This window comes from Lycium barbarum, chromosome 2 (assembly GCF_019175385.1).
Source record: "Lycium barbarum isolate Lr01 chromosome 2, ASM1917538v2, whole genome shotgun sequence".
Lineage (NCBI taxonomy): Eukaryota > Viridiplantae > Streptophyta > Magnoliopsida > Solanales > Solanaceae > Lycium > Lycium barbarum.
In genome coordinates this window covers 72730333-72802421 of record NC_083338.1, presented here as the reverse complement: position 1 = coordinate 72802421, position 72089 = coordinate 72730333, and the positions used below count along the sequence as shown (strand labels likewise).

The 72089-nt window shown below is 39.9% G+C and overlaps 1 protein-coding gene and 1 long non-coding RNA gene across 2 annotated transcripts; one reads left to right on the top strand and one right to left on the bottom strand.

The window, feature by feature from the left end:
- Window positions 1-45489: 45489 nt before the first annotated feature.
- Window positions 45490-48656, top strand: LOC132626580 (uncharacterized). Its single transcript, XR_009577455.1, has 2 exons — window positions 45490-46333; window positions 48125-48656. It is a non-coding gene; the product is annotated as an uncharacterized LOC132626580 (long non-coding RNA).
- Window positions 48657-57730: 9074 nt separating this feature from the next.
- On the bottom strand, window positions 57731-58897 carry LOC132628638 (F-box protein CPR1-like). Its single transcript, XM_060344401.1, has one exon. It carries the CDS (start codon window positions 58895-58897, stop codon window positions 57731-57733), a length of 1167 nt encoding a protein of 388 aa, XP_060200384.1.
- Window positions 58898-72089: the final 13192 nt, after the last annotated feature.

The window sequence follows — 72089 nt, the reverse complement described above, 5'->3', positions numbered from 1 at the left end:
ATCACAGCATAACTCCAAACGGAACCCGGCCCTATGGCGAAGCCTTGGGAACCGTAACACAGCATACGGCCGAATTATCATAAAACGCACGAATCAAAACCGGCCCGGGAACCGGTGAACGAAGTCATAATAAGGCACGAGCAGAGTCGTGAGCAAACAAATGCAAATCGTATTTCGAAATAGTGTTTCAAAACAAAGTAAACTCATAAATCATATCCTATTACAAAATAGTCGAATACTTAGTCGACATAAGGTTTCATTTTGCAAAACGATTCCAAAATGGTCCATATAGTTCAAAACCTGGTTTAGTGCATCGACTAGTCCAAACATACCCCGTGGAAGGATGTTCCAAAGATCAGAAGTGGTACGTTCAACTCTATTCTCAAAGATGGCCCGAAGGGCAAATCGGGCATTTTGGGGTAGCGGACCCACCTCGAGTCGAAGTGAGGTGGCGAACATATTTTTACGAGCAGTTATATGCCAAGGGTCATACATAATCATTTCTAGGTTACCCGACCACATTTCGATAGGTTTCGGACGAATAATGGCATTCTAGCCAAAAGGGAGCCTTTAGGCTTCAATCGAATTGAATGAATAGTAACTTTCCTGTGGATCGGGTTTCGAGGAGCAGAAATGCTCCGGAAGGTCTCATATTCAACTAACACACTAAGATATGCCAAATAAAGAATTGGGAAGCTTTACATACCTCTCAGATGTCGTAAGCTCCTCCAAAAGTCCCGTCCCGTTCCGTCAAAAATCTGCAAATGGTCAAAGTTACCAAATGAGATTCTTAGGCTCAAGAATGCCTTTAACTCCATATTTGCCTACCGAAATTTCGGCAGCACTTCCCCTATAAATCTAACATCCCCGAGGCGTAGCTCGGCTCAAATTAACCAACCACAACAGCCCACACATCAACCAAACAATATAAACAACAATCAAGCCATTCTAGCTTTAAAGTTCTACATGATTTCTAAAGTTGGCAACTTTCCATTCAAACTTTCAAAATTCCAATTCTATATCTACCTATTTGTATTCATTCCCACATTCAAACTTATACAACCACATTCTCATTACAATTCAAACCATACACGAAATTGCACCAAAATCCATTAGTTCCATAATTCTTCAAAACATTAAAATTCACGACGAACATTCTAACTAACGTCGTTTCAATCCGAATTCGTCAACATCGATATAGATTCATATCTAAAGTCTATAGCACCCCAAAATATACATTGACATACATAAGAATACCAAGGATATACACTTTCCGATAATATCCGAATTCGTTTTCCACCGCCAATTTAATTCAACAATCAATCAATTACGATCTAAGGGTCACAACAACACATTATGCCAACTTAAACAAGATCAATTCAAACCATTTCTTTCCTTCCATAACTCACGGCCAAACACACTACACACACACACCCACGACTTTCTATTTGCGTTAAAATTACGGGATCTCCATCTACTTCCAATGCTTAACACATTCACATCAATTCTATAACAAAAAGGGGACAAAATTCATACCTTTCCTTGAAACCCCGACTTGTCGCAAACGTCGATTTTTCGCCAAACTAATTATACCCCGTTGAAGAGGGCCTTGAGTACTTCACAAATATGAGAAGAACAAGATTTTTGGATCACAAGAAAGCTTGGAATTTTTCTTTCTTTCTCTTCACTATTCGGCCGAATGCCCCTTTCCTTTGTGTGTTCTTGATTTTTTTTTTTTGATTTGATCTAAATTACTAAGACTTCAAGTGATATATATCCTTTTGGGGTCATGTGCATAGCACATGACCCTTTTAAAATGGGCTTGGCCGGCCCCTCTCTTTCCTTTGGGCTTCAATTGTAATTTTTTTTATTTCTTTGGCCCACTTCTTGAAAAGTCCCGATTTGTAATTCCCGAAACTAATTTCCGAAATTTCAAATTTATCCTCGGCCTTCCCCGAGGGCTTAGCATTAAAGATTTCACAACCAACATAGTCATATTCACAAAAATTAAATTAGGTCCTTCTAACACCCGAGTCATAATTATTTCACGATTTCCAATTATACGAAAACACGGGATATAACATTCTCCCCCCCTTAAGAACATTCGTCCCCGAATGTTAAGTTAATCTTATAAGGTCTTTTGATCAAGGCAGGAGTGTCCCTTTTTAATAATGACATACATAGTTCATTTTATCAATCAACACAACAAACTGAAAAAGAAATTAGATTACCTGTGGATGTCGGAAACAGGTGGGGATATTTCTTGTTCATCTCGTCCTCCGCCTCCCAAGTCATCTCCTCCCGATTATTGTTGCGCCATAGGACTTTGACGGAGGGCACTTCTTTAGTGCGTAGTCTCCGCACCTGTCGATCCAGAATAGATATAGGCTGCTCGTCATAAGATAACTGCTCCGTCACCTGAATGTCATCTACTGGGAATATCCTGGCAGGATCACCAATACATTTCCGCAACATAGACACATGAAACACCGGGTGTACGGCCTCCAAGTCGGATGGTAAGTCTAGCTCATAGGCGACCTCGCCTATCTTTCGCACGATCTGATACGGTCCAATGTACCGGGGGCTCAACTTACCCTTTTTACCGAATCTCATGACACCCTTCATGGGCGACACCTTCAGAAATACCCAGTCGCCAATCCGGAACTCTAACGGTCGACGTCGTCTATCTGCATAAGCTTTCTGTCGACTCTGAGCAGCCAATAATCGTTCTCGAATAAGCTTTACCTTATCTACAGCCTCCTGGATCACATCTGGCCCAATCAACTTAGTCTCGCCCACGTCAAACCAGCCAATAGGAGACCTGCATCTCCTGCCGTAAAGGGCCTCGTACGGAGCCATCTGAATGCTGGAGTGATAACTGTTATTATAGGCAAACTCAATAAGCAGCAAATGATCATCCCAGCTGCCCCTGAAATCAATAACGCAGGCCCGCAACATATCTTCGAGCGTCTGAATAGTGCGCTCGGCCTGCCCGTCGGACTGAGGGTGAAAAGCTGTACTGAGACTCACCTGAGTCCCTAATCCCTCCTGAAATGACCTCCAGAAATTTGCTGTAAACTGGGTACCTCGGTCAGTAATAATAGATATCGGGACTCCGTGAAGTCTGACTATCTCTCTGATGTACAATCTGGCATAGTCCTCAGCCGAATAAGTAGTCCGAACCGGAAGGAAATGGGCTGATTTCGTTAGCCTGTCAACAACAACCCAGATAGAGTCGTACCTGCGTGGAGTGCGCGGTAGTCCAACAACGAAATCCATATTAATCATCTCCCATTTCCAGGCTGGAATTTCCATCTCTTGCAATAATCCACCGGGCTTCTGATGCTCGATCTTAACTTGCTGGCAGTTCGGGCACTAACTAACAAACTCAGCAATATCTTTCTTCATGCCGTCCCACCAATACAAACACCTGAGGTCCCGATACATTTTAGTGGAACCAGGATGAACAGAATACCGTGCATTATGGGCCTCGCCCATAATCTGCCGCCGTAAGCCCGCAACGTCCGGTACACAGAATCTGCCGTCATATAATAATACTCCGTCAGGCGAGATCTCAAACTGAGTCTTTGATTTACTAAGGGCCACATCTCTGTACTGAATCAAAAGAGGATCCTCAAACTGGCGCTGCTTTACCTCCTGAATAATAGATGACTCAGCAGCTGGACGAACAGAAATCCCAGAATCTCCAGAATCCACCAAACGAACTCCGAGGCTGGCCAGCTGATGAATATCACGAACCAAATCTCTCTTATCAGATGGAACATCAGCCAGACTGCCCACGGACTTGCGGCTAAGCGCATCAGCTACCACATTGGCTTTCCCCGGATGGTACAGAATATCAACGTCGTAATCCTTTAGTAACTCAAGCCATCTCCGCTGCCGCAAATTTAGTTCCTTCTGTCTGAAAATATACTGGAGACTCTTATGGTCCGTATAGATATCAACATGGACCCCATATAAATAATGCCGCCAAATCTTCAAAGCATGAATCACCGCGGCCAACTCAAGATCATGAGTGGGATAGTTCTTCTCGTGCGGTCTAAGCTGCCGGGAAGCATAGGCTATGACTCGACCGTGCTGCATCAATACACATCCTATCCCAATACCAGAGGCGTCACAATAGACAACATACCCGTCAGATCCCTCTGGAAGAGCCAAAACTGGTGCTGTAATCAATCTCTCCTTCAGCATCTGAAAGCTGCGCTCGCAAGCATCTGTCCACTGGAATTTTGCTGCTTTCTGGGTAAGCCTCGTCAGTGGTGCTGAAATAGAAGAGAAATCCTCCACGAACCTGCGGTAATACCCAGCCAATCCAAGAAAACTACGCACCTCTGTCGGTGTAGTAGGCCTGGGCCAATTCTGCACAGCCTCAATCTTCTGCGTGTCAACCCGAATACCATCTGCGCCGACTATATGGCCCAAGAATGCCACAGAAGTCAACCAGAACTCACACTTAGAGAATTTAGCATATAACTTCTGCTGACGGAGGATGCCAAGTACCGTCCTCAAATGATCTGAATGCTCCTCGACTGATCGCGAGTAAATCAGGATATCATCAATAAACACAATAACAAACATATCCAGGAAAGGCCGAAATACCCGGTTCATCAGATCCATAAATACTGCTGGAGCATTAGTCAGCCCGAAAGACATAACTCTGAACTCATAATGCCCGTACCGAGTCCTGAAAGCAGTCTTCGGGATATCTGACTCCCGTACTCGCACCTGATGATAACCAGAACGCAGATCTATCTTTGAAAAGTGTCTAGCACCCTGCAGCTGGTCAAACAAGTCATCAATCCGGGGGAGGGGATATTTATTCTTAACAGTCACCTTATTCAGCTGCCGGTAGTCGATACACATCCGCAATGACCCATCTTTCTTTCTGACAAACAGCACCGGCGCTCCCCAGGGTGAGGTGCTGGGTCAAATAAAGCCCTTATCCAGCAAATCTTTCAGCTGCTCCTTCAACTCCTTCAACTCAGCTGGTGCCATTCTGTACGGAGGAATAGATATAGGCTGCGTATCCGGCATCAACTCAATAGAAAAATCAATCTCCCGCTCAGGCGGAAGGCCAGGAAGCTCGTCAGGAAAAACATCTGGAAACTCGCTGACGACCGGAACAGACTGAAGGGTAGGTACCTCCGCGGCAGCATCGTGCAAACGAACCAAATGATAGATATACCCCTTCTGGATCATCTTCTTAGCCTTGAGGTATGAAATAAACTTACCCCTCGGCGATGCAGTAGATCCGAACCACTCTATGACTGGTTCCCCGGGAAACTGAAAACGGACTACCTTTTTCTGGCAGTCGACATTAGCATAACAGGAAGACAACTAGTCCATACCCATAATGACATCAAACTCGAGCATGTCTAACTCTACCAAATCAGCCTTAGTGCTACGATCATAAATGGTCACAGAACAATCCCTATAGATCTGTCTCGCTACAATAAAATCCCCAACTGGCGTAGCTACCTCAAACGGCTCTATAGGCTCAGACACTATCCCAATCTTACTAGCAACCAGCGGGGAAATATATGATAAAGTAGAGCCAGGGTCAATCAATGCATATACAGATCTGGAGAAAACCAGTAATGTACCTGTGACAACGTTTGGCGAAGCCTCCTGATCCTGGCGGCTGGCCAAAGCATATATGCGGTTCGAGGGACCGCTAGAACCTGAAGCGCCACCGCGGCCTCGACCGCGTCCTGCCGGTGCTGGAATACCTCGCCCTCCAGGGCGTGCAACTGATGGAGCAGAAGAAGAACCGGCGGCTGACCCTGTCTGCTGAGCAGCACTACCAGAACCGCTAGCCAATGGACAATCTCTCATAAAGTGGCCCTGACCACCACACGAAAAGCAAGCTCCAGTCGCTCGGTAACACTCCCCGGGATGAGACTTTCCGCAATGAGGACAACGGGGCCTGGGTGGTCTGGCCTGGCTGGGACACCTGGGTACCTGTGAACCTGCCACTCTGGAGCTCTGACCGGCCCCAGACGGTCCTGTACTATCGAATCTCCAGCTACCTGACTGAGTACCCCGGCCGGAAGGAGGAAAATATCTGTCAGACTGCTGCTGCTGCTGAGGTTGTCCGCCTCGAGAATCCCCTGAATAACCCACGGATCTAGCCCTCTTGGGCGGCCTCCTGTCTCGATCTCTGCCAGCAGGATCAGATCTGCGACGGTCCTCCATACCCATCGCATAGGCCTAAAGCCGGGAAATGTCCATGTCTGCCTGCAATGACACTGCCATACAACTATCAACCAAATACCGGTCCAATCCCATAACATATCTGTGCATCCGATCGGACATATCTGCTACCACGGCCGGTGCATATCGGGCCAGAGAATCAAACTCAAGGTTATACTCGCGAACACTCCGACCCCTCTGCTGCAGACGTAAGAATCGATCAGCCCGTGCCCGCCGTAACTCTGGGGGCAAAAAGTGGCGGGTGAATGCTGTCACAAACTGATCCCAAGTGGCTGGAGGGGCACCCTCTCCCCTAGACAACTCCCAAGTCTCGAACCAGTGGGTAGCCACATCTCGAAGCTGGTGCGAAGCCAGCTCAACCGACTTGGTCTCTGAAGCCCTGACCAAGTCCAGTGAGCGTCGCATCCCCCGAATAAAGTCGTGGGGGTCCTCGTCGGGCTTAGACCCGAAGAACTCTGGAGGGCCACATAGCAAAAACTCCCGAACTCTCAGGCTGTCCCGCCTGTCATCATCATCGTCGTCCCTCCGCCCGCGTCTGCGAGCGTGCCCTGCTACCAGCGTAGTCAGCAACTGCACAGCCTCTCTCAGGGTCCGATCCTCCGCCCCTGGCTGAGGAGCTGGAGTCTCAGGTGCGGGTACACGGACCTCTGGAGCTGCCGAAGGTCCTGCTCCAGGCTGTACTAGTGGGGGTGTAGCAGACCCCTCAGACTGTGGCACATCCTCAGGCAAATCATATACACGAGCCCGGGTAGCTCGCTGTGCCTGGCTAGTCTCCCCAATCCTCGCCTTGCCCTTCTGGGCTGCCGTTGCCTTCTTCGGAGGCATCACTGCAAACACGAAGGCGAGTTAGATCAAAATCATCCTAATAGCACAGCTCTATCGCACGATCTAAGATTACAAAGAAAGTAACATCCTAAATGCCCTGTAGCTTCCCGTTTATAGATGTGGTGCACAACACATCGATAAACAAGACTCTACGAGACATGGCCTGTAGACATTCCGAGGACAAACCGCTCTTATACCACTTTTGTCACGACCCAGCCCCGTGGGCCGCGACTGGCACCCTACCTGGGTACCCAGACCAAATCGCATATTCATTTCCGAATCCAAACTTATTTCAAAATTTTCAAGAAGTTATATCAAACATAATTTATATCGAGATTATGTCTTATGCGGTCATATCAAATCAAACTCAAACAAAGCGGCGGAATAGACATCGCCGGTCAAAATACAATTATATACAAAGGGCCATTTGGGGCCATCATATCAAACAGACCGCTTTAAGACCCGAAAGCAAAATCAGACAATAAACACATAGGACCCTCGCCCCACATATATGACTACAGGCCTCTACGAACTCAAAACAAAGACATGTGGCGAGACAGGGCCCCGCCGTACCCAAATAGTCAGATATACCAAATATATACAAAGCAAAAGAGTCTGTACCAAAAGTGGACTCCGGATCGGATAAGAGTACTCCGGAATAGCAAGAAGTGAAGCCTACTGCGGAGGATCACCGATATCTGCACCTGCGGGCATAAAACGCAGCCCCCGAAGAAAGGGGGTCAGTACGAAATATGTACTGAGTATGTAAAGCACGGAGTACAGAATTATAGATCAAAACCGAAAGCAAATCAAATGTCAAAGTGGGGTACAAACTGGTATGTCAAAATCTGTATCAAAATCATATACATATGTTTTATGCAAATAAAATCATGCAAACGCTTGAGAACGTGGTCGCCACTCCGACGCTGGCACCACACACAGCATAACACCAGAAGGTTTCAAATCTCCGTACATCCCCGAACATAATCATAATCATCGGTGAGCGTATCGCATCCCGAGCCATATCACAGCATAACTCCAAACGGAACCCGGCCCTATGGCGAAGCCTTGGGAACCGTAACACAGCATACGGCCGAATTATCATAAAACGCACGAATCAAAACCGGCCCGGGAACCGGTGAACGAAGTCATAATAAGGCACGAGCAGAGTCGTGAGCAAACAAATGCAAATCGTATTTCGAAATAGTGTTTCAAAACAAAGTAAACTCATAAATCATATCCTATTACAAAATAGTCGAATACTTAGTCGACATAAGGTTTCATTTTGCAAAACGATTCCAAAATGGTCCATATAGTTCAAAACCTGGTTTAGTGCATCGACTAGTCCAAACATACCCCGTGGAAGGATGTTCCAAAGATCAGAAGTGGTACGTTCAACTCTATTCTCAAAGATGGCCCGAAGGGCAAATCGGGCATTTTGGGGTAGCGGACCCACCTCGAGTCGAAGTGAGGTGGCGAACATATTTTTACGAGCAGTTATATGCCAAGGGTCATACATAATCATTTCTAGGTTACCCGACCACATTTCGATAGGTTTCGGACGAATAATGGCATTCTAGCCAAAAGGGAGCCTTTAGGCTTCAATCGAATTGAATGAATAGTAACTTTCCTGTGGATCGGGTTTCGAGGAGCAGAAATGCTCCGGAAGGTCTCATATTCAACTAACACACTAAGATATGCCAAATAAAGAATTGGGAAGCTTTACATACCTCTCAGATGTCGTAAGCTCCTCCAAAAGTCCCGTCCCGTTCCGTCAAAAATCTGCAAATGGTCAAAGTTACCAAATGAGATTCTTAGGCTCAAGAATGCCTTTAACTCCATATTTGCCTACCGAAATTTCGGCAGCACTTCCCCTATAAATCTAACATCCCCGAGGCGTAGCTCGGCTCAAATTAACCAACCACAACAGCCCACACATCAACCAAACAATATAAACAACAATCAAGCCATTCTAGCTTTAAAGTTCTACATGATTTCTAAAGTTGGCAACTTTCCATTCAAACTTTCAAAATTCCAATTCTATATCTACCTATTTGTATTCATTCCCACATTCAAACTTATACAACCACATTCTCATTACAATTCAAACCATACACGAAATTGCACCAAAATCCATTAGTTCCATAATTCTTCAAAACATTAAAATTCACGACGAACATTCTAACTAACGTCGTTTCAATCCGAATTCGTCAACATCGATATAGATTCATATCTAAAGTCTATAGCACCCCAAAATATACATTGACATACATAAGAATACCAAGGATATACACTTTCCGATAATATCCGAATTCGTTTTCCACCGCCAATTTAATTCAACAATCAATCAATTACGATCTAAGGGTCACAACAACACATTATGCCAACTTAAACAAGATCAATTCAAACCATTTCTTTCCTTCCATAACTCACGGCCAAACACACTACACACACACACCCACGACTTTCTATTTGCGTTAAAATTACGGGATCTCCATCTACTTCCAATGCTTAACACATTCACATCAATTCTATAACAAAAAGGGGACAAAATTCATACCTTTCCTTGAAACCCCGACTTGTCGCAAACGTCGATTTTTCGCCAAACTAATTATACCCCGTTGAAGAGGGCCTTGAGTACTTCACAAATATGAGAAGAACAAGATTTTTGGATCACAAGAAAGCTTGGAATTTTTCTTTCTTTCTCTTCACTATTCGGCTGAATGCCCCTTTCCTTTGTGTGTTCTTGATTTTTTTTTTGATTTGATCTAAATTACTAAGACTTCAAGTGATATATATCCTTTTGGGGTCATGTGCATAGCACATGACCCTTTTAAAATGGGCTTGGCCGGCCCCTCTCTTTCCTTTGGGCTTCAATTGTAATTTTTTTTATTTCTTTGGCCCACTTCTTGAAAAGTCCCGATTTGTAATTCCCGAAACTAATTTCCGAAATTCCAAATTTATCCTCGGCCTTCCCCGAGGGCTTAGCATTAAAGATTTCACAACCAACATAGTCATATTCACAAAAATTAAATTAGGTCCTTCTAACACCCGTGTCATAATTATTTCACGATTTCCAATTATACGAAAACACGGGATATAACACATATGAACATATATTACACTAGCAGAAAAGTACCAAAAGATAGCAAGTCCGGAATAGTGGCACTTGCTAACACCGCTGAAGCTAGAAGTCCTACTACGGTTGCTCCTTAATAATCTTGTCAAGGCCTGCACTACGAAATGCAGCGTCTCGCACAATGGGACGGTACGGATAAAAATACTGAGTATGTAAGGCGGGAAACAACAACAAAGTAAGATATAATGTAACATAAAGGATAAGAGAAACCTGAAACTCGGGAAGTAGTACGAATGCAATGCATGATAAAAATCACTTTATTCATAAGTATATATATATATATATATACATACTTATATATATTTACATAATAAAGAGTATCCATGCCCGACAGTTAAGGTTCGGTGTAATATATATATAATCAGGTTCGGCTATTAAGGTTCGGTGTTATCATCAATAACCCGCATCCGGGGCAATATCATAACATGCCCACTGCAGTGGTGCGCGCATCTACGCGCCATGCCTGGCCGATTATAGCGCGGCATGATGTAGTAAAATAGTGCAAGACATACATATATATGTATACAATGCAGGAGGACTCAATAAACTGATCTTGGCCTTTCGGAGTGACATAAGATCGGTAGCCTCCGAATAAGTTATGAAATGTGTATCGAGTCCGGAGAAGTAATCGATGATGATAAGTGAAATGATATTTTAAGACTCAATCAAACAACAAGACATTACGATTTGAAATACAAAGCATAAGAATGGAGTGGATTTGTTATGGAACGCTCATGTTTATGTTCTAGTTGGATTTGTGCCAAAAAAAGAGGGAAATGAACACCTTACATGCTTTATCCGTCAAGCCACCACTTAAAGGATCCGTTACTTCAGTGTTTGCCCTTCACACAAACCTATATATCGAGAAATACATCTTTAATCATACTTTCATCAAATTTCCATCAACTTATAAGCACTAATTATTGAAGACTAATTTGGGTTACGAAAATTTGGGCAGCATTTCCCTATATTCTTTACCTCCTCCAAATACCAAAAAAACCCTCAAACAATACCAACAACATCAAAAAAACATCATCAAGATTATACAAGATAAATATGAACAATTCCATCCAAACTTCCTTCAAACCTCAATCAATAAGCCAACAACATCAACACAACAAACTATAACTTTTATTCTCGTAAATATTCCTAAATCAACGTTAATAAAGAGAGAGATTTAGTGATTCATACCTTATATTTACTAAAGTAGAAAGATCTTCAATATTTAATTTTTACCCAAGCCCTTTCCAACGCAAAACAAAATTATAATCGCGACTACACGTCACCGGGACTGCGACTAGTACTCCGTTACTTGAAATTACTCAAAATCCTCACTTTTATGATTTATATTTTCTCTCTTATGCTTGCTGAATTTTCTGGAACATTTGGGAAATTATTATGACAAAAATGGGTAGTTTTAACCCTTATATAGTGTGCTAAAGTCGGTGGCACTGTAGCGGCATTGTAGCAGCCCATTTCTTCTCTGTCAGCCTAACTTGTAACGTTCAGAATTCTCTACTCTGACGTTGTATCGATGAGCGGTTTGTTGCATTGGAAACTAGACTCTATGAACTTCAATTTAGGCTTTTTCATTGCTTCCAAACTCCTCATATACTAAAAGATATTTTTTCTCAAAGTTGGACCAAAATTGCCCCTCATACTTTCTCTGAAATCCAACAAACTTAATTTCCTTGGTTCACTTACCCTTCAGTAACTTATTATATGAACTTAAACCCTTATAAACATAAGATAAGCGCATCTAATCTCATATATCCTTGGAGGTAACTCCAATATCCATACTTAAAATAGCCAATGCCTACTAATTTCAACATACAAAACTACGGGGTGTAACAGGGAAGCAACATTGGGGCCAGTGGCGATTAGGTTCAGATGTTTGCTATACATGCGGTCGGCCTGGCCGTATCATGTGTGACTGCCCCTAAATTGGTTGTAGGGGTAGGGTCCAGCCCTTAGGGTCAGCAGTTGGGTCTTCATCATCTATATGCTCTCTGGGGCAAGGTTCACAGACGCCCGTCAGCCGTGGTAGAGGTAGAGGCGGAGCTCCCAGTTCTAGTGGCCCTCAACACCATATTTATGCATTGGATGGGCGACAGGATCTTGAGTCTTCCCCTGATGTTGTTACAGGTATATTATCGGTATTTTCTCTTGATGTATATGCATTGATAGATCCGGGATCCACATTGTCATATGTTACCCCATATATTGCGGGTCGATTTGGGGTCAAACCATAGTCCATCAAACCTTTCGAGGTATCGACACCCGTTGGTGCACCAGTAATAGCTAGTCGAATATATAGAAATTGTGTAGTTGTGATTTGTGATCATCGTACTATGGTTGATTTACATGAGTTGAAAATGGTGGAATTTGATGTTATTATGGTCATGGATTGGTTGGCTTCGTGCTATCCCAATGTTGATTGTTGAATGAAAATGGTTCGCTTCCAATTTTCGGGTGAACCAGATTTTGAATGGAAAGGAAATACAACATCCCTGAGAGGTAGGTATATTTCCTATCTCAAGGCGAGGAAAATGATTTCTAAAGGTTATATTTATCACTTAGTCCGGGTTCAAGATATAGAAGCCGAATCGCCGACTCTTCAGTCTGTCTCTGTGGTGAACGAGATTCCAAATGTATTCCCGGATGAACTTTGAACGAGTTTCTGAATGTATTCCCGGATGAACTCCCAACCTCCCTCATGTGCGGGAGATCGATTTCGCTATTGATGTGCTACCAGATACCAAGCGCATATATATTCCTCCGTATAGAATGGCTCCCGTATAATTGAAAGAGTTAAAGGAGCAATTGAAGGACTTTCTTGAGAAAGGCTTCATAAGGCCTAGTTCATCCCCATGGGGAGCACCCATGTTGTTTGTGAGGAAGAAAAATGGCTCTTTGCGAATGCACATTGACTATCGACAACTGACTAAGTGTTACATCTCGGAAATTTCGGATTCTTGCCTTGTGAGTAGGCCAATGTGAGCTTAAGGTGATTATGAAACCCTTTTGACATTAAGGAAAGTATTAGATAGCTTAAAGTGCATACTATAAGATTTTGAAGTTATATGAATAGGTGAAATTTAGTCTGTTGAAGGAAGTGAAATGTAAGTCGTGTTCGGAATGGTTTTCGCTATGATTGAGCTAATATTTATTTGGTAATGTCTCGATGGGCTGCTATATGGCCTATTGTATGTTTAATGAAGTATTATATAAGTGCCAAGAAGGTTCCACAAAGATTGGAAGTCAAACGAATCAAAGAGAGAAAGTTCAGGATAATTGTGGGTTATACGACCACTTATACGGTCCGTGTAACTTTATACGGTCCGTATAAGGGGGGTCCACATAACATGATCCTTACAAAGATGGGTATTTTTATGGTGGCTTTATACGGTCCACTTATACGGACCGTATAAGTGGTCCGTATAAGTCCATCGGGCTGCTTTTATTTTTTTTTTGTATAAATAGATGACCCTTGTTCTTTTATTTCATTTCCCACATTTCCAAAAGTCTTGAGATCTCCAAAACCCTTCTCCAAGCATATTCCACTCCAACCCAAGAGAAAACAAAGATCAAGAGGCAAGAATCAAAGTAACCATGTGTTAGAAGGCTCACTAGGGTTAATAGACTTCAAGAACAACTTGAGTATTGAAGCTAAGGTTTTCACTCAAGGTGATATCTTGCTCCAAAGCCCATTCTTATAGCATAAAAGGTAAATTTTAATGCTTATTTCATGTTATCATGAATGCTTAGTTGTTTAACAACTTGGGTAGAAGAAGAAAGTAGAAAATGAGGTCTATGTAGTTTTTATGATGTTTTTGAGTAGTAAGCTAACTTGAGTCATGATTCTTAGTATGATATGGGTATAATCTTTTTATGGAAGGTAGTAATAGCGATAAGGAAGCATTGTATGAAAATGTGCTAAGAATGGGTGTGAAGTTGTTAGTATAAATTGAGCATGAGAATGAATTTTGAAGGCTAAATGGAATGTGATTACTTGGTCATGATATTGTGGTTGTTTGGGAGTTGTTTTGTAATATGGTGGAAGTTGATAAAATAGGGGAAATGCTGCCTAATTTTCATTAGATCATGAATTATTCTAGTTTGTATTTAAGAGTATCATTAAGGCTTAACCATGGTATGAATCCTTCTAAATGTAGATTTCTCAAGCTCGACGGTGAACGTTAAGTAGATAAGAAATGTTGAGGACCCTCAAATATTAGCTTGAACCCTCCGGAGTTTTTCGGGTCAAAGCCAGATGAGGACCCTCAAAACTTTATCGATGGAATGTTGAGGACGCTACGGTTAATGCATTCTTCCGATGTCGAATCGGTGGAGATAGTTTCGTATAGGTTGCGGGATGTTCCAGTTCATTGGTATACAGTGTGGTTGTCTTCAAAGGGAGTTAATGCACCTCCCCCGATATAGCAAGAATTTGTTGATGCTTTCCTACGACATTACTTGCCTCCAGAGGTTCGGCGGGCTAGGGCCGATAAGTTTATGAATCTTAAGCAAGGAAGCATGAGTGATTTAGAGTATAGTCTCCGCTTCAATTCTTTGGCTCGGTATGCCCCGGCCATGGTAGCGGATATGGGTGATCGACTGCACCGATTTGTGAGTTGCTTGGGGCCACATTTGATGGATAAATGCTTGACTGCGTCCCTTCAGGACAACATGGATATTTCATGCATCCAAGCTCGTGCCCAGAATTTAGAGGAAAGCCAACAACCGCAAAGAGGCGAGCGTGAGCTTGACAGAGGTTACAACAAGAGAGCTATATCTTTGGGTCTGACTAGTGTGTTTAGAGGAGGGTAGTGACTGCAGTTTTCTAGGCATTCAGGCCATTCTATGACTAGTGCGGCTCCATGGTTTACGGGCCATAGATTTGATAGATCTACTCACTCCAGGCTGAGTTAGAGTTTCAGGACTTCAGGTTCTCATTTCAGAGGCGACTTGGGTCAGACAAGGCCAGCCGTGCCACATTGTACTCAGTGCGGAATGATACATTGGGGCCAGTGTCGACTAGGGTAAGATATTTGCTATGCATGTGGTCGGTCAGGCCATATCATGCGTGATTTCCTCTCGATTGGTGGTAGGGGTAGGATCCATCCTTTAGGGTCGGCAGCCGGGTCTTCATCATCTATAGACCCTTCGGGGCAAGGCTTTCAAACTCCAGTTAGTCGTGGTAGAGGTAGAGGAGGAGCTCCCAGGTTTAGTTGTCCCCAGCACCGTATTTATGCATTGGCCGGCGACAGGATCTTGAGTCTTCCCTTGATGTCGTCATAAGCATATTATCGGTATTTTTTCTTGAGGTGTATTCTTTGATAGATCCGGGCTCCACACTGTCATATGTCACTCCATATATTGCGGGTCGGTTTGGGGTCAAATCGGATTCAATCAAACCTTTCGAGGTATCGACACCCGTTGGTGAACGGGTGATAGCTAGCCGAGTATATAAAATTGTGTAGTTGTGATTTGTGACCACCGTACTATGGTTGATTTACATGAGTTGAAAATGGCGGACTTTGATGTTATCATGGGCATGGATTGGTTGGCTTCTTGCTATGTCAATGTTGATTGTAGAATGAAGATGGTTCGCTTCCAGTTTCTGGGAACACCAGTTTTGTGATGGAAATACAGTGTCCCCGAGAGGTAGGTTTATTGCCTATCTCAAGGCGAGGCGAATGATTGCCAAAGGTTGTATTTACCATCTAGTCCGGGTCCAAGAAGTAGAAGCTGAATTACCAACTCTTCAGTCTGTCCCCGTGGTGAATGAGTTTTCGGATGTATTCCCGGATGAGCTTCCAGGCCTTCCTCCTGAGCGGGAGATCGAGTTTCCTATTGACGTGCTATCGGATACAAAACCCATATCTATTCCCCCTTACCGAATAACTCTCGCAGAGTTGAAAGAGTTGAAGGAGCAATTGAAATACTTGCTTGAAAAAGGTTTTATTAGGCTTAGTTCTTCCCCGTGGGGAGCACCTGTGTTGTTTGTGAGGAAGAAAGATGGTTCCTTGCGCATGTGCATTGACTATCGGCAACCGAATAAAGTGACGATCAAGAAAAAAATCCGCTCCCAAGGATTGATGACTTATTTGACCAATTACAAAGCGCCAAATGGTTTTCAAAGATAGATTTGAGATCCGGGTATCATCAGGTGAGGGTTAGGGAGAAAGATATTCCTAAGACGACTTTCAGAAAAAGATATGACCATTTTGAGTTCCGGGTAATGTCATTTGGGCTAACTAATGCGCCGACAATATTTATAGATTTGATGAACAATGTGTTCAGGCCTTTCGTAGATTTATTTGTGATCGTGTTCATTGACGATATTCTGGTATATTCTCGATCCGAAGTAGAACATGCAGATAATTTGCGTATCGTCCTTAAGATTCTCCAGACTCCAGAGTTATTTTTAAAATTTTTGAAGTGCGAGTTTTGGTTGAATTCAGTGACCTTCTTGGGGCATATTATTTCAGCCGATGGCATTCGGGTAGATACCCAGAAGATTGAAGTCGTGAAGTCTTGGCCAAGGCCTACCACACCTACGGAGGTTCGTAGTTTTCTGGGTTTAGCCGGTTATTACAGGAGGTTAGTAGAAGGATTTTCTTCTATCTCTGCACCACTCACGAAGTTGACCCAGAAATCAGCTAAATTTCGATGGACGGATGCTTGTGAACGTAGTTTCAAAGAGCTAAAGAATAGATTAACTTCTGCCCCAGTCCTGACACATCCAGAAGGACCAGAAGGCTATGTTGTCTATTATGGTGCTTCGAGCATTGGGTTGGGATGTGTATTCATGTAGCATGGTAGGGTGATTGCCTACGCGTCGAGGCAGTTGCGCAAACATGAAAAGTATTATCCAACCCATGATCTTGAGCTGGCTGTAGTTATTCATGCATTAAAGATGTGGAGACATTATTTGTATGACATCCATGTTGATATTTATATAGATCATAAGAGCCTCCAATATATTTTCAAGCAGAAAGAATTGAATTTACGACAACAGCGATGGTTGGAGTTGTTGAAACATTATGATGTTAACATCCTATATCATCCCGGGAAGGTGAACGTTGTGGATGATGCTCTTAGCCATAGATCCATGGGAAATTTATGTGATGTTCGACCGGAGAAAAGGGAGTTTGCTTGTGAGCTCCAGCAATTAGCTAGCCTAGGAGTCTGGGTAATGGACTCGGGCGACATGGGAGGTACCATTCAGAATTCAGTAGTCTCATTGCTAGTAGTTAAAGTGAAGGAGCGTCAATACGAGGACTCCATGCTAGTTCATTACAGAAATACACTCCCTCATAATAAGAAGTCATCCTTTGAAATTTCTGGAGATGGAGTTCTCCGATGCCGAGGCAGGTTATGTGTTCCTGATGTTGCAGGATTACGCCACCAAATATTGAGAGAAGCCCATTGTTCCCGTTATTCCGTTCACCCTGGAGCAACGAAAATGTATCATGATCTTAAATCTATGTATTGGTGGAATGGGATGAAGAAAGATATAGCGGAATTCGTGGCCCAATGTCCTAATTGCCAGCAAGTGAAAATCGAGCACCAAAAGCACGGCGGATTGTTAAAAGCTATAGAAATTCCGACTTGGAAATGGAAAGTAATTAATATGGATTTCATTGCAGGCTTACCCCGTTCTCGACATAAGTATGATTCTATATGGGTGATTGTAGATAGACTCACGAAGTCAGCTCATTTCTTACCGGTCAGAACTACATATGTAGCAGAAGATTATGCAAAGCTTTATGTTAAAGTGATAGTGCGACTTCACAATGTTCCAGTATCTATTATCTCCGATAGGTGGACTCAATTTACAGCTAATTTTTGGAAAACTTTCCAAAAAGGTTTGGGGACTCAGGTGAGTCTTAGCACGACATTTCACCCACAGACGGATGGGAAAGCTGAGCGTACCATCCAGACGCTTGAGGATATGCTACGGGCATGTGTATTGGATTTTGGAGGTAGTTGGGATGATCGCTTACCACTTATTGAATTTGCTTATAACAACAATTACCATATTAGCATCCAAATGGCCCCGTATGAGGCTTTATATGGGCGAAAGTGTAGATCTCCAATTGGGTGGTTTGAAGTAGGTGACTAAATTGATAGGGTCAGACTTGGTCCAACAAGCTATAGAGAAAGTCAAGCTTATACAGGATCGATTATTAACAACTCGAAGTCATCAGAAATCTTATGCAGATAATCGTCGAAGGGACTTAGAGTTCCAAGTGAAGGATTGGGTATTTTTTAAGTTGTTGCAAATAAAGGGCATCATGAGATTTGGCAGAAAGGGTAAGCTTAGTCCCCGGTACATTAGACCTTATGAGATTATACGCAAGGTAGGCCAAGTGGCTTATGAATTAGATCTACCTTCGGATTTGGAGTCAGTCCATCCGATTTTCCATGTATCGATGCTTCGTAAGTGCATTGGGGATCCTTCTAGAGTTGTACCGGTAGATGATGTCCAAGTCACCGAGCAATTATCCTACGAAGAAGTTCCCATTTCCATTATAGATAGGCAAGTACGGAGACTCAGAACCAAAGATGTAGCCTGGGTTAAAGTTTTATGGAAGAAATAATAATAAAGAGGAAATGACTTGGGAAGTAGAAGAAGACATGAACTTCTGGTACCCGCATTTATTTCCACCTCCAGAGGAGACTCGGGCAGAGACACCATTTTCCTCAGGTATGTAGTGCTTCCCTTGATGGTTTCTTAGTCTCGTGTGGCCATGGTTATTGATGTTGTTGTTGTAGCCCTGTGAGGCGATGTATTTTGGGTTGCTGTGACAGGATGGTGATGCCATATTATAGGGGAAAACTCTGGCAAAAGTTTTATAGAATCCCCAAGAACCTAACATTCGAGGACGAATGTTCCTAGAGGGAGAATATTACATCTCGGAAATTTCGACTTGTTGCCTTGCGAGTAGGCTAACGTGAGCTTAAGGTGATTGTGAAACCCTTACGAGATTAAAGAAGGTATTAGATAGCTTAAAGTGCATACTATAAGATTTTGAAGTTATATGAATAGGTGAAATTTAGTTTGTTGAAGGACGGGAAATGTAGGTCATGTTCGGAAAGGTTTTCGCTATGATTGAGCTAATATTTATTTGGTAATATCTTGAGGGGCTGCTATAGTGCCTATTGTATGTTTAATGGAGGGTTATATCAGTGCCAAGAAGGTTCCACAAGGATTGGAAGTCAAACGAATCAAATAGAGAAATTTTCGGATAATTGTGGGTTATACGACCACTTATACGGTCCGTATAAGGGGGGTCCGTATAACATGACCCTTACAGAGAGGGGTATTTTCATGGTGGTGTTATATGGTCCACTTATACGGACCGTATAATATTATACGGACCGTATAAGTGGTCCGTATAAGTCCATCGGGCAGTTTTTTTTTTTTGTATAAATAGATGACCCTTGTTCTTTTATTTCATTTCCCACACTTCCAAAAGTATTGAGAGCTCCAAAACCCTTCTCCAATCATATTCCACTCCAACCCAAGAGAAAACAAAGATCAAGAGGCAAGAATCAAGGTATTCTTGTGTTAAATGGCACACCAGGGTTAATAGACTTCAAGAACAACTTGAGTATTGAAGCTACGGTTTTCACTCAAGATGATATCTTGCTCCAAAGCCCATTCTTATGACATAAAAGGTAAGTTTCAATTCTTATTTCATGTTATTATGAATGCTTAGTTGTTGAACAACTTGGGTAGAAGAAGAAGGCAGAAAATGAGGTCTAAATGTAGCTTTTGTGATGTTTTTTAGTAGTAAGCTAACTTGAGTCATGATTCTTAGTATCATATGGGTATAATCTTGTTATGGAAAGTAGTAATAGCGATAAGGAAGCATTGTATGAAAATGTGCTAAGAATGGGTATGAAGTTGTTAGTATAAATTGAGCATGATAATGAATTTTTACGGCTAAATGGAATGTGATTACTTGGTCATGATATTGTGGTTGTTTGGGAGTTGTTTTGTAATATGGTGGAAGTTGATGAAATAGGGGAAATTCTGCCCAATTTTCATTAGATCATGAATTGTTCTAGTTTGTATTTAAGAGTATCATTATGGCTTAACCATGGTATGAATCCTTCTAAATGTAGATTTCTCAAGCTCGACGGTGAACGTTAAGTAGTTAAGAAGACGACAAGGTATGTAAGGTTAACCCTTCTTTCTTAAGGAATGATCGCATCGTTGTAAACCTTCATGTGAATTTCATATTGTCTTCCAGGATGACTTAATTCATAGAGTCACTAAAGCTCATGATTCTTCATATTATCACGGTACCATTAGTCTCACTCTATGATAGCTAATCCCCCAAGGAAGGATAGAATGAAAATGATTATGATGATGAGGACGCTGAGGATACTTATGTACTCCTATATATCTATATATGTATATGTGTAAGTATGATTATTAAGAACACTGAGCTTAGATGGTCGGGTATGATACCAATCGCGCGCGCACCACTGCAGTAGGCTACGGATGACACTGAACCTTGGTAAGGCCAGGTATGTATGACCCCGAGCCTTGTCATGGCCGGGTATGTGAAACACCGAACCTCCATGGTCGGGTATGGTACCAATATATATAATTAAACATTAGAAATGGAGGGTCCCTATTAGAAATAAGTAAGTAAACATGGTGATTACTACTGGAGGTACAAAAGGCTCTATTATCTCATAACCCTTCTATCTTACGTTATTTCTTATGCTTCAATTATGATGTTGATTATGCTTTACTTACTCAGTACATTATTCGTACTGACATTTTTTTGTTTGCGGACACTGTGTCATGCCCACAGGTGGACAGAGTTACAGACTTGATCCATAGATTACTTGTTCAGAGACTGCATAGAGGAGCTCCATTTGATCCGGAGCTGCAACTGTTGGTATTATTATTTTGTGTACATACATATGGGCATGGAGGGGTCCTGTCCCGTCTATATGATGTTACATACACTCTTTAGAGGCTCGTAGACAGTTGGGTATGGTTAGATGTCTTTTAGCCTTGTTAGCTTATATTTTGTATATTATTTTGTTAGCCTCGTCGGCTTGTGTATATGGGTATGGGAATTATTGTTGATGATTGTTATAGCCCGTATATTGTACGTTTGGAAATTCCAAAGTCGTCGTGGAAAGTTAAGGGCGAGACCATTTTAAAAAATGGTTTTAATGTGCAAGTTGTTATAAAAATTTTTTTATGACTATTATCAGTATGGAAATATTGAGAAAGGTTAAGGGTAAGAAGTGGAATTCGCAAAATGGGCCATGGAAATAATGTGGAAGGCTAGGGGCAAATGGTAATATTGAGGAAAGTCGAGGGGTAAAATGGGAATTTTACAAAAGTTCAAGAAAATTCATGAAAGGGCCATATTGGCCATGTGAAGAAGAATAAGGGGAAAAGATGACAAAATAAGTCATCTTTTATTTTGATAAAAAAAAAAGAAACTTAAGAAAAAGAAAAGAAAAATCTAGAAAAGTGTAGAGGAGGGCATGTGCCCCTCACATGCTAGTAGCTCTCTCTATATATATGTTATATCCCGTGTTTTCACACGTTTGGAAAAATTCGATAAATAATGGATTCTTGAGATACGAGGTCAAATTTGATATTTTGTTGAACGTAGGAGTTATGCATGAAAGAATAGAGTCATGAAAGTGTGGGACAAGGTCAAGGGTAATTTTGGAATTTTGGAAATTAGTTTCGGGAATTATAAAATACGATCCATAAGTTATTGGGCTCAAAAATTTAATTGTAAGTGATGCCCAAAAAGGGGTGTATGGCCGGCCACATTAGGCCATGATCCAAGCCCAATTTTAGTTGGTCATGTGCTTGGTCATGTGACCAAGCACTTCAACTACATATACCATAGAAGACTTAAGAAATTAGAGATAAGAACAACAAAAAAAATAGAAGGAGAGAAAGAAGACCATTTCGGGTTTGAGGTGCAAAAATAGCCACCATAAATATTGTTCTAAAAATTCAATTCTTGTTGTTTTCCTACTAAGTCAAGGTTCCTTTGCATCTTGGTATAGTTGGTTTGGAGTGGGAAGCATTAGATTCCTCAAAGTGAACACAAGTTCAAGTGAAGAAGACTTGAAGAAAAGGTAAGAATTTCTACCTTTTTATTGTGTTATGAAGTTTTGATTGTGTTGTGGTGTATAGAAATGTGTTGATTGTATGGAAAAATGGAAGTTTGCAATGTGGGTTAGGAATATGGCTTGTAGCCGTGAGTATACATATGTTGTATAGCCAAAATGTGTTGAAATTATGTTGTATTCTAGTTGTGAATGTGATGGAATTCATGTTGAGAAGGAAAGTGGAATAAATTTGATTGAATTGCTAAAAATAGCACTTGGCCGTGTGGTGTATTTGGCTTGGGAATGAAATGGATTAAGTTTGTTTAGTGTATTGGAGTGTTGTTGTAATGCTTGATATGTGAATGAAGTTAGAATGATATAAGTTTGTATTGAATCGGAATGTAAACACTTATGTCGTTTTAGTATGATTTTCCGACATTAAGGAAATGAAGTCGTTTGGTTGTGAATTATGATGATCATTGATGAATTTGGAAGTTGGAAACTTGTTATGAAATTGTATGCCAAAGATTTGATGTTTTGCATAAGTTAAGACTTTGGCGGAAAGTTGTATATTATGTATATCGAGTGTATACCTTAAGGAAAATGAAATGAAATGTCTCTAAATCTATATTGTGATGATCTTGAGTGATAATGGATGTGAAATCATGATGTTAGTTCGAAAGTTTGGGTTGAATTGAAGATTATGTCAACTTGTGCGAAAAATGACTAGTTGAAGGATATTTGTGTTTTTAATGTTCATTGTTGATATTGATGTTGTCGTTTTGGTTGTTGTTGATGATTTCTAGCCGAGTTGAATTCTCGGGGTGCCATATGTGTAGGGGAAGTGCTGCCGAAATTTCGGTAGCCAAATATGCTTAAAGTTGTAATAATGGCATTAATAACTCACAATTGGTAAACTTGACCAATTGCCGTTTTTCGACGAAACGGGAAGTGAGTTTGGAAAGGCTTAAGGAGCATGAAAGGTATGTAAAGCAACCCCTATTCTTCCCTTGGCATGCCCTTAGTGTATTAGGGTCGGATCCGGGCCTCGAAGGACCTCTTGGCCCTCGGAATCCGCAAGAGAAAATTTCAGTTTTTCCTTCAGTAGAATTGAACCATTTTAATACGCTATTTCTTGGAATTATGCAATTTTGTTCTAAACTACTTGGAAAGTCATAGAATGTTTGTAGAACCTTTTTAGGTGATACCATAAGCTTAGAGGGCATGATTTGAGCCCGCCGCCTTATTTGTCCCGAGGCAGGCCCACTATTTCCGGTTTTGCCCCTAATATGCTAAAGCTTACTTTCTAAGCGATTTTTGAAAGAAATGTTTTGATTACCCTACTAATCGCTTAAAGAATATTATTTTAAATATTCTATTAAATCTTATAAATTATTTTGACACTCGGAATGACTTCAGGAAGGTTATATTTCTGTAAATTATTATGATATCCGAATTGTATTAATTATGATTCCGTCCGACTCCATTGGATTTGTTTGGCTTTGATACGCTTCATCGAGTCTTTGAAACCATTTATGATATTTTTAAATTGCATTAGTCTCTCACTACTCCATTCGTGGATGTCCCAATGTTTCCCACACTCAGCCCGGGCCAGGATATGTTGTCAAGCGTGATTCTCTGCATTGTTCGCCGCGCCCCGGTGTGAGGGGGCAGGTATACGCGTACATGGGTCTGTGGAGTATGATGTGCCATGTCCGCCTATTCTGATCTGATCTGTTATGGCCATTCTGATATGACATTTTATGATACGGGGCCACGCCCTTTTTTTCTGATTCCTCTGTATTGTGGCACCAGTGTCGGGAGGTTGACCACGTTCTGTCTGCCGAGTCCCGTGGCAGGGGCCGGATATGATATGACATATGTTTCTATACACATTCTGTCTGTTTTGGGAAATATGCATTTGACACTCTGGATTTTGTACTCATTTTCTGAAATCATTATGATTTGACTTCTGTGATTCCGCTTTACATATTCAGTACATATTTCGTACTGACCCCCTTTCTTCGGGGGCTGCGTTTTCATGCCGCGCAGGTACAGACGACAGGTTTGCTGATCCACACGTTTAGGATCCCGTTTCTGCTATTTTGGGGCGCTCTCTTCTTCAGAGCCCATCTTTTGGTACAGTCTGTCACTGTTATCTGGATATGTATATTGTTCTGGGTATGACGGGGCCCTGTCCCGTCTTATGATTATGATATGTTCTGTAGAGGTCTGTGGATACATCTGTGTGGGTTCTGTACATATGTTTGGGATACTTTGTTCTATGATGGCCTTATCGGCCTATGTGTGCCAAGTCTGCTTTTCTGTTAAATTCTGTAGCGTCCACTGATATTATTATTATATTATTATTCTGTTAATATGCTAATTTGGGTATCGGGTACGTATAGGTGCCCAGCTCGGGCACTGGTCGCGGCCCACGGGGTTGGGTCGTGACAATATATATATAAGAGTTCATCTTTTAATTCAAGGAAAAATGGAGAGAAAGACTTGGAGAAAAAAAAAGAGAAGGGAGAGGAGAAAGAGAGGTCACGGCCAAAGGGGCAAAAATTTAGCCCCTTGAAGTAGTGATCAAAAAATTATTTCTTCCACTTTTCCTACCTCATGGGAGGTCCTCTACAACATGGAGTGAGTGTTGAAGCAAGTAGAAGGCTTGTTGGTGTCATATGCCAACCCTAAACCAAGTGGGAAGTTGAAGGAAAAGGTAAGGTTTCATCTCCTCTTGTGTGTTGTGGATGGTTTATATATGTTGTTGTATAGAAAAATGGATGGAAAATGTAAAATCATGCAAGTAGTAATGTGGTCGTGTGATGTGTTGCATGTTGGCCGAATATATGTGAGGTGTTGGATTGAAATGATGAATTAATTTTATTTAGCAATTTGATTGTTGTTGTTGTGTGGGCTCTATGATGAAAATGAAGGTTTAAGGATTTAAATTGAAGTGGGAATTGTTTGTATATGTTGTAGGGTGAAGGAAATGATGGAATATATGAAATTATGTATACGTTGTATTGTAGCCGTGTGTATTATGTAGCCGGGTATGTTATGTTAATTGAAAGGATTATGTCAATTTTATGATGTATGTTGATGGTTATAATGCATGGAAAAGGATTGAAATTCATGGAATTGTGCATGTAGTGTGTGGGTATGGTGTTGGCCGCATGGTTCCCCTTTGTGTAGTTGAGAACGAATAAATCGTCGTTAGCATTTTGGTTGTCGTCATTGTGAGTTCTAAGACGGAAAAATGAAGTTTTAAATAATCCAAGTTAAGATTTCAATTGTGTGGGACGAATTGGAGGGAAATGTAGTTTTGATGTGGTTTCTTGGATTTATGAAATGAAGTTGTAAATGTATGTATTGTGACATAATGTGTGAATTTGGAAGGTTTTGGGTAAAGTGATATGTTGATTAAGTCGTTGAAAGATCGTGTGAATCGGATTGAAATGAATTGCTAATATTGTTGTTGGTCTGGCCGAGTTTCATTCTCGGATTGTTGTTGTTGATTTGGGCCGAGCCATATTCTCGGGGTTGGTACATTTACAGGGGAGATGCTGCCGAAATTTCGGCAGAATATAAATGAATATATTGAAAGGGTGAGGCAAGTACTTGACGAAGGAACTAATGAATGGATGAACTCTCTTGCATGTAGGCAAACAAGTTGGATGCACAAGCGTAACTAGTGGGTCGCGGCACAGGTATGTAAGGCTGCCCCTTTCTTTCTTTGGCATGTCCTAGAGCCAAGTAAGGTATAATGTGATATGCTGCCTTGGGGTAACTCTGTTCTGTGATGCTGAGTCTGATTATGGTTCTAATTCACTTCTTGACCTGAGTTTGTGATCCTAGTTCATCCCTTGATATGAGTGTTTGATATAAGTATTTTAATATAAGTATTTTGGTACAAGTATTCTGATATACGTATTTTGATATAAGTATTCTGATATAAGTGTTTTGATATAAGTGTCTTGATATAAGCATTTTGATACCAATCTTCTGATATAAGTGTGTCGATATGAGTATTCCGATATAAGTATCCTGATATGAGAATTCCGAAATCAGTATCCTGATAAGAGCATTCTGGTATGTTTATTCTGGTTCGAGAACTTCTGTAAGATTTAATGTCCCTAACTTCCGTATACGATCTCGGATTGCTCTGAAATGTTTGAAGAGGTTTCTGTATCAAGACGTCTATAATTTTCTTATACGTAAGTATGGTTCCAAAACCTCCATTTGATCTGATTCGTAAGGACATCTGAAGGTATCCGATATGACTATGATTCTGATTTCCCGAAAAAGGCTTCTGAAATGCTTATAAAGCGTTCTGTACTTCGAACGCTCGTAACTTTCTCATACTCCGCCGGATTGACCTGAAATCTGTTCCGAGCCTCCAAGTATCGATAAGTACATTGGTTCGTCGAGTCTTGATTTCCATGCATGTGGTTTCTCACCATTCTGCTCGTGCATATGTTATGGTTTCCTTCACCGAGTCTCGGGCCGGTATGTATCGTGCGGATGGTTCGCCGAGTCCTCTGTTGAGGGCCGGGTTCCATATATGAATTCCGAAGTATGATGTGTCCGGTTCCGGGGTACTGCGTGATATGTCCGTCCCCGGTTACCGAGGATATATTATGAAGTATGATGTGTCCGGGCTCGAGGTGCCGTGTTATTTGTCCGCCCCCGGGTACCGTGGTTATGTTATGATGTGTGACGGAGATCGGAGCAAATTTTTTGAAATATGATGTGTTGAGGCGCCAAAGGTAGGAGTGGCGACCACGTTCCTATGTTATCGTGCGCATCCCTTGGCATTGTTCACCGGTTCCTCGGCGTGTTACCTGTTCCCGAGGTTACCATGTATATGATAGGATGTGACCGGTCCCTCGGCATGATATTTGTCCCCGAGGTTACCGTATGTATGATATGGTATTTGTCCCGGCGTGGTATATGTCCCCGGGGTTACCGCGTATGTGATATGATATCCGATTCCGATATGCCTGACTTGTGTTGGAGAGTAAGCATTCTGACCTTCCGTATATTCTGTATTCCGTTTGCTATATGACATCATTTGGGTAATTTGTACGTTCTGTAATCCGCCTGGCATACGAGATGAGTAAGTATGATTCGTGTCTGGAAAAGAAAAATAATAAGTGTTTGGTATTCTGGATAGGCTATTTGTATGTTGTTCTATCTGTCTCAGTCATGGTTTCGTTTTCTGTACTCATGCCTTACATACTCAGTACATATTCCGTACTGACCCCCTCTTCTTCGGGGGCTGCGTTTCATGCCGCGCAGGTACCCACAAATGGATAGACGAGATTAGCTGAAGATGATCCAGTGGATTGGCGGGCTCCATTTCCTCCAGGAGTGCTGCCGAGTCAGAGTATGTATGCTGTGATGTCTGATCAGTATTAGAGACTTTGCAGACAGCGTCGTGGGTAATGATAGTCAGTCTGTAAGCGGCTCCATCAGCCGATATGTCATTTTGTGTTATGTAGTAAATTTTATATAATTACAGATTTGCTAAATTCTGGAAATAGTAAGCAGAAAATTTTGAAAGCTCAACATGTATTTTAATTGTAATTGACTTTCAGAATTCAAAAAAAAAAAATTTAGGTGTGTAATCAGGGTCTGCGGGTTCGCTCGGCTCTGTATGTGGGGACGAGTGCCCATCACACCCCAATAAGGTTAGGGTGTGACAATGATGATATAAATGTGTCGTTGCCCAATGAGATTAATATTATTTCTTTATAGAAATCATGAGGAGGCCATATGGCCCACCTAGATGTGAATATGAATGTACGATAAAAGGTGCCCGAGTGGGTTAGCACCGGGTGCCCGTCATGGCCAACCGGTTATGTCATGACAATAAGGTGACGATCATGAATAAATATCCGCTCCCAAGGATTGATGATTTATTTGACCAATTGCAGGGTGCCAAATAGGTTTCAAAAATAGATTTGAGATCCGATTATCATCAGGTGAGATTTAGGGAGGCAGATATTCCTAAGACGGCCTTCAGAACATGATATGGTCATTTTGAGTTCCGGGTAATATCATTTGGGCTAACTAATGCACCGACAGTATTCCTAGATTTGATGAACAATGTGTTCAGGCCTTTCCTAGATTTATTTGTGATTGTGTTCATTAACGATATCATGGTATATTCTCGGTCTGAGGCAGAACATGCGGATCATTTACGTACTGTCATTAGAGTTCTCCAAACTCAAGAGTTATTTGCAAAATTTTCAAAGTGCGAGTTTTGGTTGAATTCGGTGACCTTTTTGGGGCACATTATTTCGGCCAATGGTATTCGAGTAGATACCCAAAATATTGAGGCTGTGAAGACTTGGCCAAGGCCTACAACACCTACGAAGGTTCGTAGTTTTCTGGGCTTAGCAGGTCATTACAAAAGATTTGTAGAGGATTTTTCTTCTATTTCTGCATCATTGACAAGGCTAACTCAGAAATCAGCTAAATTTCAATAGACGGATGCTTATGAGCGTAGTTTTCAAGAGTTAAAGAATATATTAACTTCGGCCCCGGTTCTAACACTTCCAGAGGGATCGGAAGGCTATGTTATCTATGGCGATGCTTTAGGTTTTGGGTTAGGATGTGTGTTCATGTAGCATGGTAAGGTGATTGCTTATGCTTCAAGGCAGTTGCGAAAACATAAGATAAATTATTCAACCCATGATCTTGAGTTAGCTGCGGTGATTCATCTATTGAAAATGCGGAGGCATTATTTGTATGGTGTCCATATGGATATCTATACAGATCATAAGAGCCTTCAGTATATTTTCAAGCAGAAATAATTGAATTTACGACAACGGCGATTGTTGGAGTTATTGAAAGATTATGATGTTAACATCCTATACCATCCCGGGAAGGCGAACATTGTGGTCGATGCTCTAAGCCAAAGATCTATGGGAAGTTTATGTGATGTCTAGCCAGAGAAAAGTGATTTAGCTCACGAGCTCTAGCAGCTAGGGTTGGAAGACTTGCTAGGGTTAGTAGACTTCAAGAATTCCTTGGGCATTGAAGCTAGGGTTTCCATACAAGTTGATAACTTTCTCCAAAGCTCATTCTTATGAGATAAAAGGTTAGCTTTCATGCTTATTTCATGTTATTAAGAATGCTTAGTTGTGGAATAACTTGGGTGAAAGGAGAAAGGAGAAGATGAGGCCTAAAGGTAGATTTCATGATGTTTTTGAGTAGTAAACTAACTTGAGTCATGATTCTTAGTATGCTATGGATATAATCTTGTTATGTAGGGTATTAATGTTGACGAGGAGGTGTTGTATAAAATTGTGCAAAGGGTTGGTGTGAAGTTGATATAAGTTACATATGAAAATGAATTTTGAGACTTAATGGAATATGGCTACTTGATTATGATATTGTGGATGTTAGTATAGCTATTTGGGAATTGTTTTGCGATATGGTGGAAGTCGATGAAATCAGAGAAATGCTGCCCAATTGTCGTTAGCTCATGAATTTTTCTAGTTTGAATTTAAGAGTGTCCTTAAGACTTAACCTTGGTACGAATCCTTTTAATATAGGTTTCTCAAGCTTTGGCAGTGAACATTAAGTAGTTAAGAAGACAAAGAGGTATTTAAGGCTAACCATTCTTTCCTTAAGGCATGATCCCATTGTTGTATACCCTCACGTGTATTCCTTAATGTCTTCCAAGATGACTTCGTTCCAAGAATCAATTAAGCTCATGATTCTTGATATTCTCACGATTCTATGGATCCCATCCTATGATAGTTAATCCTCTGAGGAAGGGTATAATTAAAGTGATAATGATGATGATGATAGTGAGGATACGTATGTACTTCTATGTTTATATATGTATATCAAAGTATGATTATTAAGAACACCGAGCTTATATGGCCGGGTATGATATCTATCGTGCGCACCACTGCAGTTGGGTACGAATAACACTGAGCCTTGGTAGGGCTAGGTATATATAACACTGAGCCTTATCATGGCTGGGTATGTGAGACACCGAACCTCTATGGTCGGGTATGATACTACTATATATGTATAAGTGTATGTAATGAAAGGTTCCCATTAGAAAACAGGGTAAGTGAATGTGATGAACGCCGCTAGAGGTATAAATGGCTCTATTGTCCCATGACACTTCTATGTTATGTTATTTTTTTATGTTTCTATTTATGTTGTTTATTATACCTTACATACTCCGTACATTGTTCGTATTGACGTCCTTTTGTTTGTGGACGCTGTGTCATGCTCGCAGGTGGACAGAGAGATAGACTTGATCCCTAGGCTGCATATCAAGTGACTGCTTAGAGGAGCTCCTTTTGATCCGGAGCTGCAGTTGTGGGTACTATTCTTTTGTGTATATACATATGGGCCTGGTGGGGCCCTGTTTCGTCCTTATGATCATGTTTCATACTCTTCTTAGAGGCTCGTAGATAGTCATGTGTAGTAGATGTCTTTCGCCCTATCGGCTTATATTTTTAGTAAATTATTTTTTTAGCCTCATCGGCTTGTGTATATGTATATGGGCGTAGTTGGTGACGTTGATATAAAAGTGTTTTTAGCTGTTGGAAATGGTACTGTTGAGGCATAGAGTTTGTTGGTAAGCCAAGTGGCTCACCTAGATATGAATGTGAATGTACGACGAGAGGTGCCTGGGTGGGTTAGCTCCGGGTGCCCGTCATGGCCCTCTGGTTGGGTCGTGACACCTACTACCTGGCACTAAGCCGATATCTATTCCGCCATATAGAATGGCCCCAGCAGATTTAAAAGAGTTAAAGGTCCAGTTGATAGATATTCTTAATAAGGGATTTATAAGGCCAAGTGTCTCACCTTGGGGGTGCTCTGGTCTTGTCTGTCTGAAAGAAAGATGGGTCCTTACGTATGTACATAGGCTATCCCCAGTTGAACAAAGTTACAATTAAGAATAAGTATCCTCTTCGGAGAAAATAAGATTTATTTGATCAACTTCAGGGTGCTTAGTGTTATTCCAAGATTGACCTCAGATCAGGCTACCATCAGTTAAAGTTTAAGGGAGTTGATATCCCGAAAACCTCTTTCAGAACCTGTTATGGTCATTTTGAGTTTCTTTTCATGTCCTTTGTGTTGACGAATGCACCAGCAGCTTCCATGGATCTTATGAACAGGGTCTTCCAGCCGTATCTTGATTTATTTGTCATTGTCTTTTTTGATGATTTTCTGGTATACTCCTGTAGTGAGGCTAACCATGTAGAACACCTCAGAATAGTATTGCAAACACTCAAGTATCGCGAACTTTATGCGAAATTCTCAAAGTGTGAGTTTTGGCTAAAGTTAGTGGCATTCTTAGGCCACAGAATTTCAGGAGAGGGTGTTAAAGTCGATTCTCAGAAAATTGACGCTGTTAAGAATTGCCCCAAACCCACCTCAACATCAGATATCAGAAGATTCTTGGGGCTGGCAGGCTACTATAGGAATTTTGTAGAGGCGTTTTCCTCAATCTCAGCTTCGTTGACTAAGTTGACTCAGAAAAAGGTTAAGTTTCAGTGGTCTGATCCATGCGAGCAGAGTTTTGAAAATTTGAATAAAAGGTGGACTTCTGCTTTAGTTTTGACGCTACCAGAGGGAACCGAAGGGTTCGTAGTCTATTGTGATGCTTCAGGAGTTGGTCTCAGTTTTGTGTTAATGCAGCATGGTAAAGTTCATGAAAAGAATTATCCGACTCATGATCTAGAATTGGCAGCAATAGTCTTTGCACTGAAGATATGGCGTCACTATTTGTATGGAGTGCATGTTGATATCTTCGCCGAACATAAAAAATCTGAAGTATATCTTCAGGCAAAGAGAGTTGAATCTTAGACAGAGAAGATGGCTCGAAGTGCTTAAGGACAATGATATAGATATTATCTATCATCCGGGGAAAGTGAATTTTGTAGCCGACACTCTTAGTCGGCGTTCTATGGGTAGTTTAGCCCATGTTGATGCAGATAAGAGAACTATAACCAAGGAAGTTCACCGTTTAGCCAGTCTTGGGGTTCGACTTCTGGACTCCGAGGATGGTGGTGTTGTTGTTCAAGATAGATCTCAATCCTCCCTAGTCATTGAAGTGAAGGAGAAGCAGTTTCATGATCCCTACCTATTGCAGCTGAAGGAGGGGATTCACAAGCATAAGACAATAGCTTTCGAACAAGGGGGAGATGATGGTACCTTGAGGTACCGAGGCAGATTATGTGTTCCAGAAGTTGATGGTCTCAGAGAGCGAATTATGTCAGAAGCTCACAACTCTAGGTATTCCATTCACCCAGGTTCCACTAAGATGTATCATGATCTTAAGGAAATTTATTGGTGGAACGACATGACAAAGAATGTAGCAGATTTTGTGGCTAAGTGTCCGAATTGTTAGCAAGTGAAAGCCGACCACCAGAGGCCTGGTGGCTTGGCTCAGAATATTGATATTTCTGTCTGGAAATGGGAGATGATCAATATGGACTTTGTATCATGTCTGCCTCGTTCAGCTAGGAGGCATGACTCTATTTGGGTGATCGTTGACCAGCTTACTAAGTCGGCGTACTTTTTGCCAGTCAAGACCATAGATTCAACAGAAAATTACGCCAAATTGTATGTTAATGAAATTCTTAGATTGCATGGGACCCCAGTGTATATTATTTCTAATCGTGGTGCTCAGTTCACAACAAACTTCTGGATATCCTTCCAGAAAGGATTAGGTACCAAGGTTAATCTCAGCATATCTTTTCATTCGCGGACAGATGGTCAGGCAGAGCGTACCAGAAGACATGTTGAGAGCTTGTCTTCTTTATTTTAAAGGTAATTGAGATGATCACTTACCTCTCATTGAGTTTGCTTACAATAAAAGCTACTATGGTAGTATTGGGATGACACCGTTTGAAGATCTTTATGGGCGGAGGTATAGATCACCAATTGATTGGTTCGAAGTTGGTGAAGCAGAGTTGTTAGGACCAGATTTGGTCTATAAGGCTATGGAGAAAGTCAAGTTAATTCAAGAGCGTCTGAAAACGGCTCAGAGTCGCCAGAAGTCTTACACAGATATGAGGCGGAGAGATCTAGACTTTGAAGTTAATGATTGTGTTTTCCTTAAAGTTTCACCAATGAGATTTGGGAAGAAAGGGAAGCTTAGTCCCAGATATATTGCACCATATATAATCCTGAGAAGGGTTGGTCAAGTGGCTTATGAGCTTGAATTGCCACAAGACTTGATTTCTGTGCACCCAGTATTTCATGTGTCCATGTTGAGAAAGTGTATGGCAGACCCGTCATTGGTTGTCCCAACTAATAGCATTACAGATAAGGATGGTTTGACTTATGAGGAAGTCCCAGTAGAAATCCTTTATCGTCAGGTTCGCAAATTAAGAACTAAGGAAGTAGCATCAGTAAAGGTTTTGTGGAGAAGTCAGAAAGTCGAAGAGGCTACATGGGAAGCCAAAGAAGACATGAAGTCCAAATACCCCTGTCTCTTTGAAGAGTCAACAGAAACTGGTGAAGGTAACATACTTTCTCCTCTCAGATTTATCCTTCTATAGTTTCCACGTTCTCATTAGTCAGCCAGTTAGACGATCAACTTAGTAGTTATTCAGTTCAGTAGATAATTCAGTTCAACCCCTTTTAATTCAGTTTACATGTGCTCACCAGTTAGTGTGCACATGTTTCAGCAATTACTATTAACCAAAATCTATCATTTGAGGACGAATGATCCCAAGGGGAAATATTGTAACACCTCAGACCTTTAACTTAAGCTTTGACTATGATTCTAGACTTACAAAACTAGATAAAGAATGTGGAAATTGGAAATTTCTTTATAGTTGTCAGATAGGGATTTATGCTCCAGAATACGGACAGTATTTCAGTATACGGCCAGTATTTCAAATCATAATTGGCTCCGGAAATTTTATAGTAAAATACGGACCATATTTTTAAATACGGCCCCATATTTGATAGTCATATTTGGTAAGGAGTACGTGCAGTATTTCTGTCCGTTGAACAATCTTAATTACGGTCCAGGTTTACGAACCGTATTTTGGTTCGTATTTCTCAGCCTGCACCAGAACCTATAAATACCTGGTTTCATTTCTAATTTTATTTTTACAAGTTCCTAAAACCCTAACACTGCTTATTTCTCCTCTCCAACCCCAAGAACTCTAAGGTAAGCAAGTTCTACCCATTTCAATCAAAATCTATCATGTATTTAGATAATCTAAGATAGAATTCATTGTTCTTAACCTAAGGTTTTCATGAAAACCCACAAATAAGGTTTGAGACACCGGCTTTTCGGTTCTTCTCAGAAATCAGACTTTTGGATTGAGGATTGTGAAGCAAGTAAGGTATGTGAGGCTAAACATCTACGTTAGGGAATGTTTACGATTCTCCCTACGCCTCATTCTACAGGCTTATCAGTAAATTGACTCAGAATACAGTAAATTGATTTCAAATATAACTCTTGGAATCATATGAACGTGAAAGCTACGGACAATTTTACCACAAAACTTTTGCGACCATTTCAAAGCAAACCCAAGATCTTTTACCAAAGTTAGGGACATTAAAACTTACAGACCTCTTTTAGAAACACAATTCTTTTTGCTTATCTCATTATTCAATCATATAATAAGGTCGATCATATCAGACTTACTTATATCAGAAGTGAATCAGAATCGTAGACAGCCTCAGAAACGTATCATATAGAACTTCGGAAATCATAGATACATATCAAAAAGGTGAATGCGAATCATAAACAAACTCAGAATCACAGAATAGAATAATCCCCAAAATGCATATCATACCTTATTTGGCTCTAGGACATGCCAAAGAAAGAAAAGGGTAAGCCTTACATACCTGCTCCACGTCCTATTAGCTAAACTTATTTATCCAAGCTTGCTAGTATACATACAAAGAATTCACATAATCATTAGATTCATCGACATATACTCGCCTTAATCTTTCAAATGAATTCACTTATATTCTACCGAAATTTCGGCAGCATTTCCCCTGTAAATACACCATCCCCGAGATTCCAACTTGGCCAATTTTATCAACAACAATCCGAGAATTTAACTCGGCCAAAATATGAACAATAATACCAACAGTTATTCTAACAATATCCACAACAACAATTCTAATAATCGTGCCAACAATACATTAACAACCTTCATCGCACAATCCAACGGCATTTGATTTATATTCAATTCAATCACCTATAATCAAGCTAACACCAATGATCTCACATTCAAGTATTAATCTGAAATCTTTCTAACATGATTCAAGAATGCTTCTAACAATTCACATGACATTCCAACAACCCAATCAACATTTTTACTTTACCCGAAACCTTCCAAATGAGACACAACAACCACAATACATTCTCTTCTTCCAAATTCATGAACTATAACAACAATTCACACACTAACAACATTATTTTCCATAAGTGCAAGAACACTATATTCAATTCACATTAACTTCTAAAACAATTTTCCAACAATTACAACTTGAACTAAAATTATTAAACTTCCATTTCTCATCATAGATTCCATTACAACAATGACCAAAATACTAAATAAAATTAGCTCGTCATCCCTACACACTACAACACATATACACGGCCACACACAAACTACACATCCATATTTCCACAAACGATTACATCTTCATTTTCAACCATTAAATCCTCATTTTACATCATAGAATCCACAACACAACAACAATCAAATTACTAAATAAAATCAATTCATTTGTTCTACACAATACATCTATATTCGGCCACAACATCAACCCACACGGCTACAACATAGCATCCACACTTTCATGAATTTCATCCATTTCTTCACTCTACCACATATACAAACCACCCACAACAAAAAAAAATAAGGGATGAAACCTTACCTTTTTCCTTAACTCCACAACTTGGCTTGGGTTGCTCCTTGTAAGAGTGAGTGGTTTTCTTGCTTCCACAACTATCCCATGTTAAAGAGGACCTTTGAATTAGTAGAAATGCTAGTAGAAAATATATTTTTTTTGAATAAAAATTGGATGCCTCTCTTTCTCTTGCTCATGGCCGAATAGGCCCCTTATGGTTTCCTCTCCAAGGTTCTTGAAAATTCTAAGGATGGAGATGAAAATATGACTACTTAGTCATCTTATATGCACACGTGTAATTAATTTAATTGGGCCAAGCCCACCCCAAGTGCACGGCCAACATGGCCCTTTTTATTCAAGCCCACTTCTTTTCTCTTTTTCTTTTGTTTATAATTCATGAAAATTATTTTCCTAATTCCAAATTTTCCCTTAGCCTTCCACAATATTTCCATGAACTATTTTGTGAATTTCCCTTTTTAGCCCTAGCCTTTCTCAATATTTCCATACTAATAGTACTCACAAATAATATTCACAACCAACTTGCACACTAAAATAGTTTTGGAAAATGGTCTCACCTTCAATGTACCACGACTACCTCGAAGTATCCAAAAATACAAAGTACGGGCTATAACAATATTACAGCCAATACGCCCAAGTCCCTCCGCCTTATTATCAACCTCCACCCGCTCCCTATCCCGTTTACCACACCCAGCCAACATATTGTCCACCTCGAGCACCTGCCTATCAAAGCCCATCATAATACCAGCCAACCTACCAGACTCAACCCCAATACCAACCACAAAATAGTCCACAAAGTGCACCCAGACCTCGCCCAAACTTTGAAAGAAAAGCAACCAAAACTTATACACCATTAGCCGAACCCTTAGCCCAATTATATGAATGGTTGAGAACCGCAGGGATACTCCAACCGATTCAAGAAAGAGTTCCCAACCCCCTTCCAGGATGGTATGATGGGACTAAGCATTGTGCATATCACTCAAGAGTTTCCGGACACGATACCGAGAATTGCCTTACTCTCCAAGACAAAGTTGAGGCGTTGATCAAAGAAGGAGTCATCCAGCTCAAAGGAGCTCCCCCAAATATAAACAACAACCCTCTACCCAATTATGGTGATGCAAATGTGAACATGATCACCATTAATGAAGACTGTAACTTGGAAGGGACTATTATACCAGTCAAAAAAGAGGAAAAGGTTGAATCATCAACCTTTATTGCTCTCGTAATCACAGTCCAAAATAAGGGCACCAATTGAAGTGGAAGTGCTCACTCCAAGGCCTAAGATCACCGCCTTAGTTGCTCACGCACCTTCTTTCAACTCCAAAGCAGTTCCTTGGAATTACTCGTCTGATAAAAGGAACAAAGGAAAGGAAATATTAGTTGTAAAAACTGTTGTTGCTGGAATAACAAGATCTGGGCGGTGTTATGCCCCCGAAGAGGTAGCATGAGGAGCACCGAGTAAGGAAAACAACCAAAAGAAGGCTGTGACCGAGGCTAAAGTGGAAGAATTCTAGAGGATAATGCCAACTAAGGAATATTTTGTTGTAGAACAGCTAAAGAAAACACCAGCCCAAATTTCTTTATTGTCATTGTTGATGAATTCCGAAACTCATAGGAGCGCTTTCGTGAAGGTACTAAATGAAACTTATGTTCCAGCCGAGACCTCTGAGAAATTTTCAGCCATGGTTAGAGAAGTCCTCGAAGCCCACAAAGTCTCTTTTCATAACGATGAGTTGCCACCTGAAGGTTTGGGGCACAACAAGCCATTGAACATTATAGTCAAATGCAGGGATAAATTCATTTCTAATGTGTTGATTGATGGGGGTTCAGCTGTTAACATATGTCCTGTCATTACTCTCCGAGCTTTAGGAATTGATATCAGGAAACTTCGGGACAGTCACGTGAGGGTTAAAGGTTTTGATGGAGCTAAAAGAGGTGTCATAGGGGAAATTGACTTAGCATTGGAAATTGGACCCGTGGAGTTCACGGTGGAATTTCAAGTGATGGATATATCCGCCAGTTACAACTTGCTGATAGGAAGGCCATGGATCCATATGGCTGGTGCAGTCCCTTCTACCCTGCATAAAAATTTGAAATTTGTCTGGGATCATTAGGAAATTGTGATCCATGGAGAAGGCAACAATTCGATCTATCCCGAAAACTCAATTCCTGTTATTGAAAGTGTAGAAAGGCTAGATGGATCTGTTTTCCATATTAAGGAAACCACGTGTACTACTCAAGCTGAAAGGGTAAAATTGCCACGTGTGCTTATGATGGTGGCTTGGGAAATGTTGAAGAATGGTTTTAAGCCTGGTCGAGGTTTCGGAGTGAACTTGGATGGAATAGTAGAACCAATTCAATTACCCGGTCAGAAGGATATTTTTGGTCTTAGATACGAACACACTCTTGAAGAAATCTCATTGGCTAGTCTCAAAAGAAAAGGTGATATTCCCTTGACAAAGCCTGTCCCTCTCCTGAATCAGTCATTTTTCAAGGCGTCCGTCACCCAAGTATCAGAAGAAGCTGCTGAAGACAACCTCGTGGAAGGTTTCAAGAATCTATTCGTTGCCGAGGAAGATGTTGAATGCAATGTGATTCTGGATGATTTCCCTGAAACTCTAACTATCTGGGATGCTGAGCCTGGAGATGCTTTAAGCAATTGGACTTGTACCCCGCCCCCGGTTCTTCGGGAGTCTTGGTAGATGATTTGTATTAGTATTAGATGAAATAACGCGATTCAAAATTGAGGCTTGAATCGTGTTTATGCTTTTGTTGTGTTTTGCCTCCACCTTTTGAAAGCTTAAATGCCAAATCCAAACTATGCTTTTCTATTTTTTATTCTGTCTAATTAATTCCTCTTTTCTTTTTCAGCAATCAAACTAGTAAATCTATTGATACTGTGAATGTGACATGTAATGAAACAAACGAACCAATCGTAAATACCGAACAAGACTCTGAAGAATATGAAAAGGACATGCAACCTGAAGAGTTAACTAAAGATTTTGAACATTTTGAGGATAAGCCAAAACCAAATTTGGATGAAACAGAGGCCTTAAACTTGGGAGATTCAGAAACAGTGAGGGAAACAAGAATTAGCGTCCATTTAACTCCGTCACAAAGGGAAGAATTGATCAACCTTTTGAGACAATATACAGACGTGTTCGCTTGGTCTTATGATGATATGCCGGGTCTAAGCACAGACATTGTTTCACATAAGTTGCCTATTGATCCATCTTGTCCTCCGGTGAAACAAAAGAAAAGAAATATTAAACCGGATTTAAGTTTAAAAGTCAAGGAAGAAGTCTCTAAGAAATTTAATGTAAAGGTCATTCGATCTACAAGGTATCCCACTTGGCTAGCCAATATCGTGCCTGTACCAAAGAAGGATGGCAAAGTCAGGGTATGCGTGGATTATTGGGATCTCAACAAGGCTAGCTTGAAAGATGATTTCCTCCTCCCAAATATTCACATACTTATTGATAACTGTGCGAAGCATGAGTTGCAGTCATTCGTTGATTGCTTTGCAGGATATCACCAAATCCTGATGGATAAAGAAGATGCTAAGAAAATGGCATTCATCACACTTTGGGGAGTGTACTATTATCGAGAGATGCCTTTTGGACTCAAGAATGCAGGCGCCACCTATATGAGAGCCATGACTACCATTTTTCATGACATGATCCATAAGGAGATTGAAGTCTATGTGGACGATATCATCATCATGTCGCGAAAGATTTCAGATCACTTGACGGATTTAAAGAAGTTCTTTGACAGGTTGAGGCGATACAATTTGAAATTAAATCCCGCAAAGTGTGCATTTGGTGTTCCTGCTGGGAAGCTGTTAGTTTTTATTGTGAGCAGGAGGGGCATAGAATTGGATCCTTTGAAGATAAAGGCTATTCAAGATTTGCCTGCCCCAAAGAATTGAAAGGACGTGATGAGTTTCCTCAATCGTCTCAACTACATTAGTCGGTTCATAGTGCAATCGACAGTAATATGTGAGTCAATAATCAAGTTATTGAAGAAAGATGCTGCTACCAAATGGACGGAAGATTGCTAATGAGCTTTTGATAGAATCAATGAGTATTTGTCTAATCTGCCTATTTTGGTGCCTCCAGAATCCGGAAGACCTTTGTTATTATATTTGTCTGTGTCAGCGAATGCATTTGGATGCGTGTTGGGACAACATGATGAGACAGGAAAGAAGGAGCAAGCAATCTACTATTTGAGCAAGAAGTTCACGCCTTATGAGGCCCGATATACTTTGTTGGAACGCACCTGTTGTGCCTTGACTTGGGTTGCACAAAAGTTGAGACATTACCTGTCTGCATATACTACTTATCTCATGTCAAGGATGGATCCACTAAAGTATATCTTTCAGAAGCCTATGCCTACTGGGAAGTTAGCCAAATGACAAATTTTGCTAAGTGAGTTCGATATTGTATATATTACCCAAAAGGCTGTCAAAGGGCATCCAATAGCCGATCATCTTGCTGAAAATCCCATAGATGATGAATATATGCCCCTTAAGACTTATTTCCCGAATGAAGAGGTTTTGTTTGTCGGAGAAGATATCTCAGAGGAATATCCAGGGTGGAGAATGTTCTTTGATGGGGCTGCAAACTCCAAAGGAGTTAGCGTTGGAGCAGTCTTAGTTTCGGAGTCAGGCCAGCGTTATCTAATTTCAACAAAGCTCAGGTTTCTGTGCACCAACAATATGGCAGAATATGAAGCTTGTATTCTTGGACTCAGAATGGCCGTTGATATGAACATACAAGAATTATTGGTTATAGGTGATTCTGACTTATTGGTTCATCAAGTACAAGGCGAATGGACCACTAAGAACGCGAAGATACTTCCGTACCTGCATTTCGTGAAAGATTTGTGTAAGAGATTTATCAAGGTGGAATTCAAACATGTCCCAAGGGCTCAAAATGAGTTCGCTGATGCTTTGGCAACCTTGTCCTCTATGATTCAGCACCCCGACAAGAATTACATAGATACTATCAAGGTGAATGTGCAAGATCAGCAAGCCTATTGTTTCCATATAGATGAAGAACCTGATGGAGAACCTTGGTACTACGACATTAAGAAGTATCTCAAGGCAGGAGACTATCCAGAAGGCATAACCAGTGTTCAGAAGATAACACTTCGAAGATTAGCAAACCACTTTTTCCTAAATGGAGAAATCCTTTATAGGAGGACTCCAGATTTAGGATTGTTAAGGTGTGTTGATGCCAAATAAGCGGTCAAGTTGATTGAAGAAGTGCATGGCGGTACATGTGGGCCTCATATGAATGGTTTTACTCTGGCTAAGAAAATTCTATAAGCTGGCTATTTCTGGATGACTCTGGAAACAGACTGCATTCGTTTTGTGCGAAAGTGTCACCAATGTCAGATTCATGGCGATTTGATTCGAGTCTTACCAAATGATTTAAATGTGACGAGTTCTCCTTGGCCATTCGCAGCTTGGGGCATGGATGTCATTGGTCCTATCGAGCCTGTCGTGTCAAATGGACATAGGTTCATTTTTTTAGCCATCGACTACTTCACAAAATGGATAGAAGCATCTCCGTACAAGTCTGTGACGAAGAAGGTAGTGGTATACTTTGTTCGCAATAACATCATTTACCGATTCGGAATCTTTGAGTCAATTATAACAGATAATGGAGCTAATCTTAATAGTGGTCTGGTGCGTGAGATTTGCAAAACATTTAAGATTACTCACCGCAATTCCACTCCATACAGACCTCATATGAATGGAGCAGTTGAAGCAGCCAACAAAAATATCAAGAGAATATTGCGGAAGATGATTGATAATTACAGACATTGGCACGAAACATTGCTATTGGCCCTTCTCGGTTATCGCACCACTGTTAGAACTTCAACTGGGGAAACGCCTTATCTTTTGGCCTATGGAACAGAGGATGTGTTACCTGCAGAGGTAGAGATACCATCCTTGAGAATTATCCAAGAAGCTGAGTTGAGTGATGCCAAGTGGATACAAAATCGATATGAATAATTGATGCTCATTGATGAAAAGAGGATGAATGCAGTTTGTCATGGACAACTTTATAAGAACAGAATGGCCAAAGCTTTCAACAAAAAGGTAAGACCGAGACAATTCAAACCGGGGTAATTGGTGTTGAAGCGCATATTCCCACACAAAAATGAAGCTAAGGGAAAATTTGCACCTAACTGGCAAGGGCCTTACATGGTTCACCAAGTACTGACTGGAGGAGCACTAATTCTAGCAGAAATGGATGGCGAAATATGGCCGAAAGCTATCAATGCAGATGTCGTCAAAAGATACTACCTTTAGGAGCTTTTCATTTATTTTATATGTAATGTCTTTCTATGTAATGAAAACTACGTTCCCTCGGTAGGATACGTAAGAAACCTATATCAGGTTTTGTCTCTGTAAGATAGAAGTTTCTAAAATTCCCATTTGCTTGTAATATGAACTACGCCTAACCTGATTCCCGTGGTGGGATACGTAGGCGGCCTACATAGGCTTCGGTCACATTATTAGAAAACCTCAATTTTATTTTGCATTGTATATTTTGAACTACGCTTGACCTGATTCCCTTGGTGGGATACGTAGGCAGCCTATATAAGGCTCGGTCTCGTCATGTTAAAAGTTCAATATCCTCCTATGCCAGAAACTGGGACAATTTTTAAGGGCATTATTACAAAACGACATCTAGAGACATGAAAGAGTATATGGTCAACATAGTCATCAGACAAAGGAAAGACTTTTGGAGAAAGGACGGTCGCTTTGTTTCACAATGTGTCATGGTTCCAAGTTCAGCAGAATTTATTTATCAATATATACATATTTACAATAAATTTATGCATATTTACTTTTGAAATAATATGATTTTTAATCAAATAGTTTTATTAATTGGCCAAGACTTAGAAATAGGCGGAGGTTACAAGTCCAGACAAAGCTGGAAGCACGAAGCATCAAGAACTGGATCTTCAAAGTCAACACGAATCAACCTCCCCCGGAACTTACAAATTTTCTTTGAGTGCAGGTTTTCAAATTGGGAAAGCTGAAAATATGTAATGTTTACAGCCTTGCAAGGACTATGTGTCGAACGGTTTGAGTTTTCTTATAACATTTAGGAGAAATTATGCCTCTCAAGTGTCAATAATTCTCGAAATTTACGATAAATTAATGCTTAAGTCTTACAAAGATTTTCAAATGTATCGATGCACAAATATTTTCTATTGCTTTCAAATGCTCCGCATAAATGCTTTCAAATGCACTGCACATGCACTACTGCTTTAAAATGCTCTGCATAAATGCTTTCAAACGCACTGCACATGCATCACACTACTACTTTCAAATGCTCTACATAAATGCTTTCAAACTCACTGCACACGAATCGCACTACTGTTTTCAAATGCACTGCACACGCATAGCACTACCGCTTTCAAATGCTCTGCATAAATGCTTTCAAATGCACTGCACATGCATTGCACCACTGCTTTCAAATGCTCTGCATAAATGCTTTCAAATGCACAACACATGTATTGCGATACTGCCTTCAAATGCACTGCACATGCATTGCATAACTGCTTTCAAAAATGCTTTGCGGGCCTGGTTTAAGAGACACTGCACACGCACTGCACAAATGCTTTCAACCGCTTCGCGTAAATGCTTTCAAACGCACATGCACTGAACAAATGCTTTAAAATTCACTGCATAAATTCTTTACACCGTGAATCATATTGGTTTGAAAAACCTCATTTTCATCAATCATTGGGTTTTAAAGAAAAACCTCATTATGTCGGCTTAAAAAGCCTCATTTTCATAAATCATCGCCAAAGGCATCATTCTCATGAATCATCGGCCCAGAACCTCATTTGCATTAGCCTTAGCTAAGACTATCATTTTATTAAATCATTCCAGCTCACATGGCCGCATTCTCATAAGTTAACACTTTAGATGTGTCATTTTCATGTGTTTATTTTACATCGCTTTACCTTCAATATTTATTTATTAACTTTTTATCTAGCTCAAGTTTCGCAGGAGCTTTAGCGAAACGTGGAACTATTTCTTCGACAGTGAACTGGGTCAATTTGTAGGGAAGGATAATTAGACTTCCTGACAAAGATCAAGGGTCTACCTCGAACGCTCGTCCCTACCCCCCTAAATAATCCGCTTACATCCATAATCCGATCATCGAGTTCACACGTATTCATATTTCAGAATTGTCAAGTTCGATATATTTCCTCAATCATAATACCCAGTGTCATTATAATTCGACACTGGGACAATATTTTTCAAAGATTCGCACCAATCATGATTGCTTATTCGCATGAGTCGTAGCTTCCCAGAACTACACACGGCCCGATTCTCGTGCCACCCGTGATATGTAGGCAACTTGAAGACCGGAGTTCGGCCACAATTCTATCAAATTCTCTTTATCCTTATAGTCTCCCAAATTCTTTTAGTCAGGACAGAATGGGCTACTAAGTCAACGTCTTTACTCGAAAATTCTTTCATCATTACCGGCCAAAGAGGGACAAGTTGTTGACACCCAATTTTGTCCCGCCTTTCTTCCAAAATATTTATTGGCGCTTCTAATATTTGGACAACTTAAGAACAGTTATTTATATTTTATTATAATTATTAGCTTTCTATTAATATCGTCGTTTTCCATTATCCAACTATAGCCATTCCCTATTATCATTATTATTACTGTTTTTATTATTATCATTATTGTTATTATTATATTGCCATCACTTAATATTATAATCGTCATGATCACTTTTTAACATTTCTATTTATTATCTTACGCAAAAATGCATCGCATTTCTTACAATTGAACGACAGCATTTACTTATTTTTTAAAAACTTTATAAATATTATCGCAACTATTACAATATCATACAATTTTATTTTATTTGAGCACTAATAAATATATTTTTATACTAAATAATATTTTAGCACGCGTTAATATATGATTATCTATAGAGTGTCTTTCACCTTAATTAAGAAGCCTAAATAAATATGAGGAAGAAAGCATCTTAAGTCCAAAATAAAAGACTTCATACTAGCCCAATTCATATAAAATCTGATACTTGATTTGGCCAATAATATCCCAAAGAAGAGCCCAATCCACACAGCCCATTTCCATACCCTCCTTGCCATGTCGATGCCACGCGAGCGCCCCGTCAACGCCACATAAGTGCCAAACGGTCACCAACACACAACCAGCACACATTTCACACTCCTCCCACAAGCCTCTCACACGCCTAGCACCCTCCTCTCCACTTGTCACATTTTTATTGGTCATTTAATTCAAACTTAAAATCCTAAGATCCCAAATGCCATGAGTTGACCATCTTACCCCCAACTTAACCTTCCTAAATGACCTGAATAACCCTCTGTCATATCTCAAACCCTAATCTTCTCCTCATACGCCTCTTTTTTCTTTTCTATGGCAGAAAGTGTTTGTCCCTTTGTCCATTTTTGATTGATTCCCACCCTTCCATCAACCAAGTTTAGATTTTTCCCTTCTCAATTCGAGTAAAGATTCTGCTTTGCTACTGATTTCAGCACCTCATAGGAAGGTTTTCCAAATTTATGTATCAGGAGAGTCAAATATCTCCGATTCAGACCAAGACTTCTCCATTTTCGGGTAAGATCTGAAATCGTATCTTCAATACAAGACAAACATCGATGAGTTCGAGCAAGGATGACAAACGTTTACCTCTGCACTTCTGTTTATATTTCCCTTTTCTAACAAAGAAATATGATTTTTGCTCTGCCCAAAAAATCACTCTGAGATTTGGCCATTTTCTAACGTTTGCAATCCCTATTTTCAAAAACCCCGCCCAAAGTCAACCTTAAGAACCCTAGCTCGTAGCTATAAATAGGACCCTTTAGCATTCATTTAGGAGAGGTGGAACAACCACGACATCTCATCCTAAAAAAAAAACAACAAGAACAACCATTGCGTCTTGCTAAAAAAAAAAACAGCCGCATATCATCCTAAACCTCTATATTTTACCTTTTCCGTTTGAAACTTTGGTTAATCTAAGTGGGTTCGGGTTCGTCGTGTTTTGAGTCTGGATCCGGGACCTAAAAACTCTAGTTGACTGCACACGAGAAAGGTCGGTGCAATCCCTTTCTTCATATCTTTTTAGTTCGATTTAATTTTTGATTTGTATTTGTGATTCCTTGTTTGTGTGTGTAAAGTTCTTTAGTTTCGGGGTGATTCTGTGTTAGTGATAGTATGCCAGATGTCGTGAAAATAGGAAATTCGTATGCCTTTTGATGAATGTTAGTACTTTTTGTTTAAGATTAAGATTACTGTATTGTATTAAGTATTTTATTTGAAAATATGGCTTAAGATTTGCATTCCAGTAATGCGTAGTATAAAAAATATTTTACTGAACCTATTTTGAATATGGTGGTAACTGTCCTTTATTCAATGTGAGACTGAAAATTGTTAAAGTTGTATAGGTATTGCATTTCCTTGTTGTGTATCTTAACGTGCTATGAAGAATGTGTGTTCTGTTTAATGATTAAACTTGAAGTTTGTCTCAGAGTATGAATCTGACGGTTAAGTGTTATGCGAAAGGGTAGAATATTGGGCCAGTTCATATGTTAACCTTGAAACATAATTTTTATAAATGGCGTAAAGTTTGTTATGTAATCTTCTTTCCTCGTCCTAATTTTATATTTTATTTCTACTGCTTTCTTAGTTTAGTCTTAGTTATATAAGTAGTATTTTAGCTTTCTTTACTTGTTTTGGCCTATGTGAATATTTTGGGATTTCTCTTTGTTGTGGTTTGCTATAAAATCCGTAAAGGATCGAAAATGATTCATACGTGCTGGAATCAATCCGGGAAGTTCGACATGAGTTGAGGATTGTTGGCTGTTTGTGCTCCCTATTTATTTTAGAAATCATGAGTGTTATAGATTATCGTTTTGGCTTCAAGATTGTCTTTTGGTATTTAACAAGATTTCTAAAATAAGGTTTTTTCATGTAATCATGTATTCAGTTCTTGCATTTATTTTTATTTCTCATGTGTTTAATCGATTCATGATTCTTTACAGTTTATGTCACTTGTTAGGATATGGTCATTTTAAGTATGAGTTAAGTATGTCTTAGTTGTTTCCTGCTTGAGTGTATCAAGAAGATTTAAACTTGACCTCTCTTATTCTCTCCTATGTTTCATTTTAATTCTAGTCATATTTTACCTTTGCTTTGTATAATTCACAGTCCTGTTTAAGCTTATTAGAGATTTATGTGTTTTGTGTCCATTTCAAGTTCTTCTTTTGGGTCAGGTTTGCTTCTCTGCTTTGCTTATAGGTGGTTTAGTTATCAGTAATCAGCTATGTGACTAGCTTGTCTGTTGTTAGCTGCTGCTATTGATCCATTGTCAATGTTAGCAAAATGATGACTTGATTATCACACCATTAGTTTTATTGATTAATGGTTAATTAGCTATTGGAGTACCGGATAAGGAGTGTGCTCATATGAGTACATAATGTCCTCTCTAGTCTAAAATATTCAAACATATCTCCATCTCCAGCTTGCCTTATATGTTTTCTTTTCGGAATAAAAGAACAAGCTCTGTTTGGTTTGAATTATGAATGGAAGATGAGTTCATATGCACTCCTAAAGAATTGAATGGATATGACATTAAATCATGAAGGAGGAAGAGCTTATTTTCTGAAAATAGGAATACTTTGGTTGAGATCCAGTTGCATAATCTGTTTTTAATCACATATTTTTAGCATGCTTGAGATATAAAATACTTGTGTAAGTTTGGTTCAACATGTTGTAGTTAAGTGACTTTTACTGTATTTTATTTACGTTTGTTGTCGATTATAAAATTATGTCGCTGCTCTAATTTTTTTTTTTTTTTGTTTCTTCTTTTACATGACATCCGGAGTTACGAGGAGTCTCAAACTAGACTCGATATTCCCGTTAGATCAAGGAAAACTTGCATTTCGCCCTATCAAGTATCTATCGCTCTATGCATTCGAACGAAGTCGAAAAGGGATAACGAAGTTATCATCCCTCATTATTCAGTTCCTCGCCCTCTCCCATCCGAATTGAAAAATGAAATGGGAGCAGGGGAATCCTCTATCTTAGTTCTCTTTTATTTGATTCGGTCATAACCTTGCTATTTTAGTAATGTTTCTAACGTGATCCTCTTAATATTGAGTATAGGACCAATACTGGTATTAACTTAGAAATAATAGTTGATATAAGGGGAAACCGGTAGTTTTTTTAGAAGTCCTTTATAATATTTATAATGTTTTCAATGTTTTGAGAATTTAGGTGTATATTGGTAGGCTTTTTTTATTTCACTGGTAGTATTGCATAGAAGAAGAAGACGTGGTTCATTTTTAAGCTTGTTCCAAACTGACTTTTGAACCTGGGCAACTTCCTTTGAGATAATTAAAAGTTGATTTTCTACATGATCATGGTTTAGAGATGCTAATCGTTAAACAAATGTCCGTTGAACTTTATTTTTCCTTTTAACAAATAACTATCTAAGTTCTAATGTAGAGATGCAAACCATGGAAAAAGTAATCAAATGAAATATTTTTCGTATCACTGGATCATTTTTTTAGAATGCTTTAGACACAAATCAAAGCTTGAGAATCATTGAACATTCTTTTTTTGGGATAAATTTTCAACTTAAAGTTTTACCGGGAATTATTTTTGGCAAGCAAAACCGAGTTTGATATGAGCTAAAAGATTAAGCCATTTCTACTTTGAAGTAAATCTTTCTATAATTAATTTTGCTATAGTCTTCTAAAAAAGATAAAGAGCTTATTGTTTGCCTAAAAGATGACGTTCTCAAATCTTCGCCAACTTTTGTTTCAAATATCCGTATAGGTTAAGTTCTTAAAATCAAGAGTTCATTTTGTTTTGCAATGACGTAATTATATATATATATATATATATATATATATATATATATATATATATATATATTCTTCTTTTCAACGAGGATATAGCATCTGTGTCTTAACAAAATTTTCAAGGCTTAATTTTAATTAACCTAAGTTTGGTCGGTAACCGTATTTAATGGATTCTAATGGATGCTTAACACCTTCCCATTAGGATGTTTAGAACCCTTACCTAGAATTTATTAGGCTCGTAAGACTTTAAAAAAAATGGAGTTTAGTTTATCTTTATCTTAATTAATAATTAGGTGTCCTAATTCACCATTAAAATAATTAGGTGGCGACTTCTTAAGTTAAATAACATAGGAATCACCAATATGTCATACTCCGCTTTGACCCGGTTAAAATGGGGTATAACAATGTACAGGGTGCAGACGCAGCTCGCTAGGAGGCTTTTAGATTCGGCTAGTCGGTGGTGAGCCTAAGTTCTCCGAGGCCCTATCTTTTTCTTCATATTTAGCCAGTCAGCAGACAGTATTTCAGTATTAAGGTATGCCGGGGGACTTGTCCCGGCAGTCAGTATTTCCTTATTCAGTAGAGGCTTCATAGATTACAGTTCTAGATATTTCAGTATTTTCTTGGATTATTGAGTTAGCCCTTTTGGCTACCACTTATTCAGTATTGCAGACTTTTAGAATTTCTTCCGCACAGATATATTTCAGTCAGTTATTCTCACTCGATTAGCATGTGTTTATCATACTTAGATATCAGTATACCACATGTTGATCCAGCCCGCCAGTTGGTTCGCTCAGTCACATGCAAACAGGCACCGAGTGCTGTGTTACGCTCAAGCAATGGTTCGGGACATGACACATGTAAAGACTATTTTTTTGCTTTTAATAAAATAACTCAGTGGATTGCTGTCTATTGAGAAATTAGCCACACAAAAAAAAGAATTATTTTCCAAAAGGCACGTAAAATATGAATTTTTAGTGATTTTTTAATTTTCCTATCATAGTTTTTTGTTGTTTCTAAATTTGTGCATGCTGGGGTGGAAATACAAAGGTGCAACTCGTCGGAAAATTCAAAAAATTACAATGTATATATAAGGTTAACTTGTGTAGTTATATATAAATATTATGTTTTGAATGCCCCTCAACACATTTGAACTTCTGCTTAGGAGCCAAAGGACATAAAGTTTAAGCCTATTATTGTGAGTTCCAGTCTAGCTGGAGACATTCTCTTTACCTTTTTGAATCCCTTTGTCAAAAGTCTTGGCTCCACCCCTGTGTACGCGTGTATACACTAATTCATATAAGCAAATACTTTTCTCCACGGGCATCACAAAATAAACAAGAAAGCGTTATAGAACAAATGTATCTAATCTAAAATTTTATAACTGTAACATCATAAAATAACGATAATCTTAAAATAATGATAATTACAACATGCACAGAAAATAATGCACGAACTTTTCTTTTGGGTCGACACCAGACCTGGAGCTTATTATTGTTAGTATAGCCTCTAAAGGTGAATTCACTTCATTTTTCCAGTTTCTCGTAACTTTATATTGTGACTTGTTTTAAACAAAAGGCTATCACGATCAGAAGATCATGTTTTATTTAAGAATTTAAAAAGAGAGAATACATAATTACCCCCTTCAATTATAAACTTTTTTAAAAAAGACACTGGAACTTTGCGGGTGTCCTAGTACCCCTTCAACAATTTAGAAGTTGTTTAAATACCCCCTTTTTCAGCCAACCACAATTATAATAAAAAAAAAAAAAAGCAAATGCAAATCATGCATCGGTCATTACTTGCCACGTGTCAGATTTATTTTAATTTAATTTAATTTTTATTTTCATTTATGGTTTTTCCATTAGTTTTCTTATTTTTCTCTCCCTTACTTCAATCTTCACCATATGCCGGTTACCCCAACCCCTTTTCTTCTCGTTGCTGGCCATCCTCCACCACCACTACCACCATGGCTATATCTCTACCTCCACCGTATCCACCACCAAACTACTGCCAAACTGCCACCTGATTAAAATTAGAATTCCAAATCACCACCAAATAAACTGAAAACAAAAAATCACCTCCAAATCATTGTTCCCTCTCCGATGCCTTATCCCATTACAAAAATGATGGATTCATTAATGGAGTATTGTAGTACTCTGAAATTGAAAAATGATGAAATGGAATTCTTAATCTACTATTGAACTCCATAACAAAATCAAAAGAAACACAAAAGATAGAGAATAATGATGAAATAGAAAGGTTTACAGAAGAAAATAAGGGCAGAAAATGAAAGACAATGGTCAGGCATTAATTGGGTCTTCTTGGTGAAGAAGATAAGGAAAAAGAAAAAAATTGAAAATGTAAACTAAAATAAATAAAGTAAAGAACAGGTATTCTTACAAACAAAAAAAAATCCCCTTATCTCACGCGCTTTAGGAAGGTGAAATACACTCTACATGCCACGTGGGCTCATAAGGGTGTTTTATACTACTTTTAAATTTGTCACGACCCGACTAGGGGGCTGCGACGAGCACCCGGTGCTAGTCGCAGCCCCCTAGTCGGGTCGTGACAAAAGTGGTATCAGAGCAGTTCAGTCCTAGGGTGTGTCTACGAGCCGTGTCTAGGAGAGTCTTGGTTATGGGTGTGTTGCGCGCCACACTTATAAACAAGAAGCTGCGGACATTTTAGGAATAAATGACCTTCTTTCTTCATAAGAATCGTGTGATAGAGATATGATGTAAGAAATTCTTGTTCTTTAATCGTGTGTTGTGTATTTCAGAGATGCCTAAAAAGAGAAAGGCTACAGCAGCCCAAAAGGGCAAGACGGCGGCAGAAAAGCGGGCTGAAAGAGCACCGCCACCGGTAGTAGAGGCAAGTGAGTCTTAGAGTGCGGCTCAATCTCAGTCCTCCCAGACAGTGCCTATTACTGAGGAGCGTGAGGGAGCCTCAGCCCCAGCTCCAGCACCTCCAGCCCCTCAGAGGCAAAGTTCAGGGCATGGTGATAGGGTTGTTAGTGCAAGGGCCCGTGGCTTCATTACTTTAAACCCTCCGAAATTCTTTAGGTCAAAGCCGGAGGAGGACCCTCAGGATTTCATTGATGGTATGCTAAGGACACTTCGATTGATACATGCTTCAGACACCGAGTCGGTGGAGCTAGCATCATATAGATTGAGAGATGTCTCGATCCAGTGGTATACGGTATGGATGCCTTCACGGGGGGCCAATGCACCTCCACCGGTATGGCAAGATTTTGTTGATGCTTTTCTCCGCCATTATATGCCTCCAGAAGTTCGGCGGCCTAGGATCGATAAATGTTTGAACTTAAGGCAAGGGAGTATGAGTACCCTAGAGTATAGCCTCCGCTTTAACTCCTTGGCTAGGTACGCTTCGGCCATGGTAGCGTATATGGGTGACCGGGTACACCAATTTGTAAAGGGCCTAGGGCCACACTTGATGGATAAATGCTTGGCTGCGTCCCTTCAGGACGGTATGGATATTGCACGCATCCAAGCACATGCTCAGAACCTAGAAGAAAGCCTACAACATCGGAGAAGTGAGCGTGAGAAAGATCGGGGACATAGCAAGAGGGCTAGATCTTCGGGTCCGATGAGCGAGTGTAGAGGTGGGAACAGGCAGCAGTTTCCTAGGAATTCAGGCTATTCTATGACCAGTGCACCTCCACGGTTTCCAGACCAGAGATTTGATAGATCTACTCATTCCGGGCAGAGTCAGAGTTATTCAGGGTCCCAGTTTAGAGGTGATTCAGGCCAGTCAAGGCCACCCGTGCCACGATGTTCCCAGTGTGGGAAGCTGCATTGGGGTCAGTGCCGATCAGGTTCAGATGTTTGCTATTCATGTGGCCGACCAGGCCATATTATGCGTGATTGCCCCTCAGTACATGGTGGAGGTAGGGCCCAGCCATCAGGGGCGATAGCCGGATCTTCAGCATTTGTACGCCCTACGGGGCCAGGTTCACATGCGCCAGTCGGCCATGGTAGAGGTAGACACAGAGCTCCCAGTTCTAGCGGTCCTTAGCACCGTATTTATGCTTTGGCTGGACGCCAAGATCTTGAGTCTTCTCCTGACGTGGTCACAGGTATATTATCGGTGTTCTCTCATGATGTAAATGATTTGATTGATCCGGGCTCCACATTGTCATATGTTACTCCATATATTGCGTGTCGATTTATATTCGAGCCGGAGTCGATCAAACCTTTTGAGGTGTCTACACCCGTGGGTGAATCGGTAATAGCTAGCCGAGTATATAGAGATTGTGTAGTTGTGATATGTGACCGCCGCACTATAGTCGACTTGCATGAATTAAAGATGGTAGATTTTGATGTTATTATGGGCATGGATTGGTTGGCTTCTTGTTATGCCAATGTTGATTGTAGAATGAAATGGTTCGTTTCCAATTTCTGGGAGAACCAGTCTTAGAATGAAAAGGGAATACGGCGTCGCCAAAGGGTAGGTTTATTTCCTACCTAAAGGCAAGGAAAATGATCACAAAGGGTTGTATTTATCATCTAGTGCGAGTTCAAGATGTAGAAGCGGAGTCGCTGACTCTTCGGTCAATTCCGGTAGTGAGTGAATTTCCGGATGTGTTCCCGGAAGAGCTCCCAGGCCTTCCTCCCGAGCGGGAGATTCATTTTGCTATTGATGTGTTACCACACACTAAGCCCATATCTATTCCTCCTTATATAATGACCCCCGCAGAACTGAAAGAATTAAAAGAGCAATTGAAAGACTTGCTTGAGAAAGGCTTTATTAGGCCTAGTTCATCCCCGTGGGGAGCACCCGTATTGTTTGTCCGAAAGAAATATGGCTCCTTGAGAATGTGCATTGATTATAGGCAATTGAATAAGGTGATGATTAAGAATAGATATCCTCTCCCGAGGATTGATGATTTATTTGATCTATTACAAGGTGCCAAATGGTTTTCAAAGATCGATTTGAGGTCCGGGTATCATCAAGTGAGAGTTAGGGAGAAAGATATCCCTAAGACAGCCTTGAGAACAAGATATGGTCATTTTGAATTCCGGGTAATGTCATTTGGGCTAACTAATGCACCGGCGGTATTTATGGATTTGATGAATAATGTGTTCAGGCCCTTCCTGGATTTATTTGTGATCGTATTTATTGACGATATCTTGGTGTATTCCAGATCCGAGGCCGAACATACGGATCATTTGCGTAATTTCCTTGCAGTCAGTTCATCCATTTTTCCACGTCTCGATGCTTCGGAAATGTATTGGAGATCCTACGAGGATCGTCCCAGTAAATGATGTGTAAGTGACAGAGAAATTGACTTATGAAGAAGTACCCATTGCCATATTAGATAGGCAGGTACGGAGGCTTAGAAACAAAGAAGTGGCCTCGGTCAAGGTTCTATGGAGAAGCAGTAAACGAGAAGAAATGACATGGGAAGCGGAAGAGAGTATGCGATCTAGATACCCGCATTTATTTCATCCCTTAGAAGAAGTCCAAGATGAGACATCGAGATCATAAGGTATGCATGTTTTCCTTTTATTCTTTTTGGGTCGCGTGTGGCCACGTTCTTATGCTATTGTGTTGTGGCCCTGTGAGGCATCGATATTATGGGTTGCTGTGGCAGGATGGTAGTGCCATATTATAGGGGAAACTCCGGCAAAATTTTTATTGAATCCCCGAAGACTTTAACATTCGAGGACGAATGTTCTTAAGGGGGGAGAATGCTACACCTCGGGAAATCTTCCGTTGGTACGCAAGTGAATGAACTAGTGATGAGTACGAGTGTATGATGTTCCATGAGTAAGAAATGACGTTTGATGACCTTAGGCGAGATTTCAAAGGCATCCGATGTAAGACGAGAAAGTTGGCTAAGGTAAGGCAAGGTATGAGAGGAGCAATGTATGTAAATGGATGTGGATGATTAGCATGAAAAGTCTAGTAATGTGAAAAGTTGCAGATTTGCAATCTGGCCAGTTGGTCGTAAAGTGTAATACGAACCGTAAAATGGTATACGGTCCGTAAACTGGCATGTCGTAAATTGGCATTCAAAACTTCAACTTTCTGCCAGTTGATGAAATGGTTAAAAACGACCTGGAATACGGACCGTAAAGTGATTTACAGCCTGTAAACCATGGTCGTAAATCACCATAACGCAGTCTGAGTTTTGGGTTCTGAAATGCTTAAATACGACCACGAAGGACGGTCCGTAAACTGGAATACGTACCGTAAACCATGTTTACGACCACTGTGCACTTCAAATCAGATTTTCAAGTCATTAAATAAGGGGACCAAGGCTTATTTTATTTCACTTCTACATCACACCCCTTCTCTCTAAAACATCTCTCTATATTTATTTCACAAGAGTTCAAAGATAATTGGTGATCAACAACATAAAACAAGTGAATCAAGAATAAGAAAAACCATCAAGGATCATCCAAGGTCAAGGAATCCCAATGGAGATAAACTAGGGTTTTGCTCAAAGTGGAGTATTATCAACTAAAGCTTGTTCCTACAATATCTAAGGTAAGATTCATGATATTTATGTGATGTTTAAGGTATTGGAGAGTTGAATACTTGGAGTGTAGAAGAACATGATGAAATGAGTCATGAATGATGAATAGTGCCATTTAGAGGATTAGTTGGAATCGAATCATGATTATTGTTATATTGTGACATGAATGGGTTATAAATGACATTGAAGGACCATGAATTAGACATTGTATATGAAAGGACGAAATCATGTGTTATAGCCATAGATATGGGAAAATGGAAGTAAATTGAGGAATGTGGATAATGTGAATGACTAATGGTCATTGTCATGATATTGTGAATGTATTGTTGATGTTGGGAGTTGAATTATGATATGGAGGAATGTTGTATAAATAAAGGAAATACTGTCCGATTTTCCAGCCATGTGTGCTAATCATCGATTCTAATGATAGTATGACTTTAATGAAGGTAGAAACGCTAACCTTGGAGGGGAACGTGCAAGCGTAGAATAGTGCGACGAAAAGGTATGTAAGGCTAACCTTCTTTCATAAGGCATGGTTCTTTGGCCAAATTTCTAAATCCTCTATACGAGTATGTTGTCTTCAAATGATTGATCTTCCGAGCTCGTAAGCTCATGATCCTTGATATGTACTACGATTGTACTACGCTCCTCATATGACGAGTAAGCCTATAATATAGGCGTGACGATAGTAATGACGATGATAGTAATGATGATGATAATAATAATGATGCTAAAGGTACCTATGGGCTACTATACTTATGTGTGCCTATGAAGGGCTATAATGAAACCCCGAGCTTATAACGCCGGGTAGAATATATGTATATGTATGTATATGATTACGTAACGCGCGCGCACATCTGCAGATGGTACGGATAACCCTGATGCCTTGGTAGGGCCAGGTAGATATAACCTTGAGCCTTGGTTGGCCAAGTAGTATGAAACACCGAACCTTCATGTCGGGCACGCTATGTTTACATATATATATGCTATGTATATGACATCATTAAGAGTACGAATATGTTATGTATATGAGATGTAAATGATTATGAGGGTAATTAAGTACGGATACGGATGTATGTATGCGGATACGCAATAGAAACGGAATATCCCTATGGAAAGCGAGTAAGTACCATGATGATGATATTAATGTCTCCCCCTCCTATGCTACTTCATATGTTGTCTATTATGCTTCTATATCGATGTTGATCATGCTTTACATACTCATTACATTCTTCGTACTGACGTCCTTTTGTTTGTGGACGCTGCGTCATGCCCGCAGGTGCGCAGGGAGACAGGCCTGATCCATAGTAGCTTCTCAGAGATTGCATAGCAGAGCTCCATTTCATTCGGAACCATAGCTTTTGGGTACTTATTCTTTTGTGTATATAATTATGGGCATAGCGGGGTCCTGTCCCGCTCATGTGTTATGTCATACTCTCCTTAGAGGCTCGTAGTCACGTGTATATGGTTAGATATGTTTGGCCTTTTCGGCCTATGTTTTGTATATCATTTTGTTAGCCTTGTCGGCTCATGTATGTTGATGTGGCATGGATGCCTATGATGACATATAGATGTTGTTGTCCAAATGGGACTAGTTTGATAAATGAAAGGAAGTGTATGTTTATTTATGTGGCTCACCTAAATGCAAGCATAAGTGTAAGCTAAGGGGTGCCCGGGTGGACTAGCACCGGGTGCTCATCGCAGCCCCCTAGTCGGGTCGTGACAAAATTATTCAAGGGGGTACTAGTAGAACTCCCGCAAAGTTCCAGTGTCACTTTGAAAAAAGACTCATAGTTCGAGGGGGTAATTATGTATTCTCTCATTTAAAAAATTGATAAACTATCCAGTTATGCAATATAAGAGATATTTTCAATGAAACTTATAAATTTAGTCAATTTAAATTAAGCATATATAGATCAGAATAACCAACATGAGAATGAAAACAATTTGAAAAAGATCTAGTCATTGGCTTTCACTAAATTAGCAAAGGAAGGAGATCTGTATTTGGACATGGTAAGCAATTTCCAATAAGAAATTTTAAAACAAGCCACAACCAGATTTAATGGTTCATATCTTCATAAAGATCAAAGTTTTTCAAAACCAGGTGGGATTCCTTAAGTTAAGGAGTTTTACCTTCCCTAAAACTTTGAACTTGGGTACTACCCGTAGGAATTGGAATCAAGTTTTCCTTGTAAATTATTATTCTCAAACTTCCAGGATAACCATCTAACTTGAATTCCTTGATTTTATTAGATTCTAGATATGAAATCAGAAGTCCACTTTTGTCTCGAAGAAGCATTAGACGATCTTTCCAAACTACCAAGGGGGACTCAATAGGAGGAGATCTAATTGTATATTTCTTAATCCAAGACTCATTTACACTGTACTCCTCCATTATCCAAATTTTAGTTGTTTCTTGTATTGGACTACTTTCCCTCCCTGGGTCAGGGTAACAAATAAATGTTAGAGACTCATCTAAGACTACAAGGCTATGACATTTTTCATCATATTCTGCACAAGTTTCAGGCACTTGCATGGTGCGAAAAATTTCAGTACTTATATCAAAACAAAGAATTATCACAATTTTTCTGTGGGCATACCAATGAAAGGCTCCCTTATAAAATATTTCAGAATAAGGGAAATTATAACGCCAGGGCAACTCTTGATGTTCTCTCCAAGAATCAATGCTCGAGTCATAAACCTCACCTTTCCACTCTACCACACTAGGATCATTGAATGGAGGTTCCCCGAAAACTTCTGAAATTGTAACTACCTTGTATTTCTTTTGAATTGAGTCATAGCCAAATCCAACACCGCCAATAGAACGATAGAAACCACGTGGGCAACCAATATGGCTGGGTGGGAGCAGCCTATAATTTCTAGTAGCTGGGTTTAATATTACAATGTTGGTGAAGTCAGTTAAAAAAATCAAACCATGACAAGGACCATTGAGCTGATGACAGATACTACCATAACTGGTGCACAGATATGGCACAGCTATATCCCTGGAAATAGGATCAAGATCATCTTCGCCATCAGCACTGAGGAGAAAAGACAAAACAGTTTTAAATCCTTTGGTTTCTTTAAAGGATCTTTTGATAAGAATGAATTCATCTTTGGTGGTAGTGGTGCGGTTGAGATGTAGATTGATGAAATTGAATGATTGTATGAGCGTGTACCAACTTTTAGTAACACATTTGAATCGGGAAATTGATTTCACCGGAAACCTGAAGAATATATAAAACACCACATCTTCCGGCAATTTTTTCATTGTTCCATCCGTCATCTTGGATTCTTCCAAAAGTACTTTACATTGCATCACAAAATTCTTAACAAGTTTTTCACCTGGTTGCATCTTTGTTTGTTTTCTCATTTGAGATGAATATCAGCACCCTAAATAACTGAACATCGAACTTGCATTTTTGTGGTTCTGAGGATTTATAGTGCAACATTATTCGTTTCACATAGAACAGTAATAATTGTCAAAAGGCCCGTCTCTTCAGTCGAGGACTTCAGAAAAAATAATGGGTGAAAGTTCATTCATATAAAATTCCATTGTTACTGAAAACATAAATTTATTTTTGTAGTAGTAATTTAGGGATTTAATTTTTGTGTGTGTATCATCCAATCACATAGTAGTAATTTTACCTATTTCATTGCACGCTACTAAGAAAACATTGAATATTGACACTACAATGCAGATAATTACATATAGTTCTTTTTATGTACAAAATGAATTCTCATCCCAAAATTTCAAAGATAAATTAAATAGCCATGAAATGCTAAATATTATTTTTCCTAATGATTTTAGAAAAAACTGTGAATGTACTTATTTATTTACTATAACACAAAAAATCCAATTCCAAAAATGATGTATATGCAAGTGGATTTCATCCTATCAGAGATAAGGCAAGTGATCTCATGCAGTATATCCCTTGAATCAACTAACATCTTAAGCAATGATTAAGTGCTTAATTTATTAATGCGTCCTTCTTATAACAACTCCAGAAGTTGACTATAAGTAGGGATCAAGCAAGAGCAGTAAATCCTTCACCACAAGAAAATAATTGAGAATATCTTTCATACTCTAACAGTATGACTTATGACGAATTTAAGCTCACAAGGACCATTCTTATATCTTAGATGATATTGTAAAGTGGAGTATTTATTTCAATCACACCTTTCGAGCCCAAGTTTTAACGAGAGCCTTCAATCTATGATTCTAAAAATATTATATTACATAGAAAAGGATACGTTTCGATATGTTAGCTTAATGGAATTAAATTCATATATAAGGTCATTTTGGATTTTTGATAGAATCTAATGCAACATGTCCTTCACCCAAAAACTCAACAAATCGCCGGTCAGTTTTTCGATGCTTCTTGATGGGCTTCAGTACCGATTTGTGCTATTGTTTGGCCTTGCGTATACCACAAGAATCTATGCGATTCTCCCTCTTGATTCTCCATAATTTATTCAAAATTTCTCTATTTTGTTTCATATTTGTCTTTGGTATACTGTTTATCCTCTTCTGTCTTCTCTGTTAAATTTTATCCGTCCTTTCTGTTTTGAGATAACGAGAGAGTCAAGTACCCGAATAGGTTTTTGCTTCAATTGTAAGTGACACGATGGCGGCAAGAAAACAAAAAAGATATTTTTCCCAATCTCATAAGCTAATTATACATGGGGCTTTTTTTTTTGTTATGGTAATTGAATGCGTCTAAGCGTATGAAGTGACAGGTTGTACTCAAATGTGGGTTTTGAAAAATTTAGCTACTATATTTTCATTAGTCATTCTGGTAACAAAGCTATTCTCATTTGTAGTTCTAAGATCACGAGTCTCTTGAACAACAAAGAAGCATGTTTTGAAGCATTGACAAGGACTCCTTCTACGGCTTTTATTGATCTCGTCATACATGTAACTTTTAAGTTTATAGTTACTGTAAGTATTGTATTTATGGGTTACTCATGACTTGAGTAATTATTTTCTAAAGATTTATTTGATCAAAATAACAGTTTATTGCTATTTTCCCTTCTGTTTGTTTGGACACCGAATTGTTCTTCGTGCTTTCTAGTAGCTACACTTGCCTTCATATATGATTGTCATTATCTATATATATGTTTATGTGTGTGCTTCTGTTGAATTCTAAGTTGGTATTTTGGGTTCATAACATAGAAATTATAAACTGGTGCTATCGAAGAACTCATATTTGGATGTTGCATATTTCTTATGACTCAAAGAGAATTTGAAACACACTGAAGTATCTGATCTAGGATATAAGATGGAACTACTATGTTCCCAATTGTATAAGACAAGATTTTAAAGCCGGTAAATAATAACCTAGAAAGGATGCTTGCACTAATTTGCCTTATGAAAAAATAAAGGATGCTTGAACTGCTTTGCAAGTGAATTTATGACCTGATATTAATGTCTTCCTGTGGTAGATATGATGTTAGGATTGGATTTCATATCATCGTCACTCATACAAACTAAGAGGAGTAGCTAGACCGAGTAAGGGTCCAAATCTATCTCTTCGAATGCGTTGAACACTATGAATCCACCTTTTAGGCCTAGAGGATAATGTTAAGAAAATTTATAGTGAATTAACAGATGGCAGGACAATGAGTGACGAATCTGTAAAGGTGGCAGTAATGGGTAAGAAAAGTTGTCGTCCCATTATATGCCCTCACAGAAGAAATTAAAAACTAAAAAGCAGCCTGTTCAATGTTGTCGATATAGAGGTTTCTCTTCTCAACGATGTTCATGTTCTATGGTAACTTGGGTTCTTGAGTATGTTCAAGTGAAATTCGGCAATGGATATGCTTTTACTTTTCAATACTTAGCATATTTTTTAGTCTTTGATTTTTGTGGACTGTGTTGCTTTAGGTATCAAAACCTAGTAATCTTGTAGTAAGAGTCCAAAAATATGGAGATGGGTTCTGGCATATCTGATTTAATCATGACTTAATAATCGCTGGAAGAATACAATTTATTGGATACTCTTTGTACTTTTGTAGTAATAGTTCTGGTGCTCTGAGAAGGACTTTCTTTCATATTTATCTGTACTTCTTTATGAAAATGTAGCTATTTTTTAAGGCAGGGTTAAATGAATTAGCTTACCTTTTTTTTCAATTTTTTTAAATGTTATATTGAAGGATATGACACCAAAGGGGATTGATGTTTTGAAAAATCTGATGGTCGTCATGGATATAAATAGTGTATCGGTTGCCAACCATACAAGATCCATAACTGAATTTTTTGTTCCAAAACATTGTAAGTTAATATCCAAAATTAGAATGCAAGTCATATGTTCTTTTGATTCTAGGCGAACATACAAATATCAGCTTTAACTGTCTACTGTTTTATCTAAAAACGTAGTTAAGTATTGAGCCTGTGCGTCCCAAGCGATTCTCCCCTAGTTGTTTAAGAGACTATTCCCAAGCAATTCGACTTTTTGAATACGCACAGGCTTTTTGTTTCAACCACCCTGTTTGTTCCAACTTTGTCTTCCTCATTGCAGAATTAAACCATTCCATTCTTTATTATTGCAAGGGATTAAACCCTTTTTAAAGACTACATGTTTTGTTCAACCATCATAGTGGGATAATTTCGTTTCTTTTAGAGTTCTCACCTTTATCCATCTATTGTGTTTCAAACCTGTTGCTGAAATACAATAATCTATAATTGAAAAATAAAATGAACAAAAATAAAGAAAAAATATTCTTCAAGCTGAGTCGTTGATATCTTCCTCTCTTAAGGAGATTCAAGCCCATTACGGTATAATATTCACCGATCCAGAAGTATAACTCTTGACTTATCCCCTCCAGAATAAACTATCCGGCAACGTCGTATGACTCGAACAACACCGGACTAGTTGCAGTCAAAGCTCCACCATCGAGAACAACTTCCTTCGGTTATCCCTGTATTCAAATTATATATTGAGAAAACAGAAAACGTTAAAATAAGTTTAGTTTCGAACCCACAAAAAATTGTGTTTCCTTAAGGAATATAAGCCCCTAACAATTTTCAAACGTTTGGATTAATTCCTCCCATGATAGGACGAAACTATATTCTACAATACGGCAATCGAAATTACAGAACTTTAGCGAACTCAACAAACGAAAACAAGTCACACGACACTTACTTTTCTCTTTGAAAAATGAGACTAGGGTATGAAGAAGATAAATTTTCCGAAAATAATTTTGTGATTTCAGTGCGTGAAATGAGGCAAAAGCCTTTGAAAATGTTATCGCCAACAGCTGGAGCCGAACATGTGAAAAGACATATATTCAGAAAGAAGGTGTCTTTCTTGATCGTGAGTTTCCCATTCGAAAATGACCTTGGGAAAAGAAAAATAAATCTGCGACTTAAAATTACGCGTGATTTAATATCAGAAAAAGGAAATTAAAAATGAAAGTAGAAAATCAATTTGGTCCAAAAAGATTATCAATCAATCAGATCGCTTGACCAAATTCAAATTCAAATCCGAAGTCGAAGCCGAGTGGAGCGACTACGGCTGCGTGAGAGGAGACTCTCTTCTCAATTCTTTATGAGCTAGAAGATGTGCTTCTCTATTTAAGCTCACAAAGTTTGCTTTGCCTCACCAATGAGGGACAAACACTACTAAAAACTGTCTAAAACCGATAGACTGTGTCGCTTCAATAAACCGACACAGTCCATCGGTTTTGAAGAATAGTAATTATTTTTCATTTTATTAAAAAACTGACGGACCACGTCGGTTTTTGTACGAAAATTGGCGCTTATAATTCTGCCAAATATTTTACAACAAAATCGACGTGGGACGTCAGTGTTATTAAAGAAAATTAAATAATTAAAAACCGATGGACTAAGTCTGTTTTAATTTTAAAATATATTAAATAATTTATAGTTCATTTTGTTTTTTTAAATATTGAGCTTACTTGTTGATGAATGACATGCATTGCACGCATTCTCTCATATTATCATGCATGGCCGATATCCGATGATGATCCGGTATCGTTGATTGAGCGAAACTGATATTTGATAAACTCTTTTACTTGAGTGATTATGAAAAAGGGCGATGTCCGAATATCCATTCCGGAATCGCTGTTTATATGAAACTGATACTTGCTAAACTTTTTTACTTGAGTGATTGTGAGGAGGCCGATGTCCGAGGTTCAATTCCGAAATCGTTGATTTATGAAACTGATATTTGACAATGCTTTTGAGTGATTGTTATGAGGCCGATGTCCGATGGTTATATTTGGGCATCATTGTGCATGGCCGTTTCCGATGTTATCCCAGATTCTATTATAGTGCATGGTCTCCGCAGGTCCCCCAGAGTGGTTCCGGTGAGACTCCCCCTGTGAGCAATTAGCCAGGGTCCTGTCTGTCTGTTTGGCAAAGATCCGGAACGGATTACACTTAGACTTCGCAAGTCACACTGGGTTGTGCTGCCGAGACGTCGATATTTCTGTCCGGAGTACATGTGTACATCTCATTTGCATAGCATGGCATGGCATCACATTCATACCATTATTGCATTGCATTGCATTATGACTTGAGTGAGATGTCGTGATGACGATATTGTGGTGAATTGTGTTGTTGATTATTCTAGGGATTGATATACTCAGACTTATTATATTGGGGTTAGACACTTACAAAGGTGTTGATAGATACTCGGTTACGATTATATTGTTTCATGCTTGATTGTTCTACTTGTTTATCTACGTTATTCTCTGAATTGCGTTAACTATGCTTAGTCAGCCTATGATGCCTACCAATACTGTTGTTTGTACTGACCTGCACTTGCTGCATTCTTTTATGAATGCAGAGTATCAGGCCGGATCTACTTCTCTGACTCGTGGCTGATTGACTCCTCAGCTTCCACTTGAGTTTTCCAGGGTGAGCATGGCGTCCGCTGACCTCGAAGACTCTTCTATTGTTCATGTCTTACTTTCCCTTCAAGACATGATTTGAGACACTTTATGTATTACTATTCGGATTTAGACGCTCTTGTCTAACCAGACCAGATACTGGGGTGGTTTCATTTTCTTCCGCACTGTTCTATATTATACTATATCGTGAGACTTACGTCATTTACTTCTTTCGCTTTTTATTATATGTATTGATCGTAAACGTTGAGTTAAGGGTTCGCCTACCGAGGAGGGAATGGCAGTTGCCCGCATGACCTAGGCTAAAATGGGTGATGACAAGTTAGTATCAGAGCCCTAGGTTACCCGGTCTTTAATACAATAGCGTGTCTAGTAGAGTCTCGTGATGGCCAGCAGGCGGCCGTCGGTGTTACTACTCCCAGAGGCGGGGTTCACAGACTAGGGTTGGGGCACGAACCCCTGAGCAGGGACCCACGCGAGTAGCACATCCCGCAGCAACTATGGCTCCCCGCATTGATGCTATGCCCGCTCCTAGGGAGGATATTAGGCCCATGGATGGCGCCATTATAACTGCTGTTGATTAAGATCTTGTGGGGAGGTTGAGGAATAGAGTCACCGAGGTTCTCTAGTACTTCGTTTGAGGATGCCTATGAGTTTATTCTTGATATGAATGAATTGCTGCACCGTATGGGGATAGTGGAGACCCACGGCGTTGATTATGTGTCCTACCAGTTTCGCAGCGATGTGAAGACGTGGTGGAGGTATTTCGTGTCGTATAGACCTGAGGGTTCTCCTCCGTTGACTTGGACTCAGTTCTACCGGGCCTTCCTTGAGAAGTATGTGCCCCAATCTTTGAGAGAGGCTCGTAGAGAGCCGTTTCTACACCTTGAGCAGAAGGGTATGTCCTTGGACTCTTATGTGACCCGGTTCCTCTATTTGGCCCGATACTCTACTCCGTTGATTCCTATCGAGGCTGATAGGATCAGACACTTTATTGGAGGACTAGTGGGCTCTCTACAGATTCCTTGCCTCCAGATAGAGTCTATGGGGGCTTCCTTCCTGTCCATTATTGAGCATGCTTCGATGGTAGAGGGCACCAAGGCCCGTCCTTTTAGTGGTGGTGACAAGAGGCCACGTCAGATTGGCAGCTTTGGGGGTTCTGGTACGAGGGGCGTCGGTCAGTTTTTTAGGCCACCAAAGCCCTATTCCGATCGTCCCGTCCATTCAGCATTACCAGCTTCCTCTAGTGAGCCACCTAGACAGAGAGCTCCTGAGATTTCATTCTCTCAACCAGTGGACAGGACTGCTTCGTTCGGGTCTTCAGTTTCTGGGTTTCAGCATTCGATTCCTCTTACCTGTTTCTCTTGTGGGGAGGTTGGGCATATTGCCAAGAGATGTCCCCGATCTAGGCGAGATTATCAACCGCCGAGGACTTTTGTATCATCCGGTGGTCGAGGAGGGACCTCTCATAGAGGCAGTGCTCACTCAGGCCGCGGTATTTCCCATGGTTCAAAAGGTTGGTCCCAGCGAACTAGAGGCGGTACTCAGAGTTCGAGAGGGGGATCCCAGGTTGGGCGTGGTGGAGCCCATTGTTACTCATTTCCTGGTAGGCCTAAGGCAGTGGCCTTAGATGATGCGATCTCAGGTACTATTTATGTCCGTCATAGAGCAGTATCTGTGTTATTTGATCCTGGATCCACTTATTCGTATGTATCTACATTTCATGTCGTTGGTCGGGATTTACCCTGTGATAGCATAGACATACATGCTTATGTGTCTACTCCATTCGGAGATTCTGTGGTTGTTGATTGAGTCTACCGGTCTTCTTTATTTACTTTTATGGGGTATGACACCTGGGTAGATTTGATGATTCTGGATATGGTGGACTTTGATATTATATTCGGTATGTCCTGGCTTTCTCCGTTTCATGGTGTCACGACCCAACCCCGTGGACCGTGACTAGTGCCCTAGCTGGACACCCATACACACTCACTTACCAAATCGATATATCAAAGACTTATCCGTATTCAGCATACCTTAAGCTATACAGATACTGGAATCAGATGTCGTCTTAAGCGGTCATATATAACAAAATGTCATACAGAAGCCGACGAGGCTGGCGGAAAACACGTCGCCCAAATATATACATCCATACACATACATATGGGCCGTTTCGGCCATCACAGCAAACGGAACCGCTTAAGACACAAATCACAGACATAAACGAACAATAATGACCCTTGACCCACATATATGTCTACAGGCCTCTACAAACCACAACAGAAACATATGACGGGACAGGGCCCCGCCGTACCCCAAATAGTCATATATATACATACATATATACAATGGAAAAGTCTATACCCGAATGTGGGCTCCGGAAACAAAAGGAGCACTCCAAAGTAACAGAATATGTATACTAAGCTGACGGGTCACCAAGTCGAGTGTCTGTACCTGCGGGCATGAAACGCAGCCCCCGAAGAAAGGGGGTCAGCACGAAATATGTACTGAGTATGTAAAGCATGGAATACAATAATCTGAATCATAACTGAAATCCGAAGTATGGAAAATGAATACAGAATCAGTATATCAAAGCCTGTTCTGAAAGCAAAATAATGCAAATAAAAGTCATGCATAAGGCTTAGGAACGTGGTCGCCACTCCGACGCTGGCGCCACAACACATCATACTCCAGAAGGTTTCAAATCTCCGTACAACCCCGACCATATCGTATCATCATAACATATCACAACATCACAACACATCATATGCCATATCACATCATAACGCCGTATATAAGCGGTACCCGGCCCTATGGCAAGGGATTCGGGAACCGTAACACATCATACTGCCGAATATAACATAGTGCGCACGATAACAAAACCGGCCCAGGATCCGGTGAACGATATCATAGTAGTATGCACGAGCAGAGTAGTGAGAAACCATATGCACATAAATCGAGACTCAACGGATATATATATATATACTTACCGACCCCTGAAGGCTCAGAAACAAGTTTCGAGTCAATCCGATTTAGTATAAGAAAGTTACGAGCGTTTGAAGTACAGAACTTTGAAATCATATGTACTTATCAAAATATGTCAAAGACTCGATGGAATAATTGATCGTGTTAGTATTTGAAAGTTCAGAACTTTAGTCAAATCATTCATTTCTCGAAGGCCATTCGGAAACATATTGGCCAAACTTGAGACATTATAGACATGTATTAAAATCATACGAATCAACTTATGGAAATCAAGAACGTTAGCCATCCTAATGGCTCTAAGAATAAGAATATTTCCGAAATCATACATATACCTCATATCTTTATTTCATAAGGATCATGCCAAAGAAGAAAAGGTTAGGCCTTACATACCTCTCTCGCCTCCTAAGCTAATCGCAACTCATGTCTCGGGCTCCCCAAGATCTATAATAACGTTATTAATTACAAAACATTAGCTACAAGTACTTAGAATTTCAATTCTAACTAGTACTTGTCTACAGAAATTTCGGCAGCATCTCCCCTGTAAATACAACAACCCCGAGATTTTGACTCGGCCAAATTTATCAACAACCATACCAACAATCATTTCAACAATACCAACAATCAATTTGGAGCATATTCTAACATTAGTAACCCGCATAACATTCAAAACGATCCAACCAAACTCCGCTCCACCCGAAACTATACAAATGCAACAAAAGCCACAACAACATATTTTCTTACTTCAAATTCATAAACTACAACAACAACAACAATTTACACTTTAGCAACTTCATTTTCACAATTACGTAAAACCATATTAAAATCACATTAATTCCTACAACCAATTTCAATGCCGACTTGAACCATTAATTTCTATTTACATCATAGGGGCCACAACAACACAACTAGCATGCTAAATAAAATTATTTCACCTTTCCTCCACCATTTAACACCACACGGCCACCACTCCATACACACACCCACACGACCCACACACAACACATATTATTTCCATAGTTTTTATTCAATTCTACTTACTACAACATACATAAACCTTCCATAACATATAAAAGAATAGAAATTCTTACCTTTTTCTTCAATTTTTCCACTTGACTAGAATTTGGACTAGCAACAAAGAGTGGCTTTCTTCTTTCAATAATTATAGCACGTTAAAGAGGGTCTTCGAATTAGTAGGAATACAAGAAGAAATAATTTTTTGGATCAAAGATGGAAGGCTTCAATTTTTTCCTTTTTTTTTTTTGCTTGGCCGAGAGGTCTTTTTTTTCTTGCTCTCAATCTCTCTTTCTCTTGAAGGTTCATGAAGATGAATAATAGTGGCCCCTTTTCTCTTTTTATTTACTAGGATTTAAATTTTTGCATGTGCCTTGGTCCATTCCCCCTATGGCCGGCCACCTTTGGCCTCTTTGTTTTTTCAAGCCCAATTGTTTCATGTCCAATTTATTGTAATTCATGAAACTATTTTCCAAATTTCTAATTTTGCCCTTAGCCTTCCTCGATATTTCCGCATCAATATTTTTATGAACAACTTATGGATTAAATAAGATAAAAAATATTGCCCTATCTCTCACTAGTCACAATTTTCTCAAATTATCCGAAGGTACAAAATACGGGATATAACATCCTCCCCCCCTTTGGAACATTCGTTCTCGAATGTTAAACTAGTCTTATAAGGTCTTGCAAGCATTTCGGGGGAGTTTCTTTTTATGGACAACACATAGAATTCATTCACCGATCAGTATAACCATTTGAGGAATTTAGATTACCTGTGGCCATAGGAAACAAGTGGGGATATTTCTTCTTTATCTCGTCTTCTACTTCCCAGGTCATTTCCTCTCGGTTATTGTTCCGACATAAGACCTTAACGGAAGGCACATCTTTGGTGCGCAGTCTCCTTACCTGACGATCCAGGATGGCTACTGGCTGTTCTTCGTAGGACAGCTCCTTTGTCACCTGAATATCTTCCACGGGAAATATTTTGGAAGGATCGCCAATACATTTGCGGAGCATTGATACATGAAATACCTGATGTACTGCTTCTAGATCGGATGGTAAGTCTAACTCGTAGGTGACCTTGCCTATTTTTCTGAATAATCTGATAAGGCCCAATATATCTCAGACTGAGCTTTCCTTTCCTGCCGAATCTCATTACACCTTTCATAGGTGACACTTTCAGAAATACCCAATCGCTAATCTGGAATTCTAAAGGTCGACTTCGTTTATCTGCATATGATTTCTGTCGACTCTGGGCTGCTAATAACCGTTCCCGAATGAGTTTCACCTGATCAACTGCTTGCTGGATCACATCTGGACCAATTAACTTAGTTTCGCCCACATCGAACCAACCAATCGGAGATCTGCATTTTCTACCATATAGGGCTTCATACGGTGCCATCTGGATGCTGGAATGATAACTATTATTATAAGAGAATTCAATAAGCGGCAAATGATCTTCCCAGCTACCTCTGAAATCAATAACACAGGCCCGTAGCATATCTTCCAGCGTCTGAATAGTACGCTCGGCCTGTCCGTCAGACTGAGGATGGAATGCGGTGCTAAGACTCACCTGAGTCTATAATCCCTCCTGAAATGACTTCCAGAAATTAGCTGTAAACTGAGTACCTCTGTCGGATATAATAGATATAGGAACTCCGTGAAACCTTACTATCTCTTTAATATACAACCAGGCATAATCCTCAGCCGAATAGGTGGTCCTGAACGGAAGAAAATGGGCTGATTTTGTCAGCCTATCAACAATAACCCATATGGAATCATACCTTCGTGGAGTGCGCGGTAAACCTGTAATGAAATCCATATTAATTATTTCCCATTTCTAAGCTGGAATTTCCATTTCCTGTAACAGTCCACCAGGTTTCTGATGCTCGATCTTGACCTGTTGACAATTTAGACACTGAGCAACGAACTCTGCAATGTCTCTTTTCATACCGTCCCACCAATATAAACATCGGAGATCATGGTACATTTTTGTTGACCCCGGGTGAACAGAATACCGAGCATAATGTGCCTCTCCCATAATCTGCCGCCGCAGCCCTGCAACGTCAGGTACACATAACCTGGCACTATATAATAATACTCCGTCAGATGTAATCTCGAACTTAGTCTTCTACTTATCAAGGGTTGCATCTTTGTACTGTACCAGAATAGGATCCTCGTGTTGGCGTTGTTTTACTTCTTCCATAATAGATGATTCAGCAACTTCTCAGACAGAAACCCCAATATTTCCAGAATCGGCCAAACGGACTCCAAGACTGGCTAGTTGATGAATTTCATGAACTAATTCTTTCCTTTCTGGCTGCACGTCGATCAAACTGCCCATAGACTTGCGGCTAAGTGCATCTGCTACAACATTGGCTTTCCCAGGATGATATAAAATGTCAACATCATAATCTTTCAATAACTCGAGCCATCTTCTTTGCCGCAAATTCAACTCCTTTTGTTTAAAAATGTACTGAAGGCTTTTGTGATCCGTATAAATATCAACATGAACACCATATAAGTAATGCCGCCATATCTTCAAAGCATGAATTACCGCTGCTAATTCCAGGTCATGAGTAGGATAATTTCTCTCGTGCGGTCTGAGCTGCCGGGAGGCATAGGCTATAACTCGACCATGCTGCATTAATACGCAACCTAACCCAATACCGGAAGCATCACAATAGATAACATACCCGTCTGGCCCCTCGGGAAGAGTTAGAACTGGAGCTGTAATCAAATTTTCTTTTAGCAACTGGAAGCTGCGTTCACAAGCATCAGTCCACTGGAACTTCACTTCCTTCTGAGTTAGCTTCGTTAATTGTGCTGAAATTGAAGCAAATTCTCCACAAATCTCTTATAATACCCTGCTAGTCCCAGAAAACTGCGTACCTCAGTTGGCGTCGTAGGCCTAGGCCAATTCTTTACAGCCTCGATCTTCTGTGTATCAACCCGAATACCATCTGCTCTGACGATATGCCCCAAGAATTCTACTGAAGTCAACCAGAATTCACATTTGGAGAACTTAGCATATAATTTCTGTTGCTGGAGTGTGTCGAGTACTGTTCTCAGATGATCTAAATGCTCTTCTTCCGATCGCGAATAAACCAGAATGTCATCAATAAATACAATCACGAACATGTCTAGAAATTGCCTGAATGTCCGATTCATCAAATCCATAAACACTGCTGGGGCGTTAGTCAGCCCGAACGACATTACCCTGAACTCATAGTGCCCGTATCGGGTCCTGAAAGCAGTCTTTGGAATATCTGCCTCTTGTACCCGCACCTGATGATAACCCGAGCGCAAATCTATCTTCGAAAAATATTTAGCACCCTGCAACTGGTCAAATAAATCATCAATCCGGGGGAGGGGACATTTATTCTTTATAGTCACCTTATTCACCTGTCTGTAATCAATACACATCCGCAGCGACCCGTCTTTCTTCCATACAAACAATACCGGTGCTCCCCAAGGTGATGTACTGGGTCTGATGAAGCCTTTTTCTAATAAATCTTTCAGCTGCTCCTTCAATTCTTTCAATTCTGTAGGTCCCATTCTGTAAGGAGGAATAGATATAGGCTGAGTATCTAGCAGCACATCTATAG

Excerpts from the sequence above, each read along its gene's own strand:
- LOC132628638 (XM_060344401.1), bottom strand. The coding sequence starts at position 58,897 with ATGACGGATGGAACAATGAAAAAATTGCCGGAAGATGTGGTGTTTTAT.